At 53.1% G+C, this 69,398-nt stretch overlaps 3 protein-coding genes and 1 non-coding gene across 5 annotated transcripts in view; all 4 read right to left on the bottom strand.

The window, feature by feature from the left end:
- KRT79 (keratin 79) overlaps nucleotides 1-4,148 on the bottom strand; it is an 11,971-nt gene extending 7,823 nt beyond the window's left edge. The window contains exons 1-2 of the mRNA XM_039255091.1: nucleotides 3,672-4,148; nucleotides 968-1,188 (exon numbers count right to left, since the gene is read on the bottom strand). Of these exons, the coding sequence (XP_039111022.1) occupies nucleotides 968-1,188; nucleotides 3,672-4,148 (698 nt within the window). The remainder of the gene's footprint in view (nucleotides 1-967; nucleotides 1,189-3,671) is intronic.
- A 5,626-nt stretch (nucleotides 4,149-9,774) lies between these two features.
- Nucleotides 9,775-45,774, bottom strand: KRT78 (keratin 78). Of its 2 annotated transcripts, XM_039255098.1 has the most exons (10): nucleotides 45,720-45,774; nucleotides 18,017-18,091; nucleotides 17,378-17,592; nucleotides 16,274-16,334; nucleotides 15,705-15,800; nucleotides 14,185-14,349; nucleotides 13,706-13,831; nucleotides 10,565-10,785; nucleotides 10,266-10,300; nucleotides 9,775-10,184 (listed from the first exon to the last, which is right to left on the bottom strand). In XM_039255098.1, the coding sequence occupies exons 1-10, from the start codon at nucleotides 45,753-45,755 to the stop codon at nucleotides 9,913-9,915; spliced, it is 1,302 nt and encodes a 433-aa protein (XP_039111029.1). In that variant the 5' UTR covers nucleotides 45,756-45,774; the 3' UTR covers nucleotides 9,775-9,912. The 2 variants fall into 2 exon arrangements, with proteins under 2 accessions (XP_039111029.1, XP_039111028.1); XM_039255097.1 differs by lacking the exon at nucleotides 45,720-45,774 and having other exon boundaries at nucleotides 18,017-18,382.
- A 7,760-nt stretch (nucleotides 45,775-53,534) lies between these two features.
- Nucleotides 53,535-61,552, bottom strand: KRT8 (keratin 8). The gene is made up of 9 exons (XM_039255114.1): nucleotides 61,094-61,552; nucleotides 57,779-57,987; nucleotides 57,106-57,166; nucleotides 56,544-56,639; nucleotides 55,769-55,933; nucleotides 55,386-55,511; nucleotides 54,460-54,680; nucleotides 54,263-54,321; nucleotides 53,535-53,960 (listed from the first exon to the last, which is right to left on the bottom strand). Exons 1-9 carry the CDS (start codon nucleotides 61,436-61,438, stop codon nucleotides 53,773-53,775), a joined length of 1,470 nt encoding a protein of 489 aa, XP_039111045.1. The 5' UTR covers nucleotides 61,439-61,552; the 3' UTR covers nucleotides 53,535-53,772.
- Nucleotides 61,553-62,188: 636 nt separating this feature from the next.
- On the bottom strand, nucleotides 62,189-62,259 carry TRNAR-UCG. The gene has a single exon. It is a non-coding gene; the product is annotated as a tRNA-Arg (tRNA).
- Nucleotides 62,260-69,398: the final 7,139 nt, after the last annotated feature.

The following is a 69,398-nucleotide window of genomic DNA, read 5'->3' as shown; positions in this document are numbered from 1 at the left end:
TGCATAGTTGATGTTATTGAGGAATTACTATTTTAAAAGTTTTAGGTGTGTGGGGCACCTGGGTGGCTTAGTTGGTTCAGTGTCCAACTTCGGCTCAGGTCATGATCTCATGGTTCGTGGGTTCGAGCCTCCAGTCAGGCTCTGGGCTGAAAAGCTCAGAGACTGGGGCATGCTTTCGATTCTGTGTCTCCCTCTTTCTGCCCCTTCCTCAGTCACGATCTCTCTCTCTCTCTCTCTCTCTCTCCCCCTCCCTCCCTCTCTCTCTCTCTCTCAAAAATAAATATGCATTTACAAAAATTTAGGGGCACCTGGGTGCCTCAGTTGGTTAAGCCCCTGACTTTGGCTCAGGTCATGATCTCACAGTTCATGGATTCAAACCCCACGTCAGGCTCTGTGCTGACAGCTCAGAACCTGGAGCCTGCTTCGGATTCTGTGTCTCCCTCTCTCTCTGCCCCTCCCCTGCTCACTCTGCCTCTCTCTCTCTCTCTCTCTCAAAAATAAAATAAACACTAAATTTTTTTATTTTAAAGCTTTAGTGTGGTTATGGCATTGTGTTTATGTTTTATTAAGTCAAATTTATGCAGATAGGCTATATGAATATAGCCAGTAAATATTTGTGAATGAAATCACACAACGGCCAGGATTTGCTTCCAGACAATAAGGTAGATGGGAAAATCAAGTAGATGTAGAAGTGAAACAAGATGGGCTATGAGTTAATAATTATTAAAAGTGAGTGATGAGAACATAGAGGTTCATTGCACTGTTCTCCCTACCTTAGAGTTTTTTAAATGAGGAACGTAAGTGTGACAGTTCTCCGGGACACAATGGGTCCAGAGCCTGGACACCCACGGGAAGCAGCGCTGTCTAGGACTGCCCCGGTGGGTCCCAGGAGCCTGGGAATGGGGAGATTTCCTACGCTGCCCACTCCCCACCCCCACGCGGCCCCAGCCTGTCCAGTCCTCCTCACTTGCTCTTGAAGTCCTCAAGGAGATCCTGCACATTTCTGAGCTCTGAGTCCAGCCTTCCCCGATCACTCTGGAGGCCGTCCAGCTGCCTCCTCAGGTTGCCCAAGTAGCTCTCAAAGAGGGGCTCCAGGTTGTTCCTGGTGACCCCCGTGTTCTGGCTCTGCTCCTGCAGCAGGGCCCACTTGGTCTCCAGCACCTTATTCTGCTGCTCCAGAAACCGCACCTGAGCCGGGGCAAGAAGGGTAGTGGGCTGGTGCCATTCCCTTGACCCCAGGAGGGACCCAGGACTGGGCCCCTTGTCACCACCCATCCCGGACCAGGACGTCACAGGGCCAGTACACAGCCTACGCATCACTGAGGGGAGGAGTTCCTGAGGGAGCACTCTTTGCTGGAAAAGACAGTCCCATCCAATGACAAGACTCTAAAGAGTTAATAAACCATAAAATCCCCAGCTCAGTCATTTAGTAGTTGGTGATAGTAAAGTCACTTCTCTCTACATCTCCCTTTCTTACTTATCCTGAATACACCGGACAAGATCAATGTTTGAGGACCCTCATTCTGCATCAAAATCAACTTTTCAAAATTCAGGTGATGGGGCACCTGGGTAGCTTGGTCAGTTAAGTGTCCGACTTGGACTCAGGTCATGTTCTTGTGGTCCGTGGGTTCGAGCCCCACATCTCAGGCTCTGTGCTGACAGCTCAGAGCCTGGAGCCTGCTTCAGATTCTGTGTCTCCCTCTCACTCTGCCCCTCTCCTGCTTGCACTCTCTCTCTCCCTGTCAAAAATAAACATTAAAAAGAAATTTTAATGCGGATCCATTTACAGTGTATGTGAATGTATGTATGCATATATACAAACATGTACATATGGACACATGTACGCACACACATATACAGAGAAAGAGAAAGAAAGGAAATGTGACAAAATATAAACATTGGTGAATCCAAAGCAAAATAAGCCAGTCAGAGAAAGACAAAGACCATATTATTTCACTCATGTGCAAAGTTAAGAAACAAAAAAAGAGCAAAGAAAGAGAGAGAGAGAGAGACAAACCAAGAAACAGACTCTTAACTTGAGAGAACAAGCTAGTGGTTACCCAGGGGAGGTGAGTGACATAGGGCATGGGGATTGAGGACGGCGCTTGTCATGACAAGCACAGGGTAATATATGGAATTGTTGAATCGCTCTACTGTTCACCTGAAGCTAATGTAACCCTGTACGTTAACCATATTCGAAGTAAAATTAAATTAAATTTGAAAAACAGGTGCACTGGGGTGAAAAAATATATGTAGAACTATGTTGTACTGTGCTTGCAACTTTTCTGTAAATTTGACATTTTTTTTAAATTTATAACTATAGGTGCCCAGCCCTATCTCTAAAGGACTTAGAAGGGAGCTCAGGGTGTGGGCTCAGCAGGCCCCCTGGGGGTGTCTCTGCCCAGCCAGAGATACCGGGCAGGGACAACGGCACAGACCCCCGGCTCCTAGGCTGTGATGCTGAGAGCCTGGGAGAGGTCTCTGCTTGTCTGACCTCTGGGACAGTCCCACAGGAGGACCAAAAGTCACTAGGGGAGAAGGTGAGGAGGTGGGCGGAGCAGCTTGCTTCACCTCCTGCCGTCTGGTTTCTCCAGATCCCACCTCCACAGCACCCCAGGCCCTGAGTCACGTGGCCTGGGAACCACACAGCAGGTGCACCTGCCATGAGCAGTGACAGGGCCTCTTAATGCCAAGAACCGCAGGGCCCACCTCTGCCTCCAAGCGCCTCTGTGGTCCGGGGCAAATCTCTGGACCCCTCCAGACTTCCGTTTTCTCTTCTTTAAAAGGGACACAATATCAGATATTCTGATCCCTCGTGGGACACTACAGGTTTCACATCAGAGAGAGGACACGAGTGCTCTCTGGGAACCCACATATCACTGACCAAGGTGTGGTCATCGGCTAGGATCTTCCCCATCGTGGTCCCCCTACCTGGGGAGTTGGGGTAGTTTGGGCAGCAAAATGGACCTGGAAATTCCAGGGGGCGGTACAAGAGCCACCCCATCAGCCTGGAGGCCAGGGGAAGAGTCAGGACACTCCTGGGCTGGGACAGACCAAACTCTATACCCCCAGCTCTGGTGACCACCCTCTTCACTGTCCATCCCCAGTTGGGCTTCTTGGCCAGAACACCAAGGAGGAATAGAAGAGGAAGATGAGTTCTCCTAGGACACGCCCCTCTATAGTGCCCAATCACATCTTTGTCCTTAGACCGCCTCCAAAACTAAGAGAACAGGGAACAGATGGGGCTCCTCGGATCACATGTTTGACCTTTGAGCCAGTTTCCCCAGCTGTGAAATGACAAGAGGCGATAAGGACCACCCTGTTAAGAGGAGCACTGAGGGCAGTCTACCCCTTAACTGTGTGATAGGCTGCTGTGTGACCGTGTTAATGATGACCAGTGGAAAGCTTGCACCACAGTCAAGGTGGGCCTGGCCACAGACCTCCTGAGCAGAACTGAGATTCACCTGAGCAATGACAGTAAGATCCAGGAGACTGTGGCCAGCCAGCCACATCTGGGCATCCCAGGCTCAGGCGGGAGAGCTCTAAAAGTCATTCCATCAACCCCACCACACTGCCCATGGGCTACATCAGCCTGCGCCCAGCCCACCCTCTCTGAAGGGCCCTGCTCCTACTCCACGGGCCCCTCGCGGCCTCCTTGCGCCCAGGCTCACCTTGTCGATGAAGGAGGCAAACTTGTTGTTGAGGGTCTTGATCTGCTCACGCTCCTGGGTGCGTACCCGCTGGATCTCCGGGTCTATCTCCACGTTGAGCGGGGTCAGCAGGCTCTGGTTGACAGTGACCTCCTGGATGCCTCCAGGGGGACAGGCAGGCCCGAAGGTCTGCCTGCCAGCGCCCAGGCCCCCATAGGCCCCACCGCCAAAGCCGAAGCCTCCCAGGGCCCGCCCTGAGGAGGCCCCTCCAGCCACACTGACCGAGATGCTCTTGCTGCCCCCCAGGTTATAGAGGCTTCGGCTGCCAAAGCCACCCTTGCTGGGGCCACAGCGGGCTCCCCCAGCACTGCCACTGCTCTGGGACACCGTCACCGAGCTGACGCTGGTGTGGGCCCGGGACCCACCTCCTCCACCTGCAGAGTTAGAGCTAAAGCCTCCCTTAGTGGAGTAGGTGTGCCGAGACACAGAGGACCGCATGGCTGTCAGAGGGGCCGGAGCGCAGGCTGAGGGAGCTGGGAGGGAGCGCAGTGAGCTGCTGTGACACTGAAGGGCTTTTTATCTTTCCCCAGTTGGGCCGGCTCCTGGGCTCCACAGACACTCCTGCCCCATTGCCCCAGGAAGAGAAGGAGGGGCCCCGTGGGCCAGGGGAGTCCCCTCTCCCCCAGCGGGAGGGAGGGGCGGCCCAGTTACCACCTGTGCTCCAGAGCTGGGGCTGAGCCGAGACTGTGTGGGGCAGGATGCCACCTTCTCCCCCCGGGGCTCTTCTGACTTGGAACAGGATGATACAGGCTCCCACGGCCACCCCCACCACCCAGTGGCTGGCTTGCTCTCCTCCTACCCAGCCCTGATGGTCGCCATCAATGAGGCTCTGTTCTGTGGGATTGGGCCCAGTCCCCTGTCGTAAGCCAAGGCCCCAGGGCCCGTGGCTGTACAGGTGGTAAGGGAAGGAACATTGGGCAATGGGCTGTGGAGAGGGTGCCCAGGCCTGCTCCAGTCCCACCCTCCCGACCCACTACCTCACTGCCTCCTGGCAGGTCCAGGGTGGGAGTCACAGGTGACAGAGCAGGGGCGGGAGCAGCCTGCTCTTCAGTCACACACAGGCAGATGGTCTAGTGGGTGGAGCCCCTGTGCTGAGCAGGGTAGACACAAGGACAGAACGGGGGTCTCTGCCCAACCACGGGGTCTGGGCACTTGACAAGCAGGTGGAAAGGCCTGGGTTCCCCAGCCAGTACCCAGAGGCCAGGGAGATGAGTGGGGCAAAGCACATTCTGCTGGGGACTGAAGACAGATTGAGGGCTTTGACCATCACCTGAGACCCCCAACCCTCTGCCCCGTAGCTGAGCACCCCCAGAAGGGCCCAGCCACTTCAGAGGGGGCTGGAGGTGGGCAGAGGAAGAGGCCCGGGAGCGCCCCAACATTCCCACCTTCCCAGCCCCCAAGGAGTCCGATGCTTGATTCCAAAGGGCCGGAGACTCTTCAGTCTCTTCACACAGTCCCCTCTGTGCTCCCCCCTCAGGCTCCTGGGACCAGACACAGCCCCAAAGGAAGACTTGGAGATGTCAGACGTTAGGACTGAGACAGCGTTGAGGAGGTGACTTGGGAGACGTCCCTCCTCCCCACTTGAGCTTTTAGCTGGAAAACTGAAAATGGGCCCAGAGAGGCGAGAGAGAGACTCTCTGTGCTTTGCCGTGCTCCTCCCACAGTGGCCAGGGCTAGAGCTGGGGCTGCGGCTGCTTGTGTCCCCAGGATCCCAAAGGAGGGGACATGGCCCGCTCCACAGCCCAAGGAAGTCAAGTGGAGAGCAAGTCCACTCCAGGCCCAGAGGAGGCTGTGGGACTCTCCCAGGGCCACTGTGAGAGGCTACAAGTGGTTCCCGGCTGCTCCAGAAGTCAAACCTAACCCCCATGAGGGATGGGGTGTGGGACACTCACAGAACTAGACCCTTAATGCCCAAGAGAGGCTCTTCCTCCCCTCTGGGAGCTAGAATACAACGCACAGAGTGGGTGGGCTGGGGCAAGCCAGGCTGGGACAGAATATCCCCACCAAGCTGTGTGTCCTTGGGCTGCTCTCAACGTCTCTGGGCCTCCTTTGCCTCTGCCTCTACGCAGGGCCCGCAGGGGAAATCTTTCAAAAAGCCTTGACCCGCCATCCCAGGACTGATCCACCACTTCCCACTGACCTTTGCCGACAGTCCCCGAGGCTGTGATCACTTTCTCAGCCTCCTTTCTCTCTCCCTGCAGGGCCGTGGGAGGGGAAGCTGACAGGGAGTGGGGCTTCTGGGGAAAGGAGTGATGTCAGCCGTCTGAGTCAGGGCAGCCGGGGAGGTGGGAGCAGCATCGGCTACAAACAAACATTCCACCCCTCCCCAGGAATGGCATCCTCGTGTGTTGACCTGGCAGGCTGTGCCAGGCTTTGTTACTGAAAGCTGGTGACAGACAGCGGCATGGGCTGCCCAGGGCTTGTTCTTTGAGTTATTGCTTGGAGACAGGCTCCCTCTTAGGCAGCGGGGGACACGCGGGTCCCAGCCCAGACAGAGTATGAGAGCCACCGTGCCTCTTGCCCGGGGGCAGACTGTCCTCTGTGCTTTCATGCACAACCCCCAAGCTTAGACCTTCTTTCTGTGGCTCAGGAGGAACTGCTTCCTCCTCTCCGCTGCAGCTCCAACCGAGGGCTTCTGTGTCTATAGACTGTCACCTGCCTGGGGTTCCCCCCTGTGGCAGGACACAAGAGCAGAGGGGATGGCAGGCTGCCGCAAGGGAGACAAGACAAGATGGCTGATGAGGTCAGTTGACCACCCAACATAGGCCAGGCTGGGAACTGAGCAATTGGAAAGATATGGGGTGCGGGGCACTGGGTAGCTGAGTCCGTTAAGTGTCTGACTCTTGATTTTGGCTCAGGTCATGACCTCATGGTTCTGAGCGTCAGGCTCTGCGCTGACAGTGGGGAACCTGCTTCAGATTCTCTCTCTCCTTCTCTCTCAGCCCCTCCCCCCTCCTCTCTCTCTCTCTCTCTCTCTCTCAAAATGAATAAACTTTTTTTATTTTTTGATTTAAAAAAATTTTTTATGTTTATTTATTTTTGAGAGAGAGAAACAGAGCATGAGTGGGGGAGGGGCAGAGAGAGAGGGAGACACAGAATCTGAAACAGGCTCCAGGCTCTGAGCTGTCAGCACAAGGCCCGATGCGGGGCTTGAACCCACGAACTGCGAGATCATGACCTGAAACCATAAGTCGGACACTGACTGAGGCACCCGGGTGCTCCTCAAAATAAATAAATAAACTTCAAAAAGAGTAAAAAAGGAAAGATATGGTGTGAAGAAAATAGTTGCTGCCCTTGGGAGCCCTCATACAAGGGGGATAGGACTTTCTAAACTAACACTGGTAATTATTATAATCAGCATTTACTGAGCACTTACTACGCGGCAGACACTTTCAGTGCAATAACCGGTCTCCCGTGTCCACTCTGGGTAGGCTCTGCCCGCCTCCTTCCTGATCAGTCACCTACCTCCTAGACCCCTGTAGGTTGCTTTGCTCTCTGGCTTCCAGGTGGGTTGGCCACGGTAGAGGGGATTGGGGGGTGGGGTGGGGGGAACCAGCAGGAGATCTGGGAGGGAGGAAGAGAGGACAGGTACTTCTCCCCAACTTCTTCCATAATTGCACCTTCTTCCAAGGTCCCTGTTCCTCTCTCATCTGTCACTTCTTCCTTTTGTCTCTCGGCTCTACACAGGGCGGCCTCCTCATCCTGGTTCTCCCAGGACTGTCCTTGTTTAGCACTGAAAGTCCCACGTCTTGGAAAAACGCTCAGCCCTGGGCAAATGACCAGCCCCTCTAGTTCTGGGGGTGCCCGAGGCTTCCCATTGCCTGTCCATCCTTTCAGAGTTTCCTTAGCCACGCCCATACCTCCCCAGGTACTTCTTTCATTAAAGCCCATTGAATTGGTGAATTTCATTTCCTGCTGGGACCCTGAATGGCATGACCCTCACTCAGCCTTGTGAGGTAAGCTGTGATTAATCTTTTTTCACAGATGATATGGCTTGGTCAAAGTCACAGCGCTGGTAAGTGGCAGAGCTGGGATGCAAGCCCAGGAATCCTGGCTCCTGTGCTCCCCAACCCATGTCTCCCTTATAGAAGGCTGAAAAGCCTCCTTCTCAGATACTTTTGATGGACAGGTCCATAGGTCTGAAAAAAGGGCTGACCTCCCCTTAAAGCCCGGGGGCGGGAGAGAATGGCCTGACTTCCTGTGGCCAAGGCCATGGGGTTTGGAGTTAGCCACATGGGGAGCGAGAAGACAGGAGGAGCAGTGCAGGAGCCAATGCGCTGCTGGGAGAAGGTGACCCTCCTCATGCTGCTAGCACCCGGTCCTGATGCTTACACTCCTGACTTCCTGCGGAGCTTCCTACGGAAAAGGGAAGAAGAGGCTTCCAGCTTCATGTTCAGACAGGCCCAGTGGTGGGGTGAGAGCCAAGAGGTAAGGGGATGGGCTGAGTTTCAGTCCCAAGTGTCCATCAGAACCACCACCCCCCCGCCCCGCCCCGGCACAAGCCAAGCAGCTGATTCCGATCCTGGGTTCAGCAGAACTTGTCCATGGGTCCCAGGCTAATGGGAAAACTGGATCCCAGACAAGAACCAGACAGAGACAGAGCCAAGGATAGCAACAGGTACGTCCAGGCTGCGCCAGGGACAGAAAGGGTCTGGCACATTCAGACTCGGGGAATTAGGAAAGGTTTCCAGGAGGAGAAAAATCCAGTGCAGACATGGGAAGAAGGAGGAGCAGGGTTGAGGGGCTGTCTTCAGTCAGGAGTATGGCTAATTTGCCAGGGAACAAGCTAGAAGAGATACTGAAACACCAGCGGAGATGGAGGGGAGGGAGGAGGACATCCCAGGGAGCAGAGGGGAGGGCTGGAAGGTGATCCCTGATGAGCTGATTGGGATGAGGGATGAGATGCCCATTGGATATTCCCAAAGAGTAATAGATATTCCAGAGTGCCTTCTGAGGGCAATGGGCTGAACAGTGTTGCTTCTGTTTGCGGGTGAAGTGCAAGCCTGGGGGCAGAGCTGAATTGCCAGAAGGAGTGGCAGAGAGACTGCACATCGTCGCAGGGAACCTTCATCTCTGCCCTTCAGCCTCCCCTCTAAATGCCCTCAGAACACGTATTTAAAGCTAGTGCTTCACATCACGGCTGAATTATTAATCCGCTGGGGGTACTCCTGTCCAGGAGAAGGGCCAGGTTAAAGCTCAGAGATGGGGGGGAGCCGAGGCAACAGGACCCAGCTTGCTACCTCGGATGGAGCTGGAGCTGGGGCAACCCTGGGAGGAGGCTGGACAAAGGGACAGGACACAAGGAACTTCACCAGAAATCCCCATCTCCCAACAAAAGCTGCCTGAATTAGGTGCCGGATGCTGGCCTCTCGCCCTGGTAACCAAGGCCTCCGGAAGGAAGATCCGGCTCTCGTGGGTGAGAGGCGTTGCGCTGGAGAACCCAGAAACTGAAGGAGATGGGAGAGACCCTGAACCCAGGGGTGCCTGGCTGCCTCGATCTGTGGAGCATATGACTCTTGATCTTGGAGTCATGAGTTTGAGCTCCACATTGGGCATAGAGCTTACTCAGAAAGAGGCTGAACCCATTAGGAAAGCAGGATGGGGTTGATCCAGCATAGCCCAGCCTTGGCACAGTGCCTCGAGTATGGTTTGCACTCAATAGAATTTATGAGAGGGAAAGAGTGGGGGAGGGAAGAGAGAGAAGGGAAGCCCCCTCAGGGAGAAGTGGGTGCTGCTTCATGTCACAGAAGAGCTAGAGAAATGGTCCAGAGACTGCTGAAGAGGACTAGGGAGGTAGACCAAGGTTCCAGCCTGCAGGCTCTGGTCAGGGGGCTTCAGGCCTCTCCTCTCCCCCCAAAGGACAATATTTGGCTGGCCAAGCCTACCAGGGGTTTCTCAGCTCTGCCTGAGGACTGCGGGGAGGAGAGGATGAGGCTGGCTGGCTGGAGGACAGGGTGCCATGGACGTGGTCTGGGGTGGACCACAGGCACAGGAGACACAAATCAGTAAGCAGAGCAAGGCCGGACTGGGAAAGCACTTGAAACAGCAGGCAAGGATGCTTTTATTGACTTATGCAGAATCCCCTGTGGGCGGGCTCAGGCTGTGGGCAATGGACACAGAGCTGGCCGTGCAGGGCGGTAGAGGTGGGAACGGGGCTGAGAGGGCTCGGGAAGGCATGGGGAGCAAGTGGCCGGCAGGTCACTCAGTATGTGATGGACGTCTTCAGACTTGACTCCACTGTCTTCTTCAGGATGGTGTGACAGCCAGAGCTGGAGCCGGAGCTGGAGCCAGAGCCGGACACAGAGCAGGGGCCCAAATCAGGGCCCTGTCCAGAGCCCAGGATGATGCTGGAGCCTCCAGTCACGATGCTGGAGCAGCTGGACCCGAAGCTGCCTGTCCCGCCTCCGAGTCCACAAGTGGCCCCCAGGCCACCACCAGCTCCTCCAGACACGACGGCGCTGCCTCCCCCCAGAGCTGCCAAGAAATGCACCAGGGTCACGGCAGGGTCCTTGGGTCCCCACGGGGACCCCTCTTCCCAAGTCCCCTGATACTCACAGATAGTGACCTGGCTGGTGCATTCCCCAGACATCCTGGTGGAGAAAGGACAAGAGGAGGAAATGCTAAGACAGGCTGCAAAGCAGGCATCCCATGTGCTTTTTCACTTCTTGGAGGAGCTCACCCACCCTCTCAGCAGATACAACCTGCGGTCCCAATTTTAAATCCCTGCCTCCCAGCAGAATGGGTTGCCCTCAGTGGCTCAGAGTGCCAGGAAATCTCAAAATCCCCCTCAGCAAGGAGAGCGCCGCAGTGGCGGTCCGGTCCGTCCCCCTCTCCCACCTCAGTCGAGTTCCCACCTGCACTCCTCGCCCTCCAGCAGCCTGCGGTAGGTGGCGATCTCCACGTCCAGGGCCAGCTTCGTGCTCATCAGCTCCTGGTACTCACGCAGCAGTCGGGCCAGGTCCTGCTTGGCTGTTCTCAGAGTGGCCTCCAGCTTGTCCAGCTTGGCCCGGGCGTCCTTCAGGGCCAGGTCCCCACGCTGCTCAGCATCAGCGATGGTGGCCTGCAGGCCGGCGTTCTGGGATGGGTGTAGAAATGAGGGAGAAAGTGGCTGCAAGCCTAGGACCACCTCCCAAGGCACCTACTGTGAATGGAGCTTAAAGCCCAGGGTAGACCACAATCTCATGCGTTCAAACTATCCATGGCCAACCCCTGCCCCCCTCCACCCCCCCCCCGTTGCTCTCCTTCTAAGGGAAAGCATTGCCTCTTCTGCTTCCTTAACTCCCAAAGTGAGTTGAATGGAGTCTCCAAAACGTCATGTCCATCTAGAACTTCAGACTGTGATCTTATTTGGAAAGAGGAGTCTTTGCAAAGGTAATGCATTAAGGATCTCAAGATGAGCCCTAAATCCAATGAATAGTGTCCCTAGAAAAAGATAAGAGAGCACGGAGACAAACACAGAGAGATGATGCCACGTGACAATCAAAGGGACTGAAGTGATGCAGCCACAAGACAAGGAATGCCCAGGATTCCCGGGCCACCAGAGGCTAGGAGAAGGAGAGGAAGAATTCCCCTGCTCAGCTCCTTCAGAGGGAGTGCACCTGCTAGCATCCGATGTCATACCTCTGGCCTCCAGAACTGAGAGAAAACATGATCTGGTTTTCAAGCCTCCAAGTTCGTGGTACTTTGTTACAGCCGCCACAGGAAACTCATCTGCCTCCTGTCTCACCTCCTCCAGTGATCTTTCCCTATTTCTTCCCACTCCTGACCCTTAGCACCTTACTTGAGGCACTTTATCTCTACCCAGGCACTTAATGCTCTTCCCGTCCTGCATAGAGCATTATCTACAAGTCTCATCTTGAAGGCGACCACCATCCTTGATTGTTTTAGAACAGCCCCATTTCAAATACTTTGTCCTGTTATCAAAGTCCAGTAAAACCTTGGTATGGGAGCGTAATTCATTCCAGAGCCATGCTTGTAATCCAAAGTACTTGTATATCAAAGCGAATTTCAAAAACCATTGGCTCAGTTGTGATCATGTGATGTTCGGTGTCACATACTACTCGTATTGCAAGACATCGCTCGATTACCAAGTTAAAATTTATTAGAAAGTTTTGCTCGTCTTACGGAACACTCGCAGAGCAAGTTACTTGCAAGCCAAGGCTGTACCTTATATCAAACCACGTGCCTCAGTTTTGGGTTTGAGAAATACACTCTCTGTGCTTACCTCTCTGATCTGAGAGAAAACTCCCAAAAGAACATCATCCCTATCTAATCTGCCATCCAGTGGATTTACCCTCATGTTTGGGTCAGGAGAGAAGGCATTCCCTAAAGGCTCTCATTATTCTATTCCATTGTAGTCTCATTCTATTCTATTCTATCTTATTCTATTCTATCCTATCCTAACCTATCCTATCCTATTCTATACATAAGCACCTTATTGTTGGGAGACATCATCTCTATCCTACAGATAAAGAAACTGAGGTTCAGAAAGGCAGTGAGTGGCAGAGCTGGGACCCTAACCTCGGACAGCTGATGTCTAGTCCTAGACCACGGGGCTCTGCAGGAAGTCCAGTCCACCATGTGTATGCATGAAAATGAGGAGTAAGGCAGGTGGGGAGGTCTTTTTCCCAAAAGGGATTTTCGCAGGACAGGCACCTTGCTGTGTGGCAGATGTGGGGACGGAGCAGCACTCCTAAGTGTTGGTTGCTGGACTGAGACTCCACACCCTCACAATCACCCAAGTGAACTAACTAAGCTTAGAAAGTGGGTTTCTAGGGGCACCTGGGTGGCTCAGTTGGTTAAGCGTCCAACTTCAGCTCAGGTCATGATCTCATGGTGCATGAGTCCGAGCCCCACATCAGGCTCTGTGCTGACAGCTCAGAGCCTGGTTCCTGCTTCAGATTCTGTGTCTCCCTCTCTCTCTCGCCCCTCCCCTGCTCATACTCCGTCTCTCTTTCTCAAAAATAAATAAGCATTAAAAAAAAAGAAAATAAGTTTCTGGGCTCCACCCTTAGATACTGATTCCCTTAGTCTGACAGAGGCCCAGGGATCTGCATTTTAACAGATACTCCCAAGGAATTCCCAAGCAAGGAATTCAAATCTATGGGCAAAACACTGTGGCCGCAAATTGAATAATAAGACCCAGTCACCTTCATCTCGGGTCCCGAATCACATTCCAAAGGAAAGCGGGTGAGGAGGGGTGGAGACTGTGTCTGGGCTTTGAACAGCCCTGGAGCTCCAAGGGCTTTCTCAGCTTCCCTCCCCCGCCCCCCCTCCCGGTTTGGGAGTGGGCGGGCCACACGTGCCCTGGTTCTCAGCCTGAAGTGCTTGAGGAGACCGCCTGATCTGCCCTCTCAGCTCTCAACCCTCTGCTGATCCTAAAACTGATTCCTCGGGTTTGGGGAAAGTGGGTGCAAAGATACTTGAGAACTGAGGAATCTGTAATCTTTCACATCTAAAAGTGAGGCCTCCGGGACTAGCAGGAAACCATGTCCCCTGCCTTCTCCCTCCCCCTACTCCATCCCATGCCAGGCACCTAAAGCGTCACCTCCAACCCACACAAAGCATCTCAAGCATCTGCGTAAGAACTAGCCCCCTACACACACACCCCTATTCCACTGCCCATCACACCTGCTCCCTGAGCTCCTGGCTCTCATGCTCCCCAAATGGGACCCAGAGAGTCAGCACCTGGCCTTAGAGTCTCCGCTGGGCTTGAGGAGTAAGAGTCAAAAGAAAAGACTGGAAAACAGATAGATTAACACTCTCTCCAAGGAGCCAAAGGCAGCACAAGCAGAGCCCCCAGCAGTTGTTCAAAGTAAAACCCACACAGGCTTGAATTCGGAGGGAGATCATATTCCTCTAAAATGGGGCTTGAGGCCCTCTCCACCCAAATCATCCAAAGCTTCAGCCAGTTATCAAACCTGGACACAAACCTAGCCTTGACCTTGGCACCAAGAGAGTACAGGGAGGGCCTGGGGAGCTCTGGGAGCACTTACCTGCTTCTTGAGTTTCTCAATCTGACTCTGCAGCCTCTGACTCGCCTGCTGCAGCTGAGAGATCTGGACTTTGGTTGCCTTCATGCTATCCCCGTGAAGCTGTGCAGACACCTGAAGCTCCTGGTACTGAGGGGGACAGAGGTGACGCCATTAGTTGAGAGGACTTTCACCTTTGACTTCAAGACCATGAGAAATATTGTGTCCCCGGTTCTTTGCCTTCTCGCCTCTTCACTTGGAATGCAGGTTAAACACTGAGGCCAGGACACGATGGGCTGAGCCTACGACAGCCCAGGCTGGTGTCCCCGTTTCCCTGCACTGCCCTCCTCCTGGAGAAGGGAGGTGGGCATACCCACCCAGCCCTGGAGCCCCAGGGAGGTTGTTAGAACTGCCCCAAGGGGACCGAGGGGGCCGACCACCCTGGGGCATGGGCACAGAGACACAGCCCTTTCCGGCCCGGTGCTGCCCCCTGGCCCTGGCACCTTGGTCTGGTACAGCATCTCGGCCTCGGCTTTGCTGTTCCGGGCGATCTCCTCGTACCGGGCGCGCACCTCAGCGATGATGTCGCTGAGGTCCAAGCAGCGGCTGTTGTCCATGGACAGCACCACGGACGTGTCGCTGGCCTGGGTCTGGAGCTGGCTCAGCTCCTGCGGGGAAGACGGACTCGGTGTCCACCTGCTCCTGCTCCCTTCCCCCCTTGGAGCCTCGGGCAGGTGGACAGGATGCCTGACTCCATCAGGGGGCAGCCCTCGTTCCCCCAGGTGGGGTGGTATTGAGCACGCCCCGCCCTCTGCTGTCTCCTCGCCTGAAAATGAGGGTTGTAGGAGGTGATGTCTAATGACTCTTGCAGTGTGGACATTAAAGGTAAATGTCCTGCAAGCTCGAAATTACCTAGTCCCCATCACTCCCCTGACTTCTTATCACGCCCCCCTCCCTCTCGCTCCTCCAGCTCCAACCCCCACGGCCTCCTCAGTTCCACAAAGATACCAGCGCTCCACTGGGGGCCCTTCCCTCCACCTGCAATTCCCCAGTTCCACCTGCCTGGCTTCCCCACCTTCCCCACCGGCCTTCTTTTTTTTTTTTTTTTTAATTTTTTTTTAATATTTTTATTTATTTCTAGGAGAGAGAGAGAGAGAGCGTGAGCAGGGGAGAGTCAGAGAGAAAGGGAGATACAGACTCTGAAATAGGCTCCAGGCTCTGAGCTGGCAGTCAGCACAGAGCCCGACGCGGGGCTCAAACCCATGAACTGCAGGATCATGACCTAAGTGAAAGTCGGACGCCTAACCGACTAAGCCACCCAGGCGCCCCTTTAATATTTTTTTAATGTTTTGTTTATTTCTGAGAGAGAGAGAGAGAGAGAGAAAGACAGCATGAGCAGGGGAGGGTCAGAGAGAGAGGGAGACACAGAATCCGAAGATAAGCTCCAGGCTCTGAGCTGTCAGCACAGACCCCGATGCGGGGCTCGAACCCACAAACCATGAGATCATGACCTAAGCTGCAGTCGGACGCTTAACCGACTGAGCCACCCAGGCGCCCCTTCCCCACCAGCCTTCTAATCTTTGCTCAAACTTTGTCTTCTAAATGAGGCCACTCTGACCACCCTATCTGAAATTGGCACCTGCCTTACCCCCGACACATACACATTCCTAAGCCCTCTTTCCCTGCTCTGATTTTTCCTGTTTGCCATAGCACTGATCACCTTCTAACATATGCTAATTTACTTTTCGTAGCTCTATGGTTTATGGTCTGTCTCTCAACAGAAAGCAGGCGTGGTGATTTGTGTCTGGTTATTCACGAGTGTATCTGCAGTACCTAGCAATCCACATGGCACATTCTCAGTATCTGTTTGTCACATGACTGAATGCCTGGATCCAAGTCACCCTAACCAGGCTTTGCCTCCTGGCAACTCCCTCTGTAGCCAGGGAGCCTGCCTGCCCCGTCCCCTCCCCTCACTCCCACCTGCCCTCAGCAGACCACCACCCTGCACTTGGCAGATCCTCACTTCTTCATACAGATGCCTCAGGAAGCAGAAATACTCTTGCAGAGACTCCAGCTTGCCTTCTAGTTCCATCTTGCTCAGGAAAACCCCATCCACATCCTGGGGACGGGAAGACAGAAGCCATGTACTCCCACTTCCTGTTTGTGGGTCCCACTCTGGCTCAGGAGTTCTGGGCACACATTGCCCAATACTCATCTACAGCTATCCCCGGAGACCCACTCCTTCCTCCTCCAGCCCTGCCCCTCCCTGCTCTCCCTTTTGCCTCACACTGACGCACACTGCCTTCAGGAAGCCTTCCCTGATTACTCTCAACCAGTTCGGCTTCTTCCACTCCCTCCCCACCCTCTCCCACAGTGACACCCAGAGCTCATCACGCGGTCCTTCCATCAGCTCTTGTCCCAGGGTCCCTGTGTCTACACAGATGTCCCATTTCCCTGGGGGCCCCTACAGGCTGCATGAGATCATGTGTTGCTTTAGGATTCCCACCTCCCGCCCTCCCAGCCCTAGAACCGGGCTTTGTGCATGGTGTGTTCTCAGGATCCACGGGAAGCAGCTGACCCCCTCCGCCTTACCTTTTTGAGGACCGCAAAGTCATTCTCAAGTGTGGCGTGCCTGTGGGCCTCCTGCTCATACCTGTCAAATACGTACAGAAGGACGCTGCCTGAGGGGGTGAGATCAGAGCCCATGCCCCTCCTCCAAGCACAACAGCCCAGAAAAGGCTCCCCTTGCCATTAGACACTTCCACGAAACCGGCCCACTCCCCTACCTTCCCTATCAGAAGGTCACTGTCACACCCTGGCTGGGACCCTCTCTCCACTCTTTCAGCCCGTGTCTGCTTGAACACATGAGGCCATTTTCCTTCACGTCTATAAGGCACATTCCAACACCTCTCCTCGCCACTCACAATCGTCATGTGAAGCAGGCACTTTGGATTTTGTCAGAGAGAACACATGACTTTGCCCAAGTCGTGCATAATCAGATGGCCCCCGCAGATCTAAGACCAGGTCTCCTGGCCCCTGTCCTGGGCTCTTTCCGGGACCCACTCGGCCTCATGTGTCATCCTCCCAATGGCTCCGGGAGATGAGAAGGGCAGAGGGTACGTTCCCAGCTTACAGATGGGAACCGAGGCCGGCAAAGGTAAAAAGCCACACAGCCACCCCTTGCTCCCACTCGCCAAACCCAAGCCTCCTGTGAGTCCAGGGCTCTTTCCACACCACCAGGTGGCCTAGGTGGGGAGCCCAGAAACACAGCCCAGCTGTGAATCATGCCACAGGCCTGGGGATGGTCCCACTAAATGGATTCCCTTCCACCACCGAGACCAGAGAACATCTGAGTCATTTTAGCCCACAGCTTGCTCAACAGGAATTTATCGAGGAAAAACCCAATGAGGCATTGTTTAAATAAGCCCCTCCTAGCCCTGACCGGAAACATGGCCCTTGTAGCTGGGTCTTTTGGAACCAAGGCTCCCCAGACCTGGCCATCAGGAAGTGGGGGGAAGGGGGGGCTCCTTACCTACAACAGTGGGGCACCCTGAGAATCAGAGGGATTGGGGTGCAGAGGGGAAACCGCTGATGCGTCTCTGGGAGCTCAGCATGTGGGAGACCCTCCAACCGACAGCCCCCATCCAAACCCTCCCGGACCCCACCTGCGCCCCATGGGCTCTGGGGTTTGCCTACTTGGCCTTGTGCTCCTCTTCCTGGTCCTGGCAAGACTTCAGCTCGGCGTCCAGGGCCCCTCGTTCGCTCTGAAGCTGCTCCAGCAGCTTCCTGAGCCGGGCCAGGTAGGCCTCGAAGACAGACTCCAGGCTCTGGGGACTGTCACTCACCTCCTGCTGCTGCAGCAAGTGCCACTTCGTCTCCAGGACCTTGTTCTGCTGCTCCAGGAACCGCACCTGCAGCCCAAGCAGAGGGTCCCTGAGGCTCCGGTGGGACTCCCTGGCCACAGGCTCTGAAAGCCAAGCCCCAGGAACACCCCCCCCCCACTTAGCCCACCTTTCCCCTATCTCCCAAATCCAGCGTGGGCAGGGGCAGCCTCACGCCCTCCCGTGAGACTCTGAGCTCATCAAAATGATCGGGATGGCTAGCAGGGAAGGAGCCTCCCACTGCCGAACGACGGTTCTCGGTCCCTGTGCCCCAACCCTAGAACAGCAGAGCCTCTGCATAATGAGGACGCAGTGAGACCACTGGAAGGACTTCCTTGCTGCAGAAGAGATTAGAAAAGTGGAAACCAAGGAGATTTCCCCATTCCCAAATCCACCAAGGACAGTTCCTCCGAGAGAGGCGCAGAGAGAGGGGCTTAGCAGAGCTGACCCTCACCTTGTCAATGAAGGAAGCAAACTGGTTGTTGAGGGTCCTGATCTCTTGGGTCTCCTGGGTCCGCACCGCCTGGAACTGGGGGTCAATCTCAATCTTCAACGGGGTCAGCAGATTGTGGTCGATGGTCACTTCCCGGATGCCCCCCGGTGGGCACAGGGAAAGTCCAGGCCCACAGCGGCCCTCCCCAAGCCGCACCCCTAGCCTTCCCCCTGATCCCCAGGCCCTCCCACGAGAGCCCCCCTTGCACCCTCCGAAGGAACCAAAGCTCCTGCTACTGAAGCTGCCCCCGCGGCGGCCCCCTGAGCGAGCGGAGCAGGCCGAGCGAGCACTGAAGCCCCTCTGGGCCTGGCAGGAGGGGAGAGACATGGTAGAGACAGAAGGCCACACAGCTGCAGACAGACAGTGGATAACCGAGGTGTGTGAGTTCCTGCCCCGAGGCCCCAGCACGAGACTTTTATCCCCTCCCATGCCTGGGTTGGGCCTTGGGGAGCAAGATGCTCTTGGCCTGACTGTATCTGTCACTGGCTCCAGCTGACCTATTCTGACACGCCTGGAGAGTAGGGGCCCAACACGTGTGGAGCCCAAGGGACAAGGAGCTCCCAGGCCGGCAAGAGAGCTGAGCCCGTCCCAAAGACAAGGAAGCAGCTGGAGACCGGGGCTGGGGGTGGGAACAATGGCCCCGAGCGGTCACTGTGGGTCATTCAAGGAAGGCGTTCCAGAGAAGGAGATGGGGGGATGGGGAAGGAGACAGGGGGTTCACATGGAGCATCTGAGTGCCCTGGAGATGCTGGACAGAGGAGAGTGAAGCTTCTCGAGGGAGAATCTACCTACAATAATTGGAGAAGGAAGGCACTCAGTGGCACTCAGCGGCACTAAGAGAAACTACGAGGTTAATAGAGGTGTTATTGTCATCATTGGCTAAACGACACTCCAAGATTTGGAAATGAATCCAAAATACAGGGTGTCCAAGTCCCTCCTCTTGCTCAACCCAGCAATCATCCATGAGGCACCACCCCACTCCAACCAGGCATCTCCATCCAGGACCTGGGCAAGTGGCGCATTTCCAAGCCCAGCTTATGTCCCCAATCCTTCCACAGGCACACAGCCCAGTCCCATCCACTTGGGTCATGCACTGCATGTGTCAGGTTACAGATCAGAGGCACCTGGACTCTGAAGTAAAACACATAGTTAGAAAAATACTCCCTTGGGATAACGAGGGCAGACACGGGAGTCCAGGGATCCCCCCAGGATAGATCCTGTGTCTGCCCTCTGGTATTCCGTGAGCCTCCCACCCCGTCCAGGATGCCTGGACCGGGCTCGTCCCGTCGCCACCACTGAAACTCCTCCAACATTGGCGAGCAGCGTTGGACAGCTTGGATTTTTAGAAATTTCTGAAATTCCTTCTTTACACGGTGGTGGGAAGGCTATTTCTTCCCCCCTCCCCCCCCCCGCCCACCTGCTCCTAAGACTGGTGGCCCCTGATAACTAGGATACTGTGCCTTTAATAATGCAATTCAAAGCAGGAATAAGCAGGGATTCGGCATAACGAACACTCAAGAGACATGCTATGAGGAAGTCAGTCCTAGCAACGTGAACCCCACCCCCAGGCCAGATGATAGTGAGCCAGTCTCTTCTTCCTCCAAAGGATTAGAAGCCCCTTCCTCCTTCTTGCCCCAACTGGCACACCTCTGAATAAAGCTGAACCACAGATGACCTCAAGGGGAAGAAGAGGTTGGGCCTTCGGTGGGGAGAACAAAGGAGATCAAAGCACTAAGGGGCCAGGTCAAGGAAGAGAAAAAGAGAAAAGATCCAAGCAGGAGATCTGAGTGTCCCATGGAGAGGGAGGCAGTGTGGAGCAACCTCCGGGTCTAGAAAGAGAATCTGGGAAATGGGTTGAATCCCACTGAGGACGCACCTCCAAACCCTACCCACTAGGGACCATCTTCCCCACTAGGGAAGCCCGATGCCTTCCTTCCAGGCTCCATGAATGTGTTTGATAAACATCTCTGTGGACTGGACTCTACCACCCCTTCCCCTGGTATTAAGGGTGGAGGACAGAGATCATGGGTTGGATGGCACCAAATCCACCTCCCTGGAACTTCCTCATATTTGTAATGTTATAGAATATTAAAGCCAGGGGCGCCTGGGTGGCTTAGTCGGTTAAGCATCCGACTTTCGCTTAGGTCATGATCTTGCGGTTTGTGGGTTCGAGCCCCGCGTTGGGCTCTGTGCTGACTGCCAGCTCAGAGCCTGGAGCCTATTTCAGTCTGTGACTCCCTCTCTCTCTGACCCTGCCCTGCTCACGCTGTCTCTCTCTCTCTCTCTCCTAGAAATAAATAAAACATTAAAAAAAAAATTTAAAAAAAAAAAAAAAGAATATTAAAGCCAAAGTGAACTTCAATGTCATTGTCCAATGCCCCCATTTTACACTTAAAGATTCTGAGGCCCCATAGGGTTTAGGGCGGGGTGCAAAGACTGTGCACTTGGGTAACCTAAGAGATTGCACCAGATGACCTCTAAGCCTGCTTTGACCCATCACTCTGTGATCTGAGTGACTTGCTGAAGGCCACCCACACAGCTGGTCAGGACCACCACTCAGCTGAGACCACTGCCCCATGGAGCAGCCCCCTAAACCCTTGGTCATACCTTGTCCACCACTCTATCCAGCGCAGGGTCTGGTATACACTAGGGACCAATAAGTGTTTGTTTTAAGACCTGAATCTTTATAAATGACAGTCACAGCAAGGACCTTCTTGAATTGCCCTGGTTCTCAAATGCTGCTGTCACAGGTTTTCTTCCATTAAAAATAATAATAATAGGGGCAACTGGGTGGCTCAGTCGGTTAAGCACCCGACTTTGGCTCAGGTCATGATGTCACGGTCTCTGAGTTCAAACCCCGCGTCGGGCTCTGTGCTGACAGCTTGAAGCCTGGATCCTGTCTTCAGATTCTGCGTCTCCCTCTCTCTCTGCCGCTCCCTCACTCCTGCATTCTCTCTCTCCCTCTCTCAAAAATAAATAAAGCATTTTTAAAAATTTTTAATTAGGGGTGCCTGGGTGGCTCAGTCGGTTGAGCATCCGACTGGCTCAGGTCATGATCTCGGGGTCCGGGAGTTCAACCCCCACATCGGGCTCTGCTGACAGCTCAGAGCCTGGAGCCTGCTTCAGATTCTGTGTCTCCTCTCTGCCCTTCCCCTGCTCATGCTCTGTCTCTCTCTGTCTCTCAAAAATAAATAAACGTTAAAAATTTTTTTTAATTTTTTTAATTAAACATTTTTTAAAATTAATAAGAATTAAAATAAAATAAAAATAATAAATCAAAAATAAATAAATAATCATTTAGCGATGGAAAGAATGCTGATGCAGTTTGGGGATTTGAATGCTAGGCCCTCACGGGCTGAGCAATATGTTCCTATACACAAAGGGGCACAGAGGGGTCTCAATTCATGCAGCAACCGAAGTACAAACGGCACAAATCACGACTTCCCATTAAACCCAGCAGTGTGAAGCCTCTGATGGGTCATGGTTACGGCTGTCCTTGGTCCCCCCTGCTCTTGGTTAACCCTCTTCGGCCACACCTCCTGCTCTGCAGCCCCTGAATATCTGGGCCCACCTTCAGGAAAGCGCCAGGCCGGCTCTGGTTCTTCTAGCTCCCCGGCGGCCCCTTCTTTCTTCCCTGCCTCACCCTAAGCTCACCCTGGCCACAGCAATAAAGCCCCAACCTCTTTCACTCAAGCCTGTCCTGCTTGTGCGGTGGATTTCTTGACCCAAATGCCATTTACTCACCTTGATTCAATTTTTTATCAACAAAATGTGACTAAGCACCCACTGTGTGTGGAAGCCTGTTCTGAGTGTTAAGAATTTAGCAAAGGGCAAAGCACAGCCCCTGCACCAAGAAAGCCAGGAGTCTCATGGAAAAACAGTGAACAAACAGGTAATTAGACAAGTATTTCATTGCAATTAACAATAAGGAAAGAAAAGTATAGGGTATGAGACAGGCCTAACCTAGCTGATCCCCTGATTTATTCTTGAGAATGCCAAGAACGCTCCTGCCTCAGAGCCTTTGCACTTGCTGTTCCCTCTTCCTGGACTTCTCCTCCCCAGATACCCATTGCCTAAAAGTCCTCTTCTCTGCTGCCTTAAACCAAAATCGCGACCCTGGGTCCATCCCTCCTCTGACATTTTTTCATCCCTTTCTCTGCTTGCTTGCTTTCCACTTATCACCTGGCACTTCCTAACATGCCACGTACTTTACTTACTCACTTTGCTCACCAGCTCCCCACAGCAGACTGTGAGCTTCATGAAGGCAGGCATTTGGCCCCTTTGTTTGCTTATATATCTTCTACACTCAGAATGGCACCTGGCAGGGGTGCCTGGGTGGCTCAGTTAGCTAAGCATGACTCTTGATTCCAGCTCAGGTCACGATCTCGTGGTTTGAGTTCAAGCCCCACATCAGGCTCTGCACTGACAGCTTGGAGCCTGCTTGGGATTCTTACTCTACCTTTCTCTCTGCTCCTCTTCCACTCGTTCTCTGTCTCTCTCCCAAAATAAATAAAAATAAACTTAAAAAAAAAAAGAAAAGAAAAGAAAAGAAGGGTGCCTGGCATACAGGAGGTACTTAATATCTTAATGAATGAATCCCCATTCAGTTTCGTTTCATTGATTTCCTTCCACTTTCAACCTCTGGAGGTCCTTGTGACTCTTAATTCTATTCTATCCCCATCCAATCCCTGAAGGTGGGGGGCATGCATGCACTTGAGAAACATGGTCAGTGTGTGTGCGCATGTGTGTTTATTGAACTCCTACTGTGGGTGAGCACTGAGGGACATGATACAGGAGATAAAAAATGGATAGGGCCCCACCCCCATTCTGAAGGAATATACAGTCCCACGGAAGATATATATATGAATACAGAATGGGGGGTGGTCTGAGAGGGGCCGCCCCGTGTTGCAAGTGTGCATGTTGGAGTAATAGTGGGGAAATCCTCTTCTGGAAGAACCTTGACCCCGTGCCATGGGCTTGGAAGAAGGCAAGGACAGGCTCCAGTAGCATAGGCCGCTGGACGCCCTCCCTTTACAGATTTACATCCCCCCAGGGTCTGTCCTTTAGGTCTTCTGCTCAACTATTTGGGAATCTACCCAGTTGTACTTTTCTCCAGACCCCATCTTTTTAATCCAGCATCCAATTCTTGTAATCAAAGTAGAACTGACACACAACATCAGTTTCGAGTGTGCAACACGGTGATTCCCCAAGTCTACGCGTTGTGCTATACTCACTGCAAGTGTAGATATCTGTCGCCATATAACGCTATCACAATAACATAGACTCCATTCCCTGCCCTGTGCCTTTCATTCCTGTGACATTCATTCTGTAACTGGAAGCCTGTATCTGCCCGTCCCCTGCACCCATTTTACCCTGACCCTGTTTTCCTGTCTCTCTGTGAGAACATCAGAAAATCTATCAGATGACTCATTGGGGCACCTACGTGGTTTACACTTAACAGACTAAATAAACACCCAGAAAAGGGAACTGAGACACCAAGAGAACAATTTGCTCAAGGCCACGCAGTTAGTCTGCCACAGAGCCAGAACATGAACAGAGGTAGTTGGGCTCTCGAATCCCTATGCTTCACCACCACTCTATGCTCCTCTCAGAGACCCAGAATATCTGTGTTGAAGGACACCTTAACAGGCTGAAGCCCAGAAAGATAGAATGACTTGCCCAAGGTCACACAGTAGACCCAAAAGTAAAGGTCTTTCCTCCACATGCATCCATTGTCAACGTTCATTAAGCACTATCAGGTGCTAGACACTATGAAGCAAAGAATGCTAGAAGTCCCTGCCTTGGAGGAATTTGCAATCTGGTGGGGAATCTATGTAAAAACCAGTAAGTGTAATAGAAGTGCTGGAGGCCCCACTGTACTATGTACAGGGTACTGTGGGGCCTGGGGATTTTCTAGAAGCAGCATCAGGTGTTCATGTTCCCAGCATGTTCAAGAAGAAGACAGTCATCTCCTGGGGTCAAGGTGAGGCTGTGTGCCACCCGCACTTGCTCTGGTTTTCCTGGCTTTCGCAGGGCAATGAAGGGGTTGGTTACTGCCCTGCAGTTTGAAAGGAACTGGACAGAAAAGCGTTCCTCACTTGCCTTCAGCCAGCCTCCCTGCCCCCACTGTGCACAGCCCATGGCTTTCTTCTTGTCACAGAACGTTCCCTCAGGCCTTCACAGCCTTCTAACCCAGAGCACAAAGAACATCAGTCATTGGCACATGTGACCCTCACCATCATGTACTTAATGGGTTTTTTTTTAAGTTTATTTATTTCTTTTAAGAGAGAGAAAGCATCAACGGGGAGGGGCAGAGAGAGAGGAGGGAGAGAGTCTCAAGCAGGCTCCACACTGTCAGCGCAGAGCCTGATGTGGGTGGGAATCGATCTCACCAGCAGTGAGATCATGACCAGGAGTCAGACGCTTAACCGACTGAGCCACCCAGGCACCCCAACAGTTTTCTTTAAATCAAATCTAAAGCAATTCACTTTTTTTCTTATCCTGACCCTAACCAGTAATGTCCTTGAAATCATGGCTTTGGTTTGCTAGTTCCAACTTTTCTCATTCATATTCAAATAAAACATAGCTATTAAAGTGTCACACATTCATCCATGTGCCAATGGGCTACACAGGAAACACACGTCAGCTACACCTGCCACCTGTGTCAGAGCTGGGCACCTGGGTGGCTCAACCAGTTAAGTGTCTGGCTCTTGATTTCAGCTCAGGTCACGATCTCACAGGTTCCTGGGATAGAACCCTGCATCAGGCTCTGTGCTGACGGTGAAAAGCCTGCTTGGGATTCTCTCCCCCCCTCTCTCTCGGCCCCTCCCCAACTCACACACATGCTTGTTCACGCTCTCTCTCTCTCAAAATAAATGAATAAAAGCTTAAAAAAAAAAAAAGCTGGAAGGCTTGAAGCTGCCCCAAAGCCAGTGAGGACAAGGAAGGGGTGCTTTGCAGAGGTGGCCTGTGGGGCAGGAAAGCAGAGGGAGGAGATGAAAGAGGCAGCCCCTTGCTCCACCCCAGGCCAAGCAAAACACACTCCAGCGCTCTCTGCCCTGGCACCCTCCTTCCCACTGGGCTGGGACAGGTAGCCCATGCCCTCTTCCCTGCACTGGCAATGGAGGAAGGTGGCACCCATCCAGAGAATGGGCTTTTTTTTAAATTTATTTGTGAGAGAGAGACAGAGTGGGAGTGGGGGAGGGGCAGAGAGAGAGGGAGACACAGATAAAGCAGGCTCCAGGCTCTGAGCTGCCGGCATAGAGGCCGATGCAGGGCTCAAACCCACAAACCAGGAGATCATGTCTTGAGCCAAAGGCAATGCTCAACTGACTGAGCCCCCCAGGTGCCCCAAGAATGGGTTTATTGCATCAAGGGTGGGTCAAGCTACTGCCCCCGCAGCCTCTCCAGGTAATGAGGCCCCAAAACCCACAGGGAGCTCAATCCCAAGACAGAGACCTTGGAGAGCAGGGATTTGCCAAGTTTTGCCTGGGAGTTACGAATTTAAATGTTTGTCCCCGTACATACATTTGAGAGTGGGTTGAGAGCGGCAGTAAGGGGCAATGCGGAACTCCAGCTTTGGAATAATAACCTTTTACATGTAAGACCTGATCATGTTTCAGGAAGCACTCCTCAGACACCTATTGAGGACCCTCTGGGTGTCATCACTGTGCCTGCACCAGACCTCTGCAGATCCTTCATCTTCTCTCCAGAAATCTGAGAAGTGGGCATTGTTGTTGCTTGCTCTACAGGCACAGACACAAAAGCAAGTGTCCGGGATCTCAAAGACAGTAAGAGGCCAAGGCAGGATGAGAACACAGGTCTTCTCAGAAGGCCCGGGCATCCTCTGCGACTCTTTTGTGCAGTATGTATAGTCTGTGTTTCTCTATTCGACAGATACCCGGAAGCCAGGTGCTTGGGAGAGAGCCCAGGGAGGGGGACTCGCTGGGCTCGGGACTGAACAATGGATTCTCTGCTGATGGACAGAACACAGCTCCCTTTCATGGTGTTTGCCATTTTCTGGGGGGTAAATACTTCCGGCAAGGCTGATTTCAAGCTAGCTCCAGCACACCACTAGCCGGAGGTGAAAGAGACTCTCCCAGACAGCGGGAGCCAAGAACACACCAGTGGTGCCTGGGAGAGGGAACTGGGGCTGGGCTGGACCGAGGGAAGAGGGAGGTGTTCAGACCAGAAAACCTGAGAGTCCAGACTTGCCTATCTAGGGCTCAGCAGGCAGCCGCCGCCACTCTGACCCAATCAGGTTCAGCCAGTTGGGTGCCTGGTTGCTAGCAAGTGTCCCTGATGTGGCAAATATTTGTGAGACATGTTGCTAAGGACAGCCTCCTAACACCTCAGAGGGTGAAAGACTCATGGAGAAATTTCTAGGGGAAAGTTCTCAGGATTCCTACAGCGCTAGGAAAGTAAGGGAAGGCCTCACAGGAAGTCCTGGTTGGGGGGAGTGGGGGGAGGGGGTTTACCCCGAAGAGTTCCCTGCCCCTATCCTTTACCAGCATCCCTCCCCTAGCCATCTGAAGAGCTGTGCCTGGAGCACGGAGACATGAGGGGGGTCGAATCTTCTGACCCCCACCCCCACGGAACTTCAGTCTGAGAGAACAGTATTTTCAAAATTGCAAGTCACAACACAGCAGTAGGTTGTGAAATCAATCGAATGGGTCTCAACCAGCATAACAGCGTGCATCACCAACAGTGAGGCTACTTTCGCACCACAAAATTTCGTTCTGTCTGTGTGTCTGTGTGTCTGTGTATACAGAACTGTGATCCAAAATGAATTTCTTCCAGGGCTTCTGGGTGGCTCAGTCGGTTGAGCATCCGACTCTTAGTTTCGGCTCAGGTCATGATCTCACAGTTTGTAGTTTCAAGCACCCACATCGGGCTCTGTGCTGACAGCACAAAGCCTGCTTGGGATTCCCCTTCCCCTGCTTGCTCTCTATCTCTCTCTCTCTCTCTCTCTCTCTCAAAACTAAATAAATAAACATTTAAAAAATAAGAATAAAATAAAAATAAATAAAATGAATTTCTTCCCAGGGATCATTGTCCAAATGCATTTAAAAAACTCTCTGATAGAGAACTCTAGATGCTGGCGAGGATGTGGAGAAACGGGCACCCTCCTGCACTGTTGGTGGGAATGTAAACTGGTGCAGCCCCTCTGGAAAACAGTGTGGAGGTTCCTCAGGAAACTAACAATAGAACTCCCTTATGACCCAGCAATAGCACTGCTAGGAATTTACCCAAGGGATACAGAAATGCTGAGGCATAGGAGCACATGTACCCCAATGTTCATAGCAGCACTCTCCACAATAGCTAAAACATGGAAAGAGCCTAAGTGTCCATCAACAGATGAATGGATCAAGAAGATGTGGTTTATCTATACCATGGAATACTACATGGCAATGAGAAACAATGAAATCTGGCCATGTGTAGCAACATGGATGGACCTTGAGGGTGTTATGCTGAGCGAAATAAGTCAGGCAGAGAAGGACAAATACCATATGTTTGCACGTATAGGAGGATTAGGAGGAACTTGACGGAGGACCAAGGGGGAGAAGAAGGGCGGAAATGGTGGGGGAAAGGGAGAGAGGCAAACCATGAGAGACTCTTGAATGCTGACAAAAACTGAGGACTGATGGATGTGGGGGGGAGGGGGGGATGGGCATGAAGGAGGGCACTTTGGGGATGAGCACTGAGTGTTATGTAAAAACTAATTTGACAATAAACTATTTGTAAAAAAAAAAAAAAAAAAAAAAAAACTCTCTGATAGAAGTGGCCCCACACACACGACCCCAAGAAATAAGACCAGAACCAGGAGCAGCGTCAGCTAATAGGACAGAGGATGGGAAAATAGAGGTTTCCTCTGGGAAGCTTTTCCAGAAGAGGGAGGTAATGAAAGCAGGTTTAAGAAGGGGGAAAGCAGAGGGTAAGGAGCTCTCCCAATCTATCCTGAGGGTTAGGAAATTCTCCTAATATCGAATCTAATCCCTAAACCCACTGATGTGCTTCCTGCCCCGCAGCGCGCCAACCCCCCAAAGTGAAGAATCGTGGCCCCCTCATCCATGGAACCACTGAGTCATGACAGTGACGAGGACGGGAACCCTTGGGTTGGGTCCAGAGAGAACAAGGCCCACAGGGCTGGAGAGAGAGCAGACAGCAGCAGGCTGAGCAGAGATTCTCTCTCTGCTCCTCCCCTGCTTGTGTTCTCTCTCTCTCTCTCAAAATAAATAAACATTTAAAAAAATAATAAAAGACTACAATAACGCACAACCAGAGAGTGACCCAACAACAAAAATACCCCACACAACACCTGCCAGTTGTTGTAAAATGTCCGAGCAGAGAGACCTAAGTGGTCATCTTGTTCAACACCCTCATTTTACAGCACAAGAAACTGAGGCCCAGGGAGGGAAAGCAACCTACCCGGGGCACACAGCAAGGATAAGACTCAAACCACTAAGCCAGGACTCGTTTCATCCCCCATTATTGAGAGCCTAGGATAGAGACCCATGGAGGAGGACCCCAAGCCCCCCATCACCCACCCACTCCCACCACCCCAGCAAGCTCATGAAGGCTCTCCTCCACCCATCACATTTCCCAGCCACTTCTCAGCACCAAGCACTGTGCTAGGTGTTTCAGATGCAATGAATAATCCCATCCAGCTATGAATGGGGGGGCACCTGCTCCCCTCCAGGTAAGGACCCTGGCTCTGTGACCCCCTCCTCCCCTGCCCAGACACTTGTTGCTCTCAGGAAGTTCTTAGGTATAACCTCACTCTTTCCTGCTCCAACATTAGCCCAGATCCTGTTGGCCCAGAGGCACCTGCTCTCTGACCTGACAGGTGGGGAGGGCGCCTTTCCTGGCCCCCAAGTCAGCCCATCCACGATTCCAAAGGTGGCATATAAGCCCAAGGAGTTGTGCCAGCAGAAGCTTGCGGGCAGGGAGCAGGCAGAGAGAGCAAAAGACCAGCAGGAAGATGGTGGGTGGGGAAGTGGAAAGGGAAGGAACGGCAGCTCCCACCCACTGCCCAGCTTCTTAAAGTCCAGGCTGAGGATCTAAAGACGTAGAGGAAGAAGATTCTAGGGTTTGTGGCACTTCCTTTTCTTTATACAAATAATACAAGTTCATCACTGAAAATTTTAAAACAACATATAATAAAATAAAATTGGGAAAAATAAAAGTCTTCCAAAAACTACAACCTAGAAGTAATCACTGTCAACATTTTGGTGCATAACCTTCCAGACTTTTCCAAATGTAAATATCTTTCATTATTCCTTCAACCCATATTTATTGGACACTTCCTCTGTGCCAGGTATTGTTCTAGTACTATCTAGGGATAAAATAGCCAACAAAACAGATAAAAACCCATGTTTTTATCTTATGGAGTCTGTGTTTTATAATTATATATTTATAATTATATAAAATAAATTATATTTATAATTATATATGCATATATATGTATGCATATGTGTATATTCATATTTCTAGCATAGTGCTGTATGCTGCTCTAGTGAAAGCACCACTTATTCATATAAATATGTATTTCCCAGAAGTGGAATCAGATTACACATATGGATTTGTGGCCAGTTCCACCCTGTGATCAGAGTATTGTAAATGGTTGAGTATCTCTTTGCAAGGATTCTCAGGGCTTTCCACCAGGTCCACTGTGTGATTTCTTTCCCAGAGGACACATGAACCTCCGGGAGCCCCGTCTGAACACAGGTACACACATACACAAACATACAGGCATACACTGTCTCCTGTAGGCGCCAGCCAGCAAGTCACTGGACGGGGCAGGCTGATCCAGCCCCGGTCCCAGACATCTTTCCAGGATTTTCCAGGGCACAGACCCATTCCTGGTATTCCCTTCCAGGCAGGAACGGAAGCAGGAGCCTGGCTTCTCCTGCTCTTGACTCCCCCTGCAGGCAGCCAGGGCTCTCGCAACCAGAACAGGGTCTGGGAGCCAGGCAGAAGCTGGCCCTGCAGCAATCCGTAAAACAGGAGTGGGGACGGATCAGGACCTCCCTGAAGTATCTTCCCTGCCACCATTTCTCTGGTGCCTGGTGGGGTTGTAAGGCGAGAGCCCCCCAAACAGGCCCCCAAATGGGAACGTAAACCACCAGTGATTCCCGGCTGTTTTTCTGGACATTGTGAAGTCCCAGCTGGCCCTGGGGAAATCCACACAGTACATGGACTCCACAGAAGCTAGCTCCTGGGGTCCTGGGGGTACCTTGGGCAGAGCACAAGAGTGACCTGAAGATCAGGAAGAGAGGCCGGTGGTTAAGAGCATGAGTCAGACTGCCTGGGTTCAGGTTCCGTCTCCACTACTGACTAGCTCTGTGGCCTCAGGCAAGTGACCTAACCTCTCTGTGCCTCCATGTTCACAGCTATAATAAGGGAATAATAAACCCTATTTCATAGGGTTGCTGTGTATGTCAAACAAGATGATACACGTAGTGCCCAGAACAGCACTTAGCACGGGGTGGTGTCTACCAACTATTAGCTTTGATTATTATTATCTTCTCAACCCCCCCTTGCCAGCCAGGCCTTGGCCTACTGAAGGCTGCCTTTCCCAGGACTCCCCCTGCTCTCGCTGTTATCTGAGGACAACGTGAGGCAAAAGAGAGAGTGGGGACATGTGTGCGGGGACATGGGAGGAGTGCATTGTGTGGAATTTTGAACTGCATGTGGGACAATGAGTATGAATGTGCAAAGATCAGATGACAACATAGGACTAAATACGCGTGTGCACAAGTCAAAGTGGAGGGACTCTGGAAGCAGAGTTCACATGTGAATGTGTAAGGTAGTTGTGCATGTATAAGGGTGGGAGCATACACACGTAGCTCTGTGAACACCGTAGAAGATACTCGTGCACATCAATGTGTATGGGAGTGGAGGGACAAGGTGTGAACGTGTACCAGATTGTATATTGTGAATGTTCAAGGGTATGCGTGTGTGAAAGCTGTGTATGAATGTCCATGCTCCCCAGCCCCACCCCAAGCACACACCTCTTGGGGAGGGGGCTGCCAGAGACACAAATTCCCCGTGCTAAGAGGACAGTGCCCCTGACCTGATAAAGGAACAGCCTTCATGTTTTTCTCTCCTCAAAGCTAGAGAAAAGCTCTCTCTCATTTCCTAGAGAAAAGCTGCTAGCTCAACAGAGCCCAGCCTTAAACCCGCCCCACTGATCGAAACTCAGGAAGGAAATCAGCGCCAGCTATCCCCACCCTGCACCCCCACCCCTGCCCGGGAATGCTCCTGGCAGCGCAGAAGACCCACACCTCGCCCCCCACCTCCCACTCGCTGCTCTGCTGGGCCCACACCCTCTCCCTGCAAACCAACCAACCGCATCCCCTCTAAGGGTGCCTGGGGCAGCTTCCAGCCATTGACAGAAAGCTTAAGCCCCTCCCAGCCCAGGCCATGGGGGGTGGGGGGGAGGGGAAAGCTGGCAATTCCCTGCCAGAGGGGAACTGGGGGCTGGGGTGGGGGGAACAACTTCAGAGCCCACAACCAGCCCCCTCCCAGGAGGCACGCACCCCACCCGACCCTGCATCTCCCAAGAAGGTAAAACCACAATACAGGACTGGGTGGGGAGGACATTGCAGAAAGAAGGGCCACTTGGATGCAGGGCCAGACATCAAGAGGGGTCCTTCCTTTCGTTTAGGGGTCCCAGAGAAGACCTCTCTTCCGGGAAGTTGTCTCAATTCTTAATGGTATTATATGCATTAATAGTAATCATCACTTAATCCACAACTACTAATGCCAAGTGCTTTGCATACAGCACCTCTCATTAACCCCATTTTATAGATGGGGAAATGGAAGCTCGATCTGGTTAAATAACTTGTCCCAGATCACACAATTAGTGGTGAGAGAGTCCAGATTTGAACCTGGGTCTGTCTGTAAAGTCTGGACCTTTTCTTAGGTCCATGCCCGCATCTTCCTGTCTGTTCTCAGCCAGATTGGGCACCTCTGTTCTTCCTCTTCCACCAGGGGGATGGGGAAATCCAAAGACAGAAGCATGCTCAGACTAGACAGAACAACTAAGGGAGATGGGGGGGCAGAGTTCGGAAGCATGGAAGGAGCTCGGGAAGCAAGGGGGAAAGACTGTCGAGTGGAGGAAAGCAGGGATGAGAAGGAGGACTGTGGCCTCTGTGACACCTGGCTGGGGAGGGTGGGTGCATGGCTGCACACCAGGTGCCAGACAATGGGGAACAAAGAAGGCAAAAATTGAGGCCTGGTGGCTGAGCCCCCAAAGTACCTGTCTCCCTGTGCCATCGCTACCCCCAAGGAAGCCTGGGCCATCTGCCTCTTGACCCCTCCCAGGCCAGGGGTCCCAGACTCCAGAGAGCCCAAGCGCTGAGTCACTGAGCACCTTCAGATTCTGGAATGTGCCAGAGCTTCATTCCTCTAGCTGCCTCCTTCCCAGCAGCAGGGAGGAGCACTGGAGCCTGTGGGCTTGTGGGGGAAGAGAAACTAAGGGGGGACTCCAGAGTAACCAGCCAAAGTGCCCAGAGGGGCAGGCCCTGAGAAGGGGGTGCCCAGGGAAAGATTCAGGAAAGAGGGGATCCACAGGGGTCAGAGGAGGAGGGACAGCAAGGCACAGTGAATGGAGGAGAACGTGGGGGGAGGGGTGCTGGCACAGGATCCTTGCTGAGGCAGGACTGAGGCAGAGCACTGTTGGGGCGGGGCGGGGGGGGTGGCGGGAGGGCACACCTCACCTAGCTCCACCCCAGCCCCCTCCCTGCTGGTCCAGGCCCAGCCAAGTGCCAGGGAGAGCTTGTGTCAGAAACGCAGGGAGGCCTATCAGTTCCCCTCTGCCTTCCCTCTCTGGGACTCTACTCCAGAAGTGGCTCCCCATGGCCCCCCAGGCCTCACGAAGGCCTTTTGCAAGTAGAAGCAGAGAAACTGTTTCAAAATCCCCTTTGAAAGTTTCTTGGCAAGCCTGACCATGCCAGGGTAAGGGGCTAGTGCTGCCGCAGGGGTGCCTGAGGTCAGACTGCGGACCATGAGGAAAGGTTAGAGTCAAGGAGCAGCGGGAGAGGGGGCTGGGAGATCCGAATCAGGCAGGGTGAGGCTGACCCACAGAGGTAGGGGAGTGCTCAGATGACTTCCTTAGAGTCCTCTCTCCCAGGCTTGACCCCCAGGAGCCTTTTGTGGCAAACTGCAGACCGGAGCCCCCATTCTCTGGGACCTCCCCGGAGGACCCAGCTCTCCGAGGGGCGGGGGGCGGGGGCGCGTCATATCCTTTTCAAGCCCATTTGGTATCTGCTGGTCTGGGAGGAGAAGGGGAGAGACTGGGAAACATTATTCCAACCCCAAGGGAGCCCTGTGTAAATGAGGGGGACGTTCCCTGCCAGTGGGTTATTGTGACAATTGCGTGCAGTATCAAAAGCACCGAGCACGTGCCTGGCACAGTTACTCGGAGGCACAGGTAGCCAGGAGGGGACCCTAACACCCACAGACCGGCAGAAAGTAGGCCGCCAATTCCTCTACACACACACACACACACACACACACACACACACACACACACACCCTACAGAAGAGGGGCCTGGGCCCAAACAGTCTCTGGCTCAGGCCATGAGGCGCTAGCCAGCCAGGCTTATTTGCATGTCTTTTGCAGGCACTCTGTCAAGCAGCCACAGACATTTGTCACTCCTGTCGCTTCAGAGTCCCTGGGCCTCATGTTGCCTCCAGCCCTTTCTACACTGCTGGGAGCTAAGGACCCTAACCAGAGATGAGAGCCTGTATTGACTGCAGGGGGCTGAGACGCGACCCCGCCTCTCATGAGGGCCTAGACTGCGGCCGCCAAAAGGAAGCCTGGCTTAGGGCGACCCCTGCAGGGCGTTCCCAGAATAGAGGGGGAGGAGGACAGCGAACGGCCGCTCCTCCCCTCCCGGCCCCACGTGGGGCGCAACTGCCCAGCCCCTCTGCCTCCCCAGAGTCCTAATGCTCCCCGGTCCCATGGAGACTGAGGGTCATCCCCCACCAGATCCATACGGAATCTGGAAACTCACAACTCACATCTCACACCCCCCACACCCCCCACACCCCGCCATGAGCCAAGACCAAGAGCTCAGCGGAGGTTGTAGCAAAAGCACCAAAGCAGAAATATTAGGAGCTCTGCGCTGTCGGCAACTGGCGTCCCCCCAGATACCACTGGATCTGCACCAGTGGCCACCTCGACACCACGCCCCCAACCTGCGGCCGGCTGGCCACAGAAGGGGTCGTGGTTTTACTGTTGGAAGAATTTAGGGAATCCAGAGAAGGGTGAAGAAGCCGGGACAGACTCACACAGCCTGTGATCAAGGCCAAGGCCAAGGCAGAGGTCTCTCCAGCCAAAGCCTCAGCCCACAGGGGATGAAGCCACTAAGGAGGGGCTGCAGTTGGCTGGATTGAGGTCAAGCCAGGGGAGGATTTCCCCTCAGCAGTGGGGCTACTTGGGGGCCTCTGGGAGACACCTATCTTCCCATCCAGGTCAGTTCTGCCCGTTCAGTGCAGATGGGAGGGGAGCCACGGAGAAATGCAGTGACTGCAACATTTGACTCTCAAAAAAAATGTCAAAAATGCTCTGAGCCTGCAGTTTGCTTGTTGACATCTACATATACTCACAACCCTTGCTTTTGCCGCTGGGCTCCCTCTGCCCGCCGCCCCTGCCTTGGCTGGGCGTGTGAATGGGGGCAGAATAGAGGGCAGGGCAGAAGGGTGTGTGTGTGAACAAGTGAAGTCATTCTCTCTGGGTGGCTCCTTTTAATTAGCACCCTGCAAAACTCCCAGCCAGCAAAATTGGGTCTTGCCAACTGGGAGCCCCACCCTTCTGGCTCATCCAGGCCCTGAGGTCAGAAAGGGGCAGGAAATCTGAGAGCAGGAAAGGCAGGGGTCTTTTGAACCCCTGGGTGTTTGAAAGGCTTTCTCAGTCCTCTGAGGACCCATCAGCAGGACAGGGCCACAACCAAGGGCCAGCGGGCCTCTGGGAAGTTCGGATTGGCTTTTTCCGGAGCAGGCGAGTGGCAGTTGGCAAGGCATTGGCGGAACCATGCTCTCCTTGCCCCCAGCTCCCCCGGGGGAGACCAATCCTTGAACGTGTCCAGTGTCCCAGCCCTGAAGGTTACACTACAGGGCATTATGCCCAGGTCCGGGCCTCGGCAAGACCTAGAGGCCTTTCTCTGGCCATTTTAGTTGTGCCAAATATTTGAAGCAAAGAGTCACCCCGTCACTCATAGCCAATCCCCGGATTCTAGTCCACAGGGTAGAAGCAGAGAATTTACTCCCTGAACAAGAGACAACAAAGCCTCATCCATCTTCCCGCAAGACCCCCAACCCCACTGTCTGCAGGCCATCCCCTGGCCTTGCCCATGTCCCTCCTCTCCTTCAAAACCCTCCTCCAGGCAACTGCTTGATAAACCTCCCTTAGGCTCTGAGACCCTTCCAGTCTGGTGTGGGTTTATGCTCAAGACCCATCTCTGGCAGGCGCCTCTGCTCCTTGGCCTCCTCCAAGGAACCCTCCTCCGCCGCTGTCAGGCTGGAGCTCCAGAAGACAGGGTCTGAGACCCCCATTGCTCTAGTCTCCACCCCCAGCTCCTAGGACCAGGGGGCCAGGGGAGGGGCTCAGACCCACTCGTTGTGAAAATGGACAGGAGGGGCAGGGAAGGTGGGAGCACTGAGAAGTGGGGTTCCTCTGGATGATCCCACTGCTGCCCCTACAGAATCACTATGTGACCTCAGACATGAGGCCCTCCATCTCAGGTTTTGACTCAGCAACCTTGGGAGTTCCTTTAAGCTCCCACATCCTCCGGTACTAAAATTATCCAGAATCCTAATGTGTTAATGCAGAGAGGGGACTCCAGCCAATGGCAGGGCACTAAGTGGAAAACCGGACTGGGGTGGCCATTGCTCCACAGGAAAAGACTCTCACTTCCAGAGCTGGGGTCAGGGACTCCGTCTAGCTTTCCCTGAGACTAAAGGCCCATTTTCCAATGTCCTCAGCCCCAGAAGGTTTAGGATCAGGCAAGAGCTGAGGAGGGGGAACACAAGGCAAAGTAGAGGATGCCCCAAGGTTCTAGAGAGCTGCTCTGCCTTTAGTTAGCAGTACTGTTCTGAACATGTAAAGTTTAGGAGCATAGATCGCACATTAAGAGTTCTTACCATAATAAAAGAAAATTAAAAAGTAGAGAGAAGCTATGTGAATCCTGTCCAGAACCCAAGGGGATCTGAGCCCAGAGGGGTGTCCCTTGTCACAGGTGGTCCACTTCTGGCTGCGTCCAGGGCCCAGCAGCCAAATCCCCACAAGCACTACCTTCCAGAACCCACGGGCCCAGACAACTGGTAGGGACAGGGCTACCCTCGACAACCCCAAGCTCTCCTCAGGAAGCCAGGCTGTCATGCCAGACCACCAAGAACACGTGTCAGACCTCCAAATCCTTGGAGGCCCCACCCTGGGACTCAGGCTGTTAGAAGAAGGTGGAGTTTGATTTCTGATGACAATGGGAAGAGTATGGGGTGACTGCTCTAGGGGGACAGAGAGGGGCGTGTTGGAAGAATGAAAGCGTCCTCTCCCTGGGGCTGAGTGGGAGCCAGAGCTGAACAGGCACCGCCCGACGCGGAGGCCTCCGCCCCCCACCCAGCTGGGCTGGCTGTTCCCATCACACCCAGAGCAGTAAAACTTGCTTTTATGGTTGTCGTGGGGGTTGCTGTTTTCCTTGGAGGTGCTGTTTGTGTCTGTGTATCTATGTGCAAACACACCTGGTCCTTGTGTATGTATTGATGTCTGAGGTTTGGTGTGTCTGCATGCCTTGGTGTGTGTCCATAAGTGTGCTTGTGTGGGTATATCCGTGTGGGCCTGGGTGACCATCCTAGCTGCCATTTATGGGATTCTTACAGCGGACCCAGCACTTTCCTGCTCTTATTGCCTTTAATTCTCTCAACAACTCTTAAGGAAGGTATTCTAGCAATCTTTATTTTAGATAGGGAAACAGAGAGATTGGAAAACTGACTCAAAGTCCCTAGTAAGGGACAGAGCTGGGACGCTTGTCTCTCGTGCTGAAAGTGTGTATGTGTGTGTGTGTTCTCGTAGATATAAGAACTTGGGCATAACATCTCCATTCCTGTCGGTATGTGTCCAAGTGTCTGCACAGTCATACCCGCTCAGGGAGTCTATGCATGTCTCCATGTGTGTCTGCGTGAAGGCCCAGGCCCCAGCCAAGCCAGGCTCAATAGCTGGGGCCACCAGCACCTCAGGAACAATGACCCTCCAGAGAATAATGCCTGTAATTTCTAAATACAGCGGTATGCCTGACTGTGGACCAAGAACTTCGGCCGTGGACACTGTTGGAGGAAATGCCAGCACAGCCCCTTAGCCCGGGAAACAAGGGCAGTCTGTCCCCTTCCCAGAGAGGCTGAGTGCTCTGCCCAGACAACCTAGGAAGGACTCAGAGCAAGAAGGGGGCAATCCCCCCCTGTCCGGCAGGCCCACCCCTACGCTTAGCCAGCCTGCTGTAGGACAGGAAGCGGGGCCACCCGGGAGAGGAGCTGACTCTGGCTGAGAGCTCTCTTCCCCGAGAGCCCAGTGCTCTGTCTCCTACAGCCTCCCTCCGGAAGCACTGACCATAGGATCTGGCCGGGTGTCCCATCGGGGGTCCGATGGGCTACAAAGGACCCTAGGAACTAGAAAGCTAGCGGCGGGGGACGGCAAGGGCGGGGGCGGGGCCAGAGCGGCAGGCCGGGTGGCAGCCGCTGATTGGCTAGGCCCCAGCGCTCCCACGGCGGCCTGAGGGCCCAGGGCGGCTCCCGCGGGCGGCAGCGGGGGCGGGGGGAGCCCTCGGTGACTCACCCTAACCCTTTCTCCTCCACCGCTGGAGTGGGACGAATACCCAGTAGTTTCCAGCCAAGGCCCGCCTGCTGCTAAGCTGGGACAGCCTGACTCAGCAGGGAGAGCTGGCAGGACATCTCAGCTGGGCCCTTTGTAGGGGGCACAGTCTGGTGTCTGTTTTTCTGGGGGATCCGCGTGTCTGTCCTTGGGGTGGTGGCGCCTTCTGTCCTTCTGAGCCGGGAAACTGTGCCTATCCTTCTGGAAGTGTCTGTGTCTCCCTCCCCTGGATCTTTGTGGGTCCAGAGGATGCACTCTGGTCCTCTTTTGAGTCTCCATTTGGAGTGTCATTTCCCTGACCACCTTTCAAGATCATCTCTGCACCGCCCCCAGTCCCCATGCCCTCCAAACACATCCTGGACGCCACCTCCACGCCTCAGAGAGGCCCAGACCAGTCTGTCAGAGGCTCCACTGGGAGAGTTCTCTGTCCCGGGCTCTGCCCACCTCCACGCTGCAGGGCCCCGAAGGTCAGAGACCAGATGCTACCCTGCACATGAAGCTCAAGGCCTCCTTCCCTCCCCTGAGCCTTACCTGCAAGATCTCACAGTGCTCTTAAAGCCATCCCTTGAAAAGGACCCACGTGCAGAGACTACTAGGTGTCAAGCCCTATGCTAGAAGCTTCATGTTCATCTCATCCGTTGCTTCTCATGGCACCTCCAAAGAAAAGCAGAGGAGAAACAGAGGCACAGAGGATCACACACGTATAGTTTGCGAGAGTCTAAATCTGATGCCAGGTCCGTCTGGCTGCAAAACGGATGCTCTTGCCACTAGCTGTGGCTACCCTCCAAACCCCTGAGTGGGTCACAGCCTCCACTTGGCCCACTGCACTATGGCAAACATGGGGGGAACCCATTGACTCCACAGAAAGGTCCAGAGTTTCCAGCCCCAGGGGAGGATCCCTGGTGCTGTGAGAGAGAGCGGGGGCGGGGGGACCAGGGAGAGGGACAGAAAGAAGCAGAGTGTCAGGGCATGTGGGCTTTGGAGGAGCAGCAGAAGGGACGTGTTCCCGGCAGGGAGAGGGTTAAGGAACCCTGTCGGCTGTATCCTTCTACCAGACGGGAGCCACACACAAATGCATCTACCTGATGTTTTCTGGGGGCTGTTGCACATAGACACATAGGAGTGCATGTCACACTTACATACGCATATTTCACAAGCTGCACACATGGTTTTGAGGGTTGCTACAAACATATATAATCTGTGAAGTGGTTACACAGAGTGGTAAGTGGTTTGTAGTTCATCACACACACACACACACACACACACACACTCACTCTGTCAGCACTCCCAAAAAGGGGGAGCTGGGGGAGCAGGAAGAATGCTGTGGAAGCAAGTTGGTTGCAGGGCCTGAGCAAACAACCCAGGGACCCCAGCCCCCTGCACCCTCCGTGCCCACTCACCCGGGATAGGCCACTGCCAACCACCACCCCTCTGCGATGTGCACCTAGAACCCGAATTAATCACGTGCACACACAGACACATGTGCACACACACGGGCCCTGGAGAAGGTGTGCACTGACTTACACAGATGTCTTCCACACACATGACATACAGACGCCTTTCCAATAAGCGGTAGGGTGGGCCTTTCTACAAACACATCCAAACAAGACCCTCACACAAACATGCGTGGGTGCCAGTCACACACACACACACACACACGCACGCACGCACGCACGCCGCCTCCCGTAGCCCATGGGTACATGCGTGCAGTGAGAGAAACACACATAAATCAAACACACAGATGCTAGGGGTGAGCGTGCGGACACACTCCCCTCCCCCATCACAACAGGAATTCCCTCCCCCCCCCCATCCCCGGCAGAGACCACTGAGCCTCAACCTTGCACCTTGGCCAAACAAGGCCCAGGCTTGCCCCATTAGCTCTCTCCCCTCCCTGGCCTGAGACAGACCCTGCTTGGCCTGCCCTGGCCTGCAGGGGTGGGGCCCCGCCCGCTCCCAGCGCCAGCTGCCAGCTCAGCACAGGGCAGGGCGCCCTTCTCCTGGCTGCTGCTCCGGCACGTCGCCGGCCCCACCTCCTCCTGGGCCTGCCACCTCAGCAGCTGGGCCCCCACCTCCTCCTGGGCCTGCCACCTCAGCAGCTGGGCCCCAGCCTGGGCTCCACCTAGCCCATTTCTGCAGGCAGTCGGCAGAGCGCCTGATCCCTGAAGCCAAGGGCGGCCGTGGCGGGGGGGGAGGGAGCTATGAGGAGGGCCCTGCTGACAGGACCCTAGGGGGAAGGGACAGCCCACCCAGAGCCTCCACCCCAACCCCCTGCTGCCTTCCCCTTCTTCACACTGACCCTTCCTCACCAATCCCGGATCCCCCGGTCACCCGCAACTTCCTGACTGCGGTGAGCAAGCACACCCAGAGCCACACTCCATCACACTGTCCCCTGGCCCACAGACAGCCGTCCATGCACACGGGCTTTCAAGCACACACACAACCAGAGCTCTCACAGACACAGACTTTCATGCAGACTTTGGGAAATATACATGGTGGAAAACAGCGCCCTGCGCATGGCCAGTCACACAGACTCCTGTGGCATCGCTGGGTGTTCATCTTCGTCCCGAACAGTCATGCCAGCTGTGCCCTGAAAGAGCTGGTGCTGGGGCCGCAGGTCTCACGCACACACCCCTGGTGTTTGCAGTTCCAAGACATTGGGGTGGGCTTCGTGTGATCCCTGCCTATTCCTGTTCTGCAGCTCTGATAAGCCTGGCCAGCGCAGAGGGCTGGGGGATGTCATTCCAGAAGCAATGAGCTCCCACAGACCGGCCCCCCCAGGCATGAGGAAGAAAAGCAAAACTGGCCAAAGAGGCTGGTGTGAGTATTAGGCGCCCTCTGGCACCAGAGGTGGACAGAGAAAAGGAGGAGGCTCTGGGAGGGGGGCCCTGCAAGGGCCCAGCAGGCCCGGTGCTAACAGAAGGACGAGACAAAATGGTGGCAGAGGCATCAGGGACCGGGCTTCGGTCCGACAGGCAGTAAAGTTCCTCAGGCAACACTGGGGAGGCCCGGAGCCTGCAAGGCAGAGAGGCGGAGGTCTGAAGGCCCAGATTCTCTCCTCTCCACGCTCCTCTCTGCCTCCCTCTCTTGGCTTGAGAGTCGAGCAACAGGCATTTAAAAAGCCCCCACTGCAGGCTTTAGGGGGTAGATCAGGGTGCCCAGTTTGTGAAAACTCATCAAGCTGTATACTCATGGCATGAGCACCCCTGTGTGTTTATTATACCCGTGTGTATACACCCTTGTGTGTATATTATACAACAAAGACAATACTGGTTAAAAAGCAAATCCCCCACTGTGTACAGAGCGCTGTGTTGTTTCCGGGTTGATGCCATCTGCCCATGCCTGCCTGTGCCTGTCTGTGCCTGTGCACGTACACCCTCCCCCATGAATTATTCTTTATCTCTGCTGCCCAAGGCCCTCTGTGTGTGTGCTTTACCACATACACGCTTGCTCACAAGTGCACATACACGCATGCACACACATGCCTGTTTTCCCTCTGCGATGGCCAGGCGGCGGCCAGCAGGGCGAGGACTGTGGTCGGGCCTCCCTTCCACTTATACAACAGATATTTACGACTACTGGTTCTGTGCCAGGCGCGGGGACACAGGATGTGTTTCAGGCAGACTCAGCCCTCACCAACGTCCCCTTCTGTTGGGGAAGCTGCAACACAGTGGAAAGGGCCATGTGGTCACGTACAGGGCAGTGAGGGAGCCCAGGCTCAGAGGGGCCAGACAGGAGATGCACAAATGCAGACAGGACGAGAGCGCACACGAGGACTGAGGCCACAAGGGGCTTCCCCCAGGAAGGTGCAAGGAGCCCAGCGGCAGAGTGGAGGGGCTGTGGGGGCAATGGCAGGGGTTGTGGCTGCGGGGATGGTCTTAAGCCAGGTCAGGCAGGGCCTTGAGTGCCAAGCTTGGAGGCTTGGTTGCCTTCAATGAAGGGAGTTTGGCCAGGGTGCGACATGAGCAGAATCAACCCAAAGGAGTGCTGTGGAGACAGGAGCACTGACTGGGAGCACGGACACCCAAGTTCTCACCCTGGCTCTGCTGAGACACTCAGTGACTTCCCTCTCTGAGCCTCCAAGAGTACCAGGCTTCTGTGCTGCTGACCCGGGGGACCAGACATGTTCTGATGGCAAAGGTGTCCCTTCTTCCAGAACCAAGACCCACCCCACCCCCTACACCTGCCGCGCACATCCCCCTGGGTCCTGTCCCCAGCTTCACCAGCCAGCCCTTCCTCAGCATAGCCCTCCACCCTGGCTGCCCCCACCCCCTTTGCTGACAGAGCCTGGAGCCTGCCACCTGCAGGAGAGGCGGGAGCCTGCGGATTGGCACCTGGCAGTGTGGCGCCCTCTAGGGGAGCCCCTGCCACCTCTCTTATGGAACTCAAACTTCCAGTGCCCTGTAGCAGGAGACACAACCTTGCAGAATAGGGTCACTCGGCTCCTGGTGGCCCTCAGCCCCCAGGTCCCCACCACCTGGGTTGTCAGGCATGTAAGACACAGGCAGATGGCAACTAAAATCCCCCCAACCTCCACTCACCAAGCCATGCCCAGGGCTATATCCCCCGGAAGCATGGGAGCTTCCTCCGATCTGCACAAGAGCACCCTGTGGGGTTGTGGTGGACCGCAACCCAGGGGCCTCCCGGATCTGGCTCCTGGAGTGGGGAAGACCGGGCAGTAATGCCAGCTCAGCTCCAAGGAGCTTGTAGACGGGCTTCTTCCCTACTCCTCTGCTGCCCCTCAGTGGACATCTGAGGTAACTTCTGTTTGCTCGAATTCAACCTTCCCTCAGACTAAGGTCCAGTCTTAGTGCCCAGTCTTCCAAGGTCCAGAGAGGCTAAGCAGCAGGCTTCGGGGAAAGATGAAAATCCAAGGCTTTGTGTGCCCCTTGGGTCCCCACCACTTCCCCGGCTCTGGGGTGGAGACTGCTGTTAGAGATTTTCCAGCTCCTTTCATCTGCTTCCTGCAGTCCCCTGTATGGTGGTGTGGGCTCCTGGGCTGTGGGAACCAATTCCAACTTTGTGTCTTTGACCTCAGTCTCCCCACTTTGAAGCAGAGCCCAAAGATATGTTTTTCCTGGCTTGTGTGGTCTTGGCCAGTAGACTGGTTTTTTCCTAAACATTTGAATTAGCCGTCAACATTTAAAAATCAGATTTCATGGGACACCTGGGTGGTTCAGTCAGTTGAGCATACCGACTCTTGATTTCAGCTCAAGTCGTGATCCCAGGGTTATGGGATTGAGCCCTTCATCAGGCTCTGCTCTGCCCCTCTCCCTCTCTTGAGCTCTTTCTATATATATTAAATTAAATTAAATGTTTTAAATATTTATTTTTGAGTAGGGGGAGCACAAGGCAGGACGGGCAGAGAGAGAGGGAGACACAATCCGAAGTAGGCTCCAGTATCTGAGCTGTCAGCACAGAGCCTGACGCGGGGCTTGAACCCACAAACCGTGAGATCATGACCTGAGCCGAAGTCAGATGCTTAACTGACTAAGCCACCCAGGTACCCTAATAAAAAAATTTTTTTAATCAGATTTCATGTAAAAATTCAGATTTCCAATTTCTGTTGCAAAGTTGAAAGTTCTGGAAATTCTGGATAAGAGTTCCTGCCTACAGCAGGCAGGGGCTGAGTAAAGACGCTGCCCGGGGCCTGGCTCTGACACTTGAGGGGCAGGCATCAAAGGGTACAAAAGAAGGCCTACAGCTCCCCTCCCCTTCTGGCCCAGCTCCATCCCATACCTCATCCCACACCTGGAGGGGCCTCCATGAATGCCGGATGACTCTTCCAAGGGCCAGCTGTTCCAACCCATCAGCTGTACCAACCCAACAAGAGAGACAGAGCATAAGCAGGGGGAGGGGCAGAGAGAGAGGGAGACACAGAATCCGAAGCAGGCTCCAGGCTCTGAGCTGTCAGCACAGAGCCCAACGCAGGGCTCGAACCCTTGAGCCATGAGATCATGAGCTGAGCCGAAGTCGGACGCTAAACCAACTAAGCCACCCAGGCACCTCTGAATTTTTAGGTTTCTAGTAGCCACGTTCATAAAGTAAAAAGAAATAGGTAGAATTAATTTGAGTGGAATATTTACTTAACCCAAGATATGCAAAATATGATTTCAACATGCAATCAAAATTTAAAAGTATTCGGATCTTATATTCATCTTTCCTCACACTGTCTTCAGGATCTGATGTGCAGTTTATAGTTACAGCACATCTCAGTGCAGACCAGCCACCTTCAAAGTTCTCGGCCACTCGTGGCTAGCGGCTGCCTGATTGGACAGGGCAGCTCTAGAGAGTCCCCCACCCCCAAATCAACCATCCCTAAGCCAGAACTAGGTGCAAAGGGAGCAGGACCCAGGGAAGAAGCCAAGTAGTTCCCGGAAGTGAGCTTAGGGCCATCTGGACAGGATGGGGAGTCCCAGGTTTTGAGGGTGGGCACTCTGCTTAGGCCCCCTCGGACTCGTCACCAGGGATGCAGGGGCATAGCCAGAGGGTAACAGCAGGGCTGCCAAAACGCCTGGCAGGGGTGCCTCTGGCCCAGGTACTGTAAGGAATTCTACTTTGCCACTGTCCCCACCATGCCCTTTCACTGTCCCTATATTGAAGCCGTGTGTCCAATGCCATTTCTATGAGTGGGCCATGTTAGACTAAAGATGAAATAGAGAAAAGAATGAGAAACAATGAGATCGAGAAAAGAAAAGTAAACCATCCCTGTGCTTATCTTTTAGGCTACAGTGAGAGAATGAAGAGCCGGCATGTGTCCAAAAAGACAGTGGGAAAGCACAATTCTTTGTGAACGCGAAGAATACTCCCAGCAATGTTTTAAATGTTTATTTATTTTTGAAAGAGAGAGAGAGCATGAATGTGCACGTGGGGTAGGGGCAGAGAGAGGGGGACAGAGGATCTGAAGCAGATTCCGCGCTGACAGCACAGAGCCCAGTGTGGGGCTAGAACTCACGACCCGTGAGATCATGACCTGAGCCGAAGTCAGCCGCTTAACCAACTGAGCCACTCAGGTGCCCCTGCCCCAGAAATTTTTATGTGCAAACGGCCTGTGACTATCCACAATTTCTTACCCCAGGCCAACTTCCCCCTTTTACCTTAGCTGTCTCGCCCTGTTGGCATTTGAATTTTAACCCCAGCCACCAAAAAATCCTCCAGGTTGCTCACATTCTCACTGTTGCAATAAGCCCCACAGGTAGATCAGGAGCTGGAAGGAAAGGTGGTGTCAGGGGAACCATCCAGAAGCCAGAAGCAGGCTACAGTGAGCAAGGGGATTGGCTGCGCGCTCCCCACAGTGCCCTCCAGGGGGCACCTGGAGCCTGCCAGAAGTGACCCATGGGCCTCAAGGTCACAGAAGTTCAGCTGTCTTCCCCTCCCCCACTCGGCAGTCCTCTCCTCTTTTTTTTTTTTTTTAATATTTTTATTTATTTCTAGGAGAGAGAGACAGCGTGAGCAGGGGAGGGTCAGAGAGAGAGGGAGTCACAGACTGAAACAGGCTCCAGGCTCTGAGCTGGCAGTCAGCACAGAGCCCGACGCGGGGCTCGAACCCACGAACCGCGAGATCATGACCTAAGCGAAAGTCGGATGCTTAACCGACTAAGCCACCCAGGCGCCCCGACAGTCCTCTCCTCTTAACCCACAAGTTCCCCACAGGTTCAAAGGGTCTGGACAGGTCAAATAATCTGGGAAAAGCTCCAGGTTTAGAGCCCCTTTTTCCAATCCACTCTCTGCCACCAAACAGCCAAGTAACCCTGAGGAAATTACTTTCCCTCCCTGACTTCAGACCCCGTCCCTCACCTCATGTCCCCCTGGGATGGTGCTGATCTTCCCCATGTCACCAGCAGCAAACGAGTTCGGAGAGGGCAGGCAGCGAGCCACAGACCCGGAGCCAGCCTTCTACCACTCACCCATGTCGTCACGCGTCCCTGTCAGGAGCTGCCAGATTCATCTTCCTAAAGCACTGCCTCCCTTCACTTCGCTTCCTTCCCCCACCCCCCAGGAAAAATCTCCATTGACACCACTGCCTCTCAGATCAAGTACAACTTCCTCAGCGCAGCGTTGCGGGCCTCTAGGACTCAGCAAAATAGCCAGATGAAAATGGCAGGGCAAGAAGATATCTTAGCAACAGCGGAGTCCAACAACCCTGTTCTAGAAGAGCGGACTAGAGAAGAGAGAGATTTTCCAAACCTCCCAGAGCAAGTCAAAGGCAAGACAGGCTGGAAGCCAGTTTGCTCACCCCAGCCAGCGCCCCCTCTGATCATCTTCTGGGCTTCTCTGGTAGCTACACCCGAGTCAGGCTTATATGCTCACTGTATTAAGATTGCCTTCAGGGGGCGCCTGAGTGGCTCAGTTTGTTAAGCGCCTGACTTTGGCTCAGGTCATGATCTCGCCCTTCTCATGGTTGGGAGTTCAAGCCCCGCATCAGGCTCTGAGTTGTCATCACAGAGCACAGTTGTCTGTGCTGACAACTCAGAGCCTGGAGTCTGCTTTGGATTCTGTGTCTCTCTGTCCCTCCTGTGCTTGTGCTTTCTCTCTCTCTCTCTCAAAAATATATAAACATTAGGGGTGCCTGGGTGGCTCAGTTGGTTGGGCGTCCAACTTCAGCTCAAGCCATGATCTCACATTTCATGAGTTGGAGCCCCGCATCGGGCTCTGTGCTGAATGCTTGCTCAGAGCCTGGAGACTGCTTTGGGTTCTATGTCTCCTCTCTCTGCCTCTCCTCTGCTTGCACTCTGTCTCACTCTGTCTCTCAAAAATAAATAAATGTAAATTAAATTTTTTTCAAGTAAATAAGCATTAAAAGAATATTGGCTTCAGGTAAGAGTAACAGGAAAAAAAGAAAAAAGAAAAACAAGAATAACATTACCTCAGTGCAGATGGAAGTTTATTTCTCTCCCAAAGTCCAGACATGGAAATAATCTGTCCAAGGCTAGTATGGCAGCCTGTGGTTCCGTGGACCCAGGTCTCATCTCTCCTTTGCTCTGCTAAGGATGGCTTTCATTCCCCAGGTCACCTCATGGTCCAAAATAGCTGCTGAACCCCAGCCATTCCATATGCATTCCCACCAGCAGGAAGGAGGGGTGAAGGGAGCGGCTCACACTCCCTCCCTTTTAGGATACTTCCCAGAAGTTGCAGCCTCCACCTCTATCCCTTTGTCACGGGGCCACAGCTAACTGCAAGGAAGGCAGAAGTGCACAGCCTTTAGTCCACATAGCCACGTGCCCACCTAAACGTGGCGTTCAAATTATTGAGGAAAGGGGGAGAGAAACAAGAAATGAGGGACCACCAGTAGTCAGTGCTCCCCAAATCATCACTGAGTCCATCGTGCACAGTGACTTCTCACTGCCATGTGCCAAACGTCCAGTCCTCTTCCACCCTGCGCCGGACGGTCTGCCTCATCCCAGGTGACCCACGGTTTGCTGAATGAGCCAGCAATGTTGACTTTTATGAGTTGTGTATTGTTTTCCCCAGGGAAGCTGGAAGTAGTTTGAAGCCAAGGACCCCGGATTCGGTGTCTTTGGATTCACTTCTGCCATCCTCGTCCCCACCCTCCAGGCACCAGGCCCCCGCTGCTAGCTAGCTAGGCACATTTAGGCCAAGCCTGGCCCTAGCCCTGCTTTTCCACCCCCTCCTGGGCACTTACGGAAGGCTGCGGTTGCTGATGTGGGGCCAAGGCCACTTTGCAGGGAGATGCTTTAAAAGACCAATACCTCAGGGGAGCCTGGGCGGCTCAGTTGGTTAAGCCTCTAACTCTTGATTTTGACTCAGGTCATGATCTCACGGTTCACGAGTTCAAGCCCCGAGTAGGGCTTTGCCCTGACAGTGGGGGGAGCCTCTCCTTGTCTCTCTGTCCCTTCTCTACTCTTGTGCTTTCTCTCTCTCTCTCTCTCTCTCTCTCTCTCTCTCTCTCTCTCTCAAAAATAAATAAATAAATAAACTTTAAGGGGAAAAAAAAAGAGACCAATACATCAACTGTTTCTAGGCTAGGTATGAGCAAATTGATTTTTTTTCCCCAAAAAGAAGGAGAGGGGTTTTATTTGTTTACTTAAAGGTTTTAGTTTTCAGTAATCTCTGCGCCCAACGGGGGCGTGAACTCACAACCCCAAGATCAAGAGCCACATTCTTCACCAACTGAGCCAGCCAGGCACCCCCTTTTTCTTTAACCCTTTTTAAGACAAAAAGAGAGCTCACGTGAGTGGGAGAGAGAGAGAATCTCAAGCAGGTGCCGTGCTCTATCCCATGGCCCCTAGGATCATGACCTGTGCCGAAATCAAGAGTCAGACACTCAACCAACTGAGCCATCCAGGTGCCCCGACCTTTTTTAAATAGGCTCCATGCCTAACATGGGGCCTGAATTCACAACCCTGAGATCAAGAGTCATGTGCTCAGCTGACTGAGCCAGATCAGCGCCCCTAAGGAAGGAGTTTTAAAGCATTAAAATAGCAGAAAACAAATTTAAAAATAGATGACCATCAGTAGGGAAATGGCTCACCTATCCTTTTATTTAATCATTTTTTCTTGATCACCTACTCTATGCCTGACACTCTGCTAGGTACTGAAGATTATGAAAACCTGGGCAGATGTGATGTGGCCCCTGCCCCAGCGGAGCTTACAGTCTGTGAGGGAGGGCTGACGCTAATAAGGCATCGTTACAGATGAACAGATGGTTATAGTCTACAAGGAGAAAGTGCAGAATACTTTAAGAACTTACATAGCAATAGCCCACCTGGCCCCGCAGTGTCTAGAAGGTTTTCCTGCAGAAGCTGCATTGTGCCGCGTGATGAAGAAGGATTGGACTTCCTACATGTGTACAGAAAAGCAACATGTTCCAAGAAGATAGAACAGCATGTGTGATGGCCCGGAGCAGAAGGAAGTGTGGTGCAGACCAAGCACCAAAAAGTCCACATCACTGAGTCAATGAGAACACAGGAGACAGTGGGCAGGAGGAGGCCTTAGGAGTAGGCAGAGGCCAAGTAGGCCCACAATGTGGGCCAAGGCAGGACGTGGGGCCTTCTCCTGGGTGTTGACATTAGGGGGTTCTTTTTTTAATGTTTATTTCAAGGGAGAGAGAGAGGCACACGCATAGGTGTGTGTGTGCACATAGGGAGGCAGAGAGAGAAGGAGAGAGTTCCAAGCAGGCTCCACACTCTCAGCACAGAGCCCGACACAGGGCTCGATCCAAGGAGCCGTGAGATCATAACCTGAGCCAAGATCAAGAGTTGGGCACTTGGGGTGCCTGGGTGGCTCAGCTGGTTAAGCATCCGACTTGGGCTCAGGTCATGATCTCACAGTTCATGGGTTCAAGCCCCGCATTGGGCTCTGTGCTGACAGCTCAGAGCCTGGAGCCTGCTTCTCTTTCTGTGTCTCCCTCTCTCTCTGCCCCTCTCCCACTCATACTCTGTCTCCCTCTATCTCTCAAAAATAAATAAACATAAAATTTTTTTAAAACACACACACACACAAGAATAAAACCAAACTAAATGTTTGGTCCACTTTAAAAAAAGAAAAAAGAAAAAGATTTGGACCCTTAACCAACTGAGCCACCCAAGTGCCCTGATATTAGAGGGTTCTAGAGAGTAACCAAGTCTGATCTGTACTTTTATTTTTTATTTATACTGTTTAAAGTGAACTCTGGGGGCACCTAGGTGGCTCAGTCAGTTAAGCATCCGACTTCAGCTCAGCTCTTGATCTTGCAGTTCACGGGTTCGAGCCCCATATTGGGCTCTGTGCTGGCAGCCTGGAACCTGGAGCCTGCTTTGGATTCTGTGTCTCCCTCTCTCTCTGCCCCTCCCCTGCTCAAGTTCTCTCTCCAAAATAAATAAATAAACATTAATTTAAAAAAGCAAACAACAACAACAGTGCACTCTGGCAAGGGGCCCAAGTGAATATTCTATGATACAGGAAATGTTCTATATTCACATGGGAAGATAGGCAGAACTCCATCAAGCACTCTCTGCCTTTTACTACATCTATGTTATGCTTCAGCAAGAAAGGGACAACAGCTTCATTCTTTGATTGGCCAGGCTGGCTCCAACATTCTTGTGGGCCCAGAGGAAAGGAACTGTGACTGCCAGGCCCATCAGAACCACAGGCTAGAGCTGGAAAGGACAGTTCCTAGAAAGTGGGGGGGACACAATGGGAGTGGCCAGATGGGGAGAGTGTTTGTTCTGTTACCAGAACGGGAAAGGGGTGCCGGAGAGACAAAGCAGCTAACACTGACCAGGAAATGTAAGGAAGCGGCACAAGGGGCTGGCCCAGTGACCAGCTGATCTCCAGCGCTCCCCTCTCTTCCTCACAGGGTACTGCTCCCAGCTGCCTCCTCCCTTCCCACCACCTTGCACCCTCGTTCTGTCTGGACCTCGTCCTGAGCCTACGATAGAGTCCCCTAAGGTGATCATGGGGCATCATCCCAGATCACCTTCGGAGGGCAGAGCAAAACCTTGAAATGACACTGTAAGAACAGCCTACAAATGCTTGGAAGACTCATTATTTTATTCCTGGAGGGGTGAAAGATGAAGAGCAATGTATAATTTCCCTGGAACAGTCAAACATGGGCCTTCTATACCCATGGATTTTCTCGAAAACTAAAATTCAGTCTTATAAGAAAACAAGCTTCTTTTCTAATTATCAAAAATTTACATGTACAGGGACGCCTAGCTGGCTCAGTCGGTGGAGACTGCAACTCTTGATCTTGAGGTTGTGAGTTAAAGTCCCACGTTGGGTGTTGAGATTACTTAAAAATAAAACCTTAAAACAATTTTAATATACATATACTTTAACTAAGCAACTCCAGGAATTATTCAGATACCCTCATCATGTACAGTATGCTACGTATCCAAGGTCATTAACTACAACTTTGCTGTTACAGCAGATCAAAAAGACCCACAATTTGAGGACTGGTTAAATAAAATATGACACTTTTTCCTGGAATTAAAATTAAAAGCAATTTTAAAAAAATTTTAAGGGGCACCTGGGTGGCTCAGTCGGTTAAGCGTCCAGCTTCGGCTCAGGTCATGATCTCACAGTTCATGGGTTCAAGCCCCACATCAGGCTCTGTCTGACAGCTCAGAGCCTGGAGCCTGCTTTGGACTCTTTGTCTCCCCCTCTCTGCCTCTGCTTGTGCGCTCTCTCTCTCTCTCTCTCTCTCTCTCAAATAAATATTTAAAAATTTTTAAAAAATTTTTTTAACATGGGGCACCTGGCTAGCTCAGTCGGTAGCGCATGAACTCTTGATCTCAGGGTCGTAAGTTCGAGTCCCACATTGGGCATAGAGCTTGCTTGCTTACTTACTTACATTATACATAGCATCCATAGGTGGGATATTATGCAGCTTTGAAAAAGCATGAGGCAGCAATTTGCATACTGATATGGAAGAACAGGTGTTGAGTGAATGTCAAAGCACAACATACACTACATATGGCGTAAAACGCTTTGTGAAAGAAAAGTACACCTGTACATATGTATGTACCTAAGGAAGTATGTGTACATAAACTCTAGCTGAAATGAATTACAAGAAACAGGTATTGTTAATTACCCTCTGGGCGAGAAACTGGGGGACTGGTGAGGAAGGCGGGCCCTTTCTACTTAGAATTGTGTACAGGGGACCTTTAGATCTACTCAAAAACAAAAACAAGCTTCAATTTTTCGAGCTGTGTGTGACATGTGTACATACGATAAAACTTGAGTATCGTCAAAAGAGCACTGGCTGGTCCGAGTGTCAGACACAACTTCCATCACTTACAGTGTGACATCATGCAGTCTGTGTGCATAAAATGGGACTTTTAATATCCAGGACCATCAGAGGGCTGGAATGTGATGGACAAGCTCCCCCCTCAAGGGGGCATTGAAGACACGTTAGCTTCCAACCTTCCCAGGTGTCCTTGTCTAAGTGAGAACGGGAGTCCAGCTCTGGTATTTGGTATCTCCTGAATGCTGAGTGACCTTGATCGCATAGTAGGTACACAGCAACCGAGACAGGAAGGAGAGGGAGGGAGGTAAAAGGAATTCTCCCTGGAGCTTCTCTGCCTTTCCCTGAACAAACACCCAATTTGTTCTGGTGGGGCCCTTGGCTGCCCCCTGCGTGCCCACGACCCCAGGGGCAGGGCCTGATTAAACAAGTGGCTGGCTTCCAGAAGGACCGGGCAGGGCACAATAGAAAATATTGACTTGGGGCTTCAATGGGCAAGAGGTCCCTCTCACTTCGTGCTGCACCTGCTCTGGGCTCTAACACCAACCACCCTGTCGCCTCCTGGGACCCGGTGAGTCAGTCACAGGTGAGCAGAAGGCTGGCTTGCACTGTATATACACATTTGCAAGTCACGATAAAAAATGAATTTCTTACTTCAGGCTGCTGCCAAAATAATTAGAGAGATAATGGTGTTCTAAATAATGGTGCTTAGTTTTATCATTGAAGAGGGAAGTCCTTCACTGCAACAGAGTCCAGAACCCTGGCCCTGGCCCCGGGAGGGGGTGGGGCAGTACAATGCCGGGATTCAGTCTGGAAGCAGCCTCACGGAGGGAGGAGCAAGATCAAGCCCAGAGCCTGGGAAGCCAAGGGTCTGTGGGTGGAAGCCTGGAGACCCACAAGCAGGACCAGAACTTGAGCTTCCTGCACCAGCTGTCCACATACGGCACTGTCCGTTTATTCTCCCTTGGTGTTTCGGAAAGTACATAAGGGCCTGTCCACTTAGTCCAGTGCTAGCGGGCCAGCATGTCAGCCTAGAGCCCCGTGGTCAGGGCAGTGGAGCCACGTGCCAGGGATGTGCTGCCCCACCCCGCTAGGTCCTAAACCTCTGGCCCTGCCCTAGACCTTGGAGGCTGCATTTCAGCAAAGACAGGCAAACCCGTTTACACACTTCAACATATCCACACCCATATCCACACAGCACACCCTCCACAGGCAAACATTCACGCCCTTCACATACTCAGATGTAAAAAGTGCATTTAAAAGGGTGAAGGGGGGGAGCAAGGACCAGTGCAGGGCAGGTGCAACCGTGAGTGGAACAGGGAAGAGGCCACTTATCAATGCCAAGTCCTACCCGATCCTGGCTTCTGGAAATTGCAGAAGTGACACACCCAGTTACTAGAAATGGACTCTGGGCTTCTGAAGGGACAGAAAAACCAGGACTCCTTGGTCTTCAGCCGCAAAGGAATGACGATGGTAAAAAGGACATCTGTAGCCAGCAAGGAAATGCCATGTGCCTGGCTGAGGAGGAGGAGGGCCGTGGAAATGAACTGGGTTCGAATGCCAGACCATCCTCTTTCTGGCTGGGCCAGTTACCCAGCCCTATGTGCCAGCGGTCCTGTGATGCTCTAGACAGGAAACTGACTCTCCTGTAATACCGTCCAAAGCCTACTCCACCAGCCTCGAAGGGTTTGTTGCACAGATAAAATGAAATGGGGTATTTAAGAGCACGTTAATGGGCAAGGCGTCATCTGGCTTTTGGCTAAGAAGTCTCTCTGGGAATAGCCTAGAGAAGGCCAGACTTTCCTCTCCGGCGCCCCCTACTTCCCAGACCTCCCCGCCACCCAGCTTCTGGATCCCGAGAGAGGCCTCTGGATCACCTCTCCCCGACCCCATCCCCTGAACATGGGCTGCACACAGCCAAGTCTGATTGGCAGAACCCTCTGAGGCTTTATTTGGGAAAAGACACCTGAATTGGGTTTAGCTGGGGGAATGGGCAAGAGGGGGTACCCAGGGCAGTGGACTCCCACTAAGGGTAGGTCAAGGGCCTGGGGCTGAGGTTTAGGTGGGCCTCCGGTTCCCGACGCTCCCCTGCACAGCTCCTTCCAGCACAGGCTCTACAGAAGCCACAGGAGCGGGGAGGCTGGGAGAGACCACAGTGGTTGTTCACTTGGACAGGACATCAGACGACTCAGACACCAGCTTCCCATCACGGGTCTCGATCTTCTTCACCACCACAGCCTTGGAGGAGCTGACGCGGGAGAGGGGAGAGGTGCTCCCAGCAGAGCCGAAGGCATTCAGGCCATAGGTGAGGCCAGGGCTCGTGAGGCCCCCGTAGGCTGAGACCAGGCCACCTGGTCAGGGACAGAAGCAGTCACATGAGCGCAGAAGGCCATGTACACATCAGGCTCTGTGTCTCCTGTTCCCCATCACTCCCTACATAGTCCGCAGGCCTGGGAAATCATCTTGCTTCGTTATTTTAGGATCATTGTGGGAAACCAGGAGACGGGTAGGACAGAGCTTTGAATCAGTTCTGGGACCCTGGACAAGACATCTAACTGCACCCACTTCCTCCCCTGTACAAGAGGGAGATGTTTAGGAACTGTGTGAAAAGACCCCACCCTCTCACCCTGCACCCCAGGGCCAGGACACTCACCTGAGTAGCCGGTGCTGGTCTTAGTGTGGATACTCATGTTCTGCATCCCAGACTCCAGCCTGGACCCAGAGGACACACAGGACATCAGACCCAACTCCTGGCCCTTGTCCCAGGACAAGAGGACTCAATCCCCACCCCTCGCCACACGAGGTCCCAGAGCTGGGACGCCAGGGCTGGTCAGAGACCCCAGCACCCACCGGTTCTCCTCGCCCTCCAGCAGCTTGCGGTAGGTGGCGATCTCAATGTCCAGGGCCAGCTTCACATTCATGAGCTCCTGGTACTCGCGCAGCTGCCGCGCCATGTCCTGCTTGGCTCGCTGCAGGGCAGCCTCCAGCTCGGCCACCTTAGCACTGGCATCCTTCACGGCCAGCTCCCCGCGCTGCTCAGCATCGGCGATGGCGGCTTCCAGGGAAGCCCTCTGTGGGTGCAGGGAGAAGGTAAGCAGGTCAGGGCAGAGCCTGGTTGTCTCCTCTCCCTGTACCCACCTCCCCTGTCCCTTTGTTATGGACCAGAGCCTCTCCATGACCTAGACTAACCAACTCTACCTAGCTCAAACTGCTACCAATGAGCTTCAGGAACCAGAATAGGGAGGGGCGGTGGCTGGCTCAGTCCGTGGAGCCTCTGACTCTTGATCCCAGGGTCACGAGTTCAAGCCCCATGTTGGGTATAGAGTTTACTTACAATAAATAAATAAATTTTAAAAAAAGAAGAAGAAGAAGAAGAAGGAAGCAGAATAGGGAAATCCAAGCAGCTCCCAAGCACTCCCCTGCACAAACTTCTCACCTGGGACACCATGAGGCACCCTACCCTAACTGGACCAGATCTCTGCCTTCCAGACTGTGTTAAAAGCAGCAGAGCTTGACCTTCTCCTAATATACAAGACAGATAAAATAAAGCAGGCTTGGGAGAACCCAATCTGGACCCCAGCCTGTCTGTCCCACCCCATCTGGCCCCTGTCATGGCCCCAGGAACCTCTTCAGCACCCTTCAGCCTCCCAAGAGCAGTCTGAGAACCTGGAAGTCTGATCTAGGGTTCCTTTCAGGCCCCTCAACCTCTGCTGCATTGTCCACCATCACCTGGACATATCTGGGGAATCCTCACCCGCCCTCAGCCCAGCCCATACCTGGTTTTTGAGGGCCTCGATCTCAGCCTGGAGCCGGCTGATGTTCCGGTTCATCTCAGAAATCTCTGTCTTCGTGCGACGGAGGTCATCTCCATGCTTCCCAGCCAATGTCTGCAACTCCTCATACTGCAGGTGTGAGGCAGGAGTGAGGCGAGTGCCCCGCTCATCTCACCTCACCCCACCACCCCGACTCCCACACACACACACACCACTGCCGGCTTTCTTCCAGAACTCCAGGAACACAGATATCCCTGTCTCCACAGCACTCACTCGGCAGACCCAGCTCAGTAGTCAAGGTCAACTTTGAAATCCTACTCCCTCCTCAAGTACTAGGGCACAGAACCAGCCAGAGGGGAGGCCAGCCTAGTGACCCCACTCTTCACCTTGATCTGGTACAAGGTCTCAGCCTCAGCCCGGCTGCGGCTGGCGATGTCCTCGTACTGGGCCTTGACCTCGGCAATGATACCGTCCAGGTCCAGGGAGCGGCTGTTGTCCATGGACAGCACCACGGACGTGTCCGAGATCTGGGACTGCAGCTCACGGATCTCCTGTAGGGGTTGGGGGAGACGGGCCGGTGGTGAGGCCCTGTCCCTGCACCCAAGGAGCCCCCTTTGGCAAAAGGGACTTCCTTAAGGACAAGACAGGGAAGCCAGCAACAGAGGAGAGAAGCAAGCAGAGTTAGAGCTGGAGAGAGGGCCACGTTCCTGAAGAAGGAAGATGTGTTAATGACCTGAAACCTCGGGGAAAATACAGATGAAAGGAGGCAAGGATAAAAGGCAACGTGCTTCAGGTGTGTAACCTGAGCGGCAGCGCCCTTCCACTCTCAGCTACCAGTAGTAAGCCCCTATAGAGCTTTCTAGAAGGCCCAAAGATTCAGAACAAAGGCTCTGGGGACAGAGCAGGTTCAAGTTGTAGCTGAGTCTCTACTCTATATGACGACCTTGGACAAGCTATTTCATTCCCGTTTTCTCATCTGTGAAATGGGGCAATAAACCCTCCCTCACCCTCATGCAGGGGGACAAAACAGATGGAACAAGCATGCTGGGTTATGTCAATAATTGTAATCATTGGGTGGGGATACTCTGCTGATGTGCTGGGGGCTGGGAGGAGCCTTTGAAGGGTCGGAGGACCCTCCGTCTTCAGCCCCCAAGAACGTACCTCTTCATACAGCTGCCTTAAGAAGTTGATCTCATCGGTCAGCCCTTCCAAGCGGGACTCCAGCTCCACCTTGTTCATGTAAGCTTCATCCACATCCTGGGTGGTAGAGGAAGGGCAGCCTGAGCTGAGTGCCCACACACAACCCCAACCAGGGGCACCCAATGGCCCAGACACAGAACCTTCCAACTAACTGACTTTCCCACCTCACTCTGTGGCCTGATTCTCCAGCCTCAGCCCCATCACACCCGTATCCCCAGACCAAACACTTTAACCTCGGTTTCTACGGCCCTCCTCCACTTCCTCCTCTAAGAGGCCTTCCATGGCTAGACCTCCAATTCTACTGCTCCATTTTCTTAACCACGTCCTAACATCAACTTTCAGAGTTCTGTCCAAATGTACCTAACTAGCCCTCAGTCCTTGTCTATCTTTCTAAGCTGTAATCTGGGAGGCACCCAAATGACCGATTACTTGGACACATTTAGAGACAGAACCCAGAAAGCCTCTTAATCCAAGTCTCTAAGCCCCGCCTCCCATGTCTGGTGGGGGAGGAGTGTTCCCTCACCTTCTTGATGATGACAAATTCATTCTCCATGTCTGTACGCTCTTTGATCTCCTGCTCGTACCTGGTGAGGAGAAGAATGAGAATCAGAGGATGGAGGCAAAGATGAGGTTATCCTGAGTATTTGCGAAGGCAATATCTAGGGAATTCAGTTCGTGAAGGGTAGGAGGGCTGGTCTGGTGTTTCTGCCCCAGCAGTCTTTCCCCACCCCTACCCCAGGTTATCATCAGCCCGTGGGGAGGCCTGTAGCAGGAAACCCCTCTCCGAATCCATGAGTACACACTGGATTAAACATATGAAGGGGGTTAGCGGCGGGGATTGACAGGAGACCTCAGACCAGAACTTTCTGGGGTGTGCTGGAAACCAAGGGTAAGGAAAAAATAAGGCCAGGGCTGTAGGTCCCTACCAGAGGCCTCTCCCATCTAATGTTTGCTAGGTAAAAATTAACATATAATTTGTTATCCAAATCCATACAGTTCTGAGATTGAAAGGAAGGCGGGTGCCATTAACAATTATGCCTGGACAACGGGCATAAACCCAGACTGTCCTGAAAAACCTGGTCCTCTGGTCACCCTACCTATATAGGACTGCACTACCCAATAAGTAGAGGGTCATGGGGTCGTAGGCAGGGCAGGAGGACTTCGGTCATGTGGGGGGCTGTGGGAGGGCGGCTCACTTATTCTTGAAGTCCTCCACCAGGCCCTGCATGTTGCCAAGCTCCACCTCCAGCTTCAGCTTCTCCTGGCCCAGGGTGTCCAGCTGCCGCCGAAGGTTGTTGATGTAACTCTCGAACATGTTGTCCATGTTGCTCCGAGCGGTTTTCTGTTGCTGCAGGAGGTTCCACTTGGTCTCCAGAACCTTGTTCTGCTGCTCCAGGTGCCGCACCTACATAAGGGAGGAGGGAGCAAGAAGATCCACCTCAGGCCATCAGGTGCAGTATGTGTGTGGGGGGGGGGGGTAGTGAGCACTGTCTTTTCCTCTAACCCACTTCCCAGGCAGTGGTGAGGGGGTCTCCAGAACCCAGAGAGCCCGTTAGCTGTTCTGGGAGAATCACCAATGACCCGAAAGAGACAGCACAGTGAGTGGAGTAGGGAGCCATGTCCCTCTAGTGCTGGGGTGGGGGGAAGTGGGGAAGACAAGCAATTGCATGGCTGGAAGGGATCGGCTAGGGGAGTTACGTTGAAACCATACTTGTAAAACCAATGGGTCCTCTTTACTTAGACTGCATATTACAAATCAGTAAGAATAGCCAAGTTTTGATTACTACTTTATGAAAGATTGAAATGTATGCATGTAAGAAATCTAATCACTCATATGAAATATTACCATCATCATCATTATTATTCAGAGTGGCTTTGAGGGACTCCTACAGATTACAGAGAAACTTGAGCCCTTCAGCCTGGAGAATACTGGTCAGAAGACCTAGGTTTTAGCCAGACACTGCTACTAACCTGGGCTGCGCAACAGGTGCTTCCCTTCTCTGAGCCTGGGTGTCCCCAACCCTATGGCGACCTAGAGAGGCCCAGACAGCAGGGGCCAGTCTCTGTGTAGATGTCACTTAGAGTTGGGAAAGAGGCAAGAGACGAGGCAAACTCAACAACCCCGTCCCCACGGCACTCCCTTTGAGAATTCTCCAGCATCACAGAAGTCTTCCACTACCCCACCCCTGAATCACCAGCCCTCTCCTCCTGCCCCAAACACAAAGGTTCTGGGTTCCCTGGGCTCAAGGGATCCAGATTTTAGGATGAAACCAGGGCATATCAGAAAGGAAATTTTTTTTTATATAAGACTTTATTTTTTACATAATGTCTACACCCAACATGGGGCTTGAACTCACAACTCCAAGATCATGAATCACGTACTCCACTCACTGAGCCGGCTGGGCGCCCCAGAAAGGAAATTTTTAAAAGAAATAATAATAGACGGGTCCCATAAGCAAGAATGCGTTTTTTCCTAATCAACCCAAAGTCGTCACTTTTTTTTTTCTTAATTGAGGGGACTTAAAAGAGGAGGCGGTCTTAAGGGTCTGATCTAGAACCAACAAATTCTTCTCTAGAAATCCTTTTCTTCCCCACGTCATTCAGCCCCCAAATTACAAAAAGTACACGATTTTAACATTTAGCCTTGGTGTGCCTGGGTGGCTCAGTTGGTTAAGTGTCCAACTTTAGTTCAGGTCATGATCCCATGGTTTGTGAGTTCGAGCCCCACATCAGTTGAGTTCGAGCCCCACGTCAGGCTGTGCACTGATGGCTGCCTGGAGCCTGCTTCAGATTCGGTGTCTCCTTCTCTCTCTTTCTGCCTTCCTCTGCTCTCTCTCTCAGAAAGTAAATAAACGGCCACCTGGGTGGCTCACTCGATTGGGCGGCCGGCTTCGGCTCAGGTCATGATCTCACGGTTTGTGGGTTCGAGCCCCGTCCAGCTCCGTGCTGACAGCTAGCTCTGAGCTCAAGAGCCTGGAGCCTGTTTCAGATTCTGTGTCTCCCTCTCTCTCTCTGACCCTCCCCTGCTCACGCTGTCTCTCCCAGAAATTTAAAAAAAAAAAAAAAAAAAGGAACTAAACATTTAAAAAACACTATTTAGCCTAAATGGACTACTTAATATGGGCCAAGCAAGGCTAAGCTCTTTACATACATCATATGCTTGAATAGGCAAAACCTCTTTGATTTAGGGATTATCAAGCCCATTTTACAGATGAGATCAGATTTGGCAAGGTAGCCCCATCAAAGTAAAGGGCAGAGTGCTGTGAACCAAGAATTCGGACTCAGAGCCTGTGCTTCACTCCTCACTGTGAGGACCCCGTCGCTAACAAAACGCTGTCAAGGAGTAAAGTCAAGGGTGCTTTATGCCAAGGAGGCAGTGAGCCCGCCACAAACAAGGTAGGGGGATGCCAAATCCCTGGGGGACTCCAATTCCTAAGGGCGTGACTCTGCCCCAGGATTTGTCTCCTTCCCTTCCCACAATGCCTCCAGGAGCCAGTCAGCACGGAGCTGCCCAATCCTCCGGCGCGCTGGGGCCCCAGGCCCCCGGGGCAGCAAACACACCCAGGCTGCAAAACCCGGCCAGGGGCCTGCCGTCGGGGAAAGTGGAGCCAGGTTGGGGCGGAGCCGGGTAGGGAAGAGTGAAAGGGGACAAGGGCCGGGTGGGGAGAGGGGCGTTGGCGGACAGACGCCTTATTTGAAGCCATAAACGACGGGGTTGAACAGGACACGAAACCTGGGCTGGGTATCCAACGCCCACAGACTTTGAATCCCGGATGAGGCTTTCCTGAAGCCGGGAGGCGTCCCCTCACCCCGACCACACCCCCCAGAAACTAAGCTCCCTGGAGCGCCTCCCCCTGATGGAAGGCGTCAGCCCCTCACCCCACCGTGGGGACAAGGCTCTGCCCCGCCCGGCCCCGCCCACCCCGCAGGTTCCCAGGGCAGGGGCCGGGGGATGACTCATCTCGGTGACCCTACACCCCGGCCTTGGGACGCCAAAGGCCTCAATCAATATTTGCCCGTTGAGTCAAGTCACCCGCTTCCTTCTTCCAGAATCCTATAGAACCCTATTTAAATTAAAAAAAAAAAAAAAAAAAGCAGCGGGGCACCTTCAGGGACCCCTCGGGGCAAGGCTGGGGAGACGGTTAACCTGGACGAGGGGCCTCCCGTCCCACCCCACAGCCGAACAGCTAAGGCTCTTCCAGGCCGAAAGCCTCACAGCCCGGTCAGAACTGGACTAGGGGTGAGATGCGTAAGGGAGGAAGCCTCAAGGTTGAGAGTCAGAAACGGCCTCGACCCTCTCCCCATTGCTGCCCCAGCCCAAACCAAAATGCAGGAGAGGACTTAGTCATAGTTGGAAGGGAGAGTTGCTGAGTGGGTGGGGCCCAGCAGGTCGCCAGTGGGGAGTTGGAGATGTGCCCGCAGGCTGGGCGACCAAGAGACTGGCTGGGACCCCTGGCAAGCCCCAGGCACTGCCCGCCACGCCGGAGCGGGTACGGAGGGGTAGCCCTCACCTTGTCGATGAAGGAGGCAAACTTGTTGTTGAGGACCTTGATCTGCTCCTTCTCCTGGGTGCGCACAGCCTGGATGTTGGGGTCCACCTCCAGATTAAGGGGGCTCAGCAGGCTCTGGTTCACTGAGACGGCCGTGATGCCCCCATAACCCCCGGCCCCGCCGTAGCTCCCGATCATACTCATGCTGCTGTTGCCCAGGGCACTCCGGAAGCTGCTGCCGCTGCCCACCCGGGTCAGGCCAGAGCTGATGCGGGAGCCGGGCGCACTAGTGTAGGAGCGGCTGCTGAAGGCCCGGGGGCCGGAGCTGGACACCTTGTAGGTCTTCTGGGTCACCCTGATGGACATGGTGGAGGCTGGAGTGGAGGCTGGAGTGGAGGCTGAAGCGGAGGCGAGTAGGCTGAACCTGACTGAGGTTCAAGAAGGAGCCGAGAAGCTGCTTCTAGGGTGGGAACAGCTGCCCGGGGCTGGCCCTTTATAACAGAGAGCACAGCCCAAGGGGAGGGAGATCAGCCTGGTACCTGAGTGGCTAGGCCCTGAGGGGGCTGGGCCTAACCCGACACCTGCCACCTACAGGCCGGACTCAGGTGGGGGCAGCAGAGAGCTGCTCCTACCCAGGAGCCCACTCTAGCACTGCCCCAAAAGCTCAGAAAAGAGGGATTCCGGAAGTGTAAAACTGGGGAGACCCGCGGCCCTTGCGCGAGCCCCCTTTAACAGAGAGACTTGCTTGGGGCCACCCAGCCACTGCGGCCCTACTCTGGGTCTCATCTCCTTCCCTCCTTGGAGAAATAGATGCAAGAACTGGGAAGAGTAGCAGGAAAGGGGTCCCTGAGCTGCCGACACCCCAAAGACACCTCATGTTCTTCTCTACACTTTGAGTGATTATGAAGCTCTGCCCAGACTGGAGGACAGGTCCTCTAGGTTCCACATCCTTGAACTTGAGGCCAGCCATCTGCCTGGTCTCTCCTCAGTTACTTTTTTTTTTTTTTTTTTTATTCACTTTTGAGAGACAGAGACAGAGTGCCAGCAGGGGAGGTGCAGAGAGAGAGGGAGACACAGAATCCAAGGCAGGCTCCAGGCTCCGAGCTGTCAGCTTAGAGCCCAACGCGGGGCTCGAACCCACGAACCTGAGCCGAAGTCAGACGCTTAACCAACTTAGCCACCCAGGCGCCAAGGGGCGCCTCTCCTCAGTTATTTTTTTTCAAAAATTTTTTTAAGTTTATTTATTTTGAAAGAGAGAGTGAGCAGGGAAGAGGCAGAGAGAGAGAGGGAGAGAGAGAATCACAAGCAGGCTCTAACATGATCAGTGCAGAGCCTGATGCAGGGCTTGATACCATGAACCTCAAGATCATGACTTGAGCTGAAACCAAGAGTTAGACGTTTAACCGACTGAGCCGCCCAGGCGCCCCTCCTCAGGTATAGTGCCAAGAGGTGCTGGGTAAATAATTGTGGAATGAATGAATACACATACACACTGGTTGGCTTCCCTCTGGGTCCTTAGGTACAAGATAACGTGAGATCTAACAGAGCACTTTTCCAGTACACAACCTAGTGCCTTCCTCTCCTCCCAAGATCCCAGGATTCCCTGGGGCCAAGCTGAACACTGTAAGCCTTACTAAAGGGCACAGGAACGGTGGCAGGACCCTGTGGGGTGGGGTGGCGTGGGGGGCGCTGATGGTGAGTCAAGCTGTAGCCACCTGGCCCCTCTTTCTCTTCCCAGGCCAGAGGAGATGGGAAGGAGTCCCTGCACCTGTCTCCCTGAACCCATTATCAGAATGAGTCAGGATAGCAAGTTGGGGCAGGGCGGGCACGCACCTGCAGAACGCTGGAGAATGGGGAGCTGTGCACGGCACCCCAGGCCTGGGCGGGCCGGGCAGGGCAGGCTGTAGGTGTAAGGCAGGAGGTTTGAGTCCCTGAGGCAGAGATTCTAGCTGCAATTAAGGGATGACTGGGACTAGATTCTCGGAAAGTTCCTGCAGGGCATGAAGTGGGGACTGGGTGACATCCAACTTGATGCCAGACACCTGAGTCCGTTGGAGGAGAGGGGACGAGCAGCACACGCCCCCCCCCCCGAGAAAAGGGGGTGACAGTGACTGCCCACCTGCCAGGAGGCCAGATATACAGGTTCCTCCTCATCCTTAAGCAGACACACTCAGGCTTCCAGAAGGACAGACACATAGGCCCCTACCCAGAGGGACAGAAAGACGCAGAAGCCCACCTTTTGGGGACGGACATAAATACAAAAAGAAAGACACACAGAAGAACTCCACTCAGACTAAACACACACTCGGATACAGGCAAAACTACACACTTGTAAGTCCCTTCCAGAAAGACAAGTCAGAGACTCCCAGAGGGGACACAGAGACCACATTCCTTTCTCCCCTCCCCTCTTTTCTCCTCTCCTCCCCACTCTCCCCAGGCCTCCTGAGGTGCTGAACCAGCACAGGGAAATCCAGTTAGTGCCTGTTTGCACCAGGCCTTCTCCCAGCCCCATCAAACAAGACTTCATTTCCAAAGAGTGAATTGAATGCAGCCCCCTCCCCCCCAAACAAACACCCACACTAGCAAGGCAGAGAGATTTCTCCTTCCAGAGACCAAAGGGAGGGCCTGTGGGCTCAGGGCCAAAACCGCGGATAGAGAGCTGAGCCGGAAAGAGAGAAGGAGGGGCTGGTCCAACAGGTATGGCAGCCCTGGGAAGGGAGGACACCAGGTCCCCACTTCTCCCCCCCCAACACTGTTATCAGGTAGACCAGGGAGACTGGGGGCGGGGGGGGGGATGGAGGGGGGAAGGGGGGACAGTGGGGGCAGGGAATGATCATACGTGAAGTCCTGAGCACAAAAGAACTACCCAGAGCCAGTCCTGACGTCTCAGACCCTCCGCCTCCACCTACCTGGCTTTCTGGTTCCAGAAGTGCCTTTTGTTTAAGGGAAAGACAAAGGGGGCTGCAAGGAACTCTGTGGTTTTCAGGCTGTAGAGCCAGCCCAGATCTCACCCGGGGTGGGGGGGGGGGGGCCTCTTTCCTGAACTATCCTGGGCTAGAAGTATGTGCACCTCATCTGTCAGAGACCCCAGCCAACCCCTCCCCTGATGCCCCAAGCCAGCCTCCGTGCAAGAGAAGGCCTGAGCTGCCCTCTCCACCGCCCCTGCCTGGGATTCAGAAGGGAAAGGCCCCGGGATTGGGGCCAGGTGGTGAGAGAAGAGAAAACAAGCCTGGGGCAGCCCCAGGCCCAACTCCTTGTAAGGCCGTCTCTGGCCACTGCGGTCTGCCCAGCAAAAGGGAAAGTGTTTGTAATGACTGTGCCCGACTCTGCCCCAAACTGCTTTTCCTGGAGAACAGAAGGAGGAAAGAGGAGCCGGATGGCATAGCGCAGAATGACCCCAGGAGGCCCTGAGCCATGGGCTGCTGTGTCAGGCTGGGGGCAGAGGTGGGCGGGCAGGGGAGTCGCTACCATCACATCACTTGAAAGCATCAGGAAAGATGGTCTGCACAGAGTTCCTCTCTGTGATCAGGACAGAGGACACAAGATACCCCATTCACAGCAGCATTATCCGTAATAGCCAAAAGGGAAACAACCCAAATGCCCAACTGATGAATGAATGGATAAGCAAAATGTGATATGGCCACCTGATAAAACATCATTCACAATGAGGAGGAATGAAGTTGTGATATGTGCGACAGTGTGGATGAAAACACTGCTGAGTGAAGGAGGCCAGTCACAAAGGCCACATATTGCAGGATTCTATTTATGTGCAATGTCCAGAATAGGAAAATCCATAGACACAGAAAATCTGTGTATGGTTGCTGGGCCACCTCCAGCCGGTGGCAAGTGGAGGTAATTGCTAAAGAATAAAGGTAGTCTTGGCGCACCTGGGTGATTCAGTCGGTTGAATGTCCAACTTTGGCTCAGGTCATGACCTCACAGTTCCCAGGTCTATGGGTTCGAGCCCTACATCAGGCTTTGCACTGACAGCACGGAACCTGCTTCAGATTCTGTCTCCCTCTCTCTCAGCCCCTCCCCTGCTTACTCTCTCTCTCTCTCTCTCTCTCTCTCTCTCAAAAAGAAATAAACATTAAAGAATAAAGGTATTCTTTTGGAAGAGATGAAAATATTTCAAATTTGATTATGGTGATGGTTACACAATGCTAAAAACTATTGAATTATATACTTGTTTTAACTTTTTTTAACGTTTTTATTTTTTATTGAGAGACAGGGCATGAGCACGGGAGGGGCAGAGAGAAGGGGAGACAAAGAATCTGAAGGAGGCTCCAGGCTCTGAGCTATCAGCACAGAGCCAGACGCCGGGCTCGAACTCAACGAACCATGAGATTGTGACCTGAGCTGAAGTCACAATCGGACCTTAACCGACTGAGCCACCCAGGCGTCCCTTGAATTGTATACTTTAAATGGTTGACTTGTGTGGTGTGTGAATTATAAGTCAATAAAGCTGTTAGCCAAAAGGGTCACAGAAGCACAAATTAGCCACATATATAAAGCAGAGACTAGTGGGCCAGCATAGGGATGGGTGACAGGAGGGAAGATTTTGTTTAGATGCCAAAAGTAAACAGGTTCCCTACCTCTACATTGGTAACCAAGGCCGTGTTACCAAAGCACCGAAATCATTTTAAAAGATGGGCAATTTAAAATCTTGATGTTGGTACAAAAAGAGTTTAGCTCGCAGGCAGCAAGAACAATTCGTTTAAGTAGGAAGCCACAGATGTTGGGAACACCCATCAGGAAGCCAAATCATGAATAATAAAGTTGATTTTACGGTTGATTTTTTTTGTGCCGTGTGCCTCGGGGCCAAAACTGTTAAACTGTTCACACCGTCAATGTTCACTAAGTGGTGACTGATTAAAACCAGAATGAGAATAGAGTGCCTAGCAGGCAGCAAGCTCCTCTCCTGAGAAGTACTGAGACAAAGGCTCGCTGTGGGAGAATTCCTAGGTCAAGTAAGGGCTTGGACTAGAACTTGCAAATCCTCCCCACTCTGAGCCTTTGATCCATGTCCCACCACCATAGAGCTTTACACATAGATGATTAGACATCCACAAATATTCTCTGAACTGAAATTTTGATCTTGATAGGAGATGTGATTAGAAGTCATTAGGGGGCTCCTGGGTGGCTCAGTCAGTTGAGAGTCTGACTTTGGCTCAGGTCATGATCTCGAGGTGCATGGGCTTGAGCTCTGCATCAGGCTTGCTGCTCTCAGCACAGAGCCTACTTTGGAACTTCTGTCCCCCCTCCCTGTGTCCCTCCCCCACTCACACTCTTTCTCTCAAAATCAAATGAAACATTAAAAAAGATTTTTTAGGGACACCTGTGTGGCTCAGCCAGTAAAGCGTCCGACTTCAGCTCGGCTCATGATCTCACAGTTTGTGAGGTCAAGCCCCACATCGGGCTCTATGCTGACAGCTTGGAGCCTGGAGCCTGCTTCAGATTCTGTGTCTCCCTCTCTCTCTCTCTGCCCCTCCCGTGCTCTCTCTCACTCTCCAAAAAATAAATTTTTTTAACATTTATTTATTTTTGAGAGACAGAGAGAAGCAGAGCACAAGTGCGGGAGGGGCAGAGAGAGAATGAGACACAGAATCCGAAGCAGGCTCCAGGCTCCGAAGTGACAGCACGGAGCCCGACGCGCGGCTCAAACCCACGAACCGCGAGATCACGACCTGAGCTGAAGTCAGACACTTAACTGACTGAGCCACCCGGGCACCCCAAAGAAAATTTTGTTAAGATTTTAAAAAATAAGTTATTAGAACAAGTAAGGGAAGAAGGGCAGCAAGGTAAGCCTCACTGCAGAGGAAAAGACACACGATTTCGTGTTCAAGGAGAAAAATTTCTCTTTACACTTCAAGATTCTTCTGACTGGTCTAAGAATTAAACTGACAGGAGACAGATTAACAGGAGAAATCAAATTTAATTATGCAGGATGAATCCTCATAAACATGCAAGATTCCAGAGACAGTTGGGCAAAATGAGGTGTATATGTCATCCTGAACTAAGGAGAAGGCTATAGAGTCTGGGACTTCAAAGGGAAGGAAAGCAATTCACAGGAAGGTGGAAAAGAGTAAATGTTTGGTAAATAAATGTTAGCAGGACCATAAAGAAACAATGGGACACAGAGAGGAATTTTAACAGACATTGCTAAGTTTCTCTTGTCTACCACCCCTAGTTCATATTTTTCAGTAATCTCTGGTGATAGCTCCCTTCCTGGAACAGAGGTCCTCCATCTAAATCCTTCAGGGGGTGCCTGGGTGGCTCAGTCAGTTGTGCGTCTGGCTTTGGCTCAGGTCATGATCTCACGGTTTGTGAGTTCAAGCCCCTCATCAGGCTCGGTGCTGACAGCTCAGAGCCTGGAGCCTGCTTCAGATTCTGTGTCTCCCTCTCTCTGACCCTCCTCCACTCATGCTCTGTTTCTCTCTCTCTCAATAGTAAATAAACATTAAAAAATAAATTAAATAAAAATAAATCCTTCAGGCAGTTAGGGGGACCGTCAAAGTGTCTTTCTGAGTCCCTTGGGCCTTGATTATTCTCAGCTCATTTAATCCACATGTCGGGGTGCCTGGGTGGCTCAGTCGGTTAAGCATCCGACTTTCGCTTAGGTCATGATCTCGCGGTTCGTGGGTTCGAGCCCCTCGTCGGGCTCTGTGCTGACTGCCAGCTCAGAGCCTGGAGCCTGTTTCAGTCTGTGACTCCCTCTCTCTCTCTGGCCCTCCCCTGCTCACGCTGTCTCTCTCTCTCTCTCTCCTAGAAATAAATAAAAAACATTAAAAAAAATAATAATAATCCACATGTCAAAGTGGCCCATCTCGGAACCAGTCTGCACTCCTACACCCAACAGCCTGGTGATGATGAGATCTCCCGCCCATCTTAACATCCTCACACCCTGATCTCCACAGCTATCAAACTGGAAGAGGCCAGCCATTACATGAACCAGCAAGCCGAGGTGGGAGGGAGCCAGTTGGGGTCCTTCCCCTGAACTTAGGTTCTGTCTGGAGCATGCACACTAAAATCGTCCAGGCTGCAATCCATCCAGTTTTGTTGAAGGCTTCCTCCACTGATTCAGGGTTGAACACAGGGGTTGAACACAGGACTTTAGATCCGGCGCACCATCAAGACTTCCAGGAACACACGCTTCTCTCCCCAGAGACCATAGGCCAAAGTCCCAACCTAGATCCCTGCAGAATCCCTACTTACAAAGGATAATATGGCTGCTCCTCAAAAAGGAAAACAGAGGGATCAGTCCCCAGAGCTTGACATTCCACGCTGCTGGCCAAGGAAACAGAGACTAAAAGAAGACCTGAAAGGAACCACTCGTGGCGGTGAGGACAGCGGTGTGGGGGACCTGAGTGATGGGAAGTGGAGAATGCCTCCCAGGGGAGAGGAAGGAGTCACACAGTCCCCCCACCCCCACCCCCATAGCTCTACTGCAGGAAAATAGTTTTCCTAAAGAGTGTGTTCAGGTTACCAGACAGGAGTGCAGGAGGGAGGAAGGAAAAAGCAGGACCTGAGGCTCGGCTACAGCCCCCACGTCCACCCCCACCCTCCAGCCCTGAGAATTATCCAGGCAATGGCGCTATCCTCCAGAGGTCTATTGTTCTGAATTTCCTGCCTAGCAACTGGAGCAGCAAGGTGGGGAGTGGGGGCAGGGACCCAAGGTCTTGACTCCCTCCTGCTTTCATTCACCTTTTCATTCCTTCATCTATGAAGGTCTCTATTGAAAAGTGACCATTAGGAGTCCTTGGTCACTGATTCAGTACACTGGTGGCTGACTCTATGCTGGGCACAGGCTGGGAAGGCTCTGGGGGAGCAGGGTCCCTAATGACCTTCCCTATACATTGGGGGGGACAGATAGACATATAACGCCACTCACTCTAATTCTTTAATAATGAGACTTATATGGTACCAAATAAAGGCCTTACAAATATTAATTCATTCAATCTTCATGTAAAGAGCAGGTGTTATAATCACCATTTTTACCAGATGAGGTTATGGGCACACTGCTGGCACACCTCCTCACCACTATAGCCTATTTCCAGGGTCATAACGGAGAGCAAGAAACGTGCTATGTTGCGTTAACAGCCGAGAGACTGTCCTCAGGTCAGCAAACCAGCATGAGCAGGGCAGGTCCTGAGAGAAGAGGCAGAGGGCAAGAAGAGCAGGATCTCACCACTGAGCCCCCGAGGCCCCCCAAGGAGGATGGTGAACCATGCGGAGAAGAGCTTCCTCACCTCCACGTGGCCTGAAGTCACTCTCGTCTGGGATGAAAACTTCGGAATCTCCATTTTTCAGCCCCCTCCCTCTGGCC

The sequence above is a fragment of the Hyaena hyaena genome, unplaced genomic scaffold (assembly GCF_003009895.1).
Source record: "Hyaena hyaena isolate Hyena2069 unplaced genomic scaffold, ASM300989v1 scaffold_510, whole genome shotgun sequence".
In the NCBI taxonomy this organism is placed as follows: domain Eukaryota; kingdom Metazoa; phylum Chordata; class Mammalia; order Carnivora; family Hyaenidae; genus Hyaena; species Hyaena hyaena.
This window is presented reverse-complemented; position numbering and strand designations above follow the sequence as displayed.

Excerpts from the sequence above, each read along its gene's own strand:
- KRT78 (XM_039255097.1), bottom strand. The coding sequence starts at position 18,382 with ATGTCTCTCCCCTCCTGCCAGGCCCAGAGGGGCTTCAGTGCTCGCTCG. Across the intron at positions 14,350-15,704 it reads TGAGGCATCTGTATGAAGAA|GAGCTGAGCCAGCTCCAGAC; the intron begins GTGAGGATCTGC and ends TCTTCCCCGCAG. Across the intron at positions 13,832-14,184 it reads AGATGCTGTACCAGACCAAG|TACCAGGAGCTTCAGGTGTC; the intron begins GTGCCAGGGCCA and ends TGTCCCCCTCAG.
- KRT8 (XM_039255114.1), bottom strand. The coding sequence starts at position 61,438 with ATGTCCATCAGGGTGACCCAGAAGACCTACAAGGTGTCCAGCTCCGGC. Across the intron at positions 57,167-57,778 it reads GTGGAGGACTTCAAGAATAA|GTACGAGCAGGAGATCAAAG; the intron begins GTGAGCCGCCCT and ends TCTCCTCACCAG. Across the intron at positions 55,512-55,768 it reads AGACCTTGTACCAGATCAAG|TATGAGGAGTTGCAGACATT; the intron begins GTGAAGAGTGGG and ends TCACACCTGCAG.